The sequence below is a fragment of the Lactuca serriola genome, chromosome 6, assembly GCF_051521515.1.
Source record: "Lactuca serriola cultivar US96UC23 chromosome 6, Lser_US96UC23_V15, whole genome shotgun sequence".
Lineage (NCBI taxonomy): Eukaryota > Viridiplantae > Streptophyta > Magnoliopsida > Asterales > Asteraceae > Lactuca > Lactuca serriola.
Window position 1 is genome coordinate 80946534 of NC_136413.1, and position 72089 is coordinate 81018622.

General features: G+C 31.9%; 1 protein-coding gene and 1 long non-coding RNA gene across 3 annotated transcripts; one reads left to right on the top strand and one right to left on the bottom strand.

The window, feature by feature from the left end:
- Positions 1-11228: 11228 nt before the first annotated feature.
- On the top strand, positions 11229-51814 carry LOC145059333 (uncharacterized). Of its 2 annotated transcripts, none has more exons than XM_079007191.1 (24): positions 11229-11538; positions 17556-17603; positions 22171-22388; positions 24089-24194; positions 24296-24397; positions 24509-24568; positions 25091-25169; positions 26303-26450; positions 26859-26982; positions 36060-36240; positions 36793-36821; positions 36964-37112; positions 38622-38724; positions 39061-39113; positions 39201-39324; positions 49645-49707; positions 49784-49843; positions 49933-50094; positions 50323-50396; positions 50476-50569; positions 50749-50885; positions 50989-51069; positions 51160-51265; positions 51538-51814. In XM_079007191.1, the coding sequence occupies exons 1-24, from the start codon at positions 11365-11367 to the stop codon at positions 51607-51609; spliced, it is 2547 nt and encodes an 848-aa protein (XP_078863317.1). In that variant the 5' UTR covers positions 11229-11364; the 3' UTR covers positions 51610-51814. The 2 variants fall into 2 exon arrangements, with proteins under 2 accessions (XP_078863317.1, XP_078863316.1); XM_079007190.1 differs by lacking the exon at positions 17556-17603 and adding an exon at positions 38888-38984 and having other exon boundaries at positions 11230-11538; positions 38622-38723.
- A 3723-nt stretch (positions 51815-55537) lies between these two features.
- On the bottom strand, positions 55538-58007 carry LOC145060595 (uncharacterized). The gene is made up of 3 exons (XR_013686825.1): positions 57901-58007; positions 56752-56820; positions 55538-55741 (listed from the first exon to the last, which is right to left on the bottom strand). It is a non-coding gene; the product is annotated as an uncharacterized LOC145060595 (long non-coding RNA).
- Positions 58008-72089: the final 14082 nt, after the last annotated feature.

Consider the following 72089-nt stretch of genomic DNA (forward strand, 5'->3'; position numbering starts at 1 on the left):
CTCTTCTTCGATCCACCCGGCATTGCCTTCATTTGGAAAGTACGGGTTGCCGTGATGGAATCCAGCCATTTAAATCTACGCGAGAAGAGAGGTATAAGAATATAGTATATATGTAACTAGTAGTACAAAATACACCTATAGTATTTTAAGTTTAAGTTCTATTGATCTTCTTGTGGTATTGTTGGTAAGTTTTTAGACTTGTTAACACATCACAACCATTCTAGGGCATATGCTAATCACTCCTAGGACCAGCATAGTTGATCAGGCTATGCCATTCCCAGGACTGACCATACATCCCCGAGCTCACTTGTGATATTTAACAATCGTAATACTTTTGTTCTTGTCATTGTGACACTGATTTTTGTATGAATGCAGACTAGTATACTTAATTAAATATTTTAATATTTAAAGTATAGATTCTGGGTCAGAGTGGTTTAATCCCTAATGGCTTTATAGTTTAGTATATCTTTTATGGGTTGATATACTTGATTCACTATAAACAATGCTCTGATACCAATCTGTCACACCCCAAAACCAAGAACGACGGAAATGTTCTGGGGCGGAGGACGTCATGTACAGTATCACAACACAGTAAATGTAAATAAGCAAACAACATCATCCATTGCATTAAATATATAATTTTAATACAAGCGTGTTCTGTACAGTTTTAGACACCAAAAATATAATGTAAATCAAAATAATATGATGAGTCTTGAAGGCGCTTCATCTTCTCAAAAGCTGGCATCGGTACCTGTCTACTGATGACCTGAGAATACAAGTTATTTTGAAAGAGTTTATCAGCATTAAGCTGGTGAGTTCATAAGTATTTTAGTGTCGGTGTTTGTTATCAAAACGTTTGAACGTGTCTCAAGTATAAGTTTGTAAAATGTATGTAAGTGTTTGTAAAAGTTTGAATCTCTCAGAAAAACCTATATTTTCTATTAAAGTAGCCTTCTACCAAGGCTTAACTGTTTTGTATGCTCGTTTGTTGTAAAAGTATGTAATTTCCCAAGTGTAACTATCATTTAACAAATATAGTTTGTACATTAATGTTTAAGTGAGGTTATCACTAAAAATATGTAATGGGTAAATCATTGTAGTACTGTAGTTTTGTATTATAGGAACTACTGTTGTACTAACTACCTTAAACCGGATTTATATTAAGGTATAATGTGATAATTGCACCATACTATCGACTGGTAACAACGACATACGAATGGTCATAATAACGGAATGACGTTTGGCACCCGCAGACCTGCAGGTCCGGCTATAGCTAGCAGCAAGGTGTAGGATAGTCAATCCATTATAGATCTATACGCAAATTCACGCTCTCCTTCCAAGAGAATTCTGGCTACAACTCGGGCCATGACATTTAAGGCATGCTCCGATCCAGTGGATCACAATTGTTAACGTATTCTTGTATATGTAGTGTAATGTTTCTCGTTCTAGTATAGTTGTATATGTTCTCCTCCTAGTATAGTTGTATATGTTCTCTTTCTAGTATAGTTGTATATGTTCTCCTCCTAGTATAGTTGTATATGTTCTCTTCCTAGTATAGTTGTATATGTTCTCTTTCTAGTATAGTTGTATATGTTCTCGTAGTAATGTAATGTATAGACTCATGAATGAACTGACTCATTGATCCAGAAGTTGTAGTAGTATGATCCTGTGTTACCTCGATGGTAACTTACTAATGATGTGTATAGTACGCATGAATATGGAAGTACTTTTATGTCTATATATTTATAATTGATATATAACTAATATTGAAACGACCTTCGGACGGTCACCCGAAATCCCACCAGACCACATCCAAATCGAGAAAAAGGAAATAGGGCGGATGGCCTTCCTAAGCCCTTTAAACATTGCTTATATATCTATATATATATATATATATATATATGGGCATGCAATTTATAAGAAGTATAACAAAGTTTAAATAAAAGCATTTGATAAGTAAAAGAGTTTGTAAAACATTTTGAAGTAAAGCAGTTTGATAAACAGTTTGAACAGTGATAAAATCATTGGTTTTCTAGTTATTAATCACATGTGATTAATGCAATCACATGTGATTGATTTCAATAACTATAAGCATTGAACTTGTATCCCCCCCCCATAAAGTATTTAAAACATTTAAAAGCATTTCAAAGGTTAATTAAAGGGGTATGAACTCACATGTGGTGAGTGGTTTGGATTGTAGTGTCGGATACCGTGCTAGGTGGCAAACGGAGACTTGTTCACACGCACGAGCCTAGTTATCATATAATAAGCATATATATAACTAATTAGCCAAATAATAACTTAATGAAATAAGTTGGGACACTTAGGAACATGTAAACACTTTGTATAAGTGTTATAGGTCCTAATGGTTGCATCTAAGTGTTATGGGACAAGGCTAAAGGGGTTTAAAGCTTCCAAGGAACTTGTATATGAGTTTACCACCCAACAAACCCCACCTAAGGAGTTTACGGTCGTAAACCCTTGAGTTTATGGCCGTGAACTCCACTCTTGGTGGTTTTGGGTGTTTTAAGGTGCTAAATGAATTCTAGAATAAGCCTAGCTTGGTGGTTTAATCATTTGGGTAGTTTAGGGCATAGATAACACTCCTTTGAGGAGTTTATGGCCTAAAGACCATACCCCTTAGAGTTTACGGTCGTAAACTCTCATGGGGTGGATGTTTTAATTCTTTTAAGCCTCTTGCACAAGTAGGATAATTTCTAGGTTTTTGATTTAGGCTAAGGGGGACTTTAGGCACACTTTGGTGCCTTTACTTGGAGTTTACAGCCCAAGAGTATTTCTTGGCCGTAAACTCCCTTTTAGGGATAATTTTGATGTGTTTTACTCCCCATTCAAGCTACAAGTAATAGAGGGTTAAAGTCTAAAGCCTTAGGGGTAATTAGGACACACTTTTGGCCTTTGAAATTGGTGTTTACGGTCCAAGAAATTCTTGGGCCGTAAACTCCAAAAGCTATGTGTTCTTGGTTGATTTCTAGCCTCAAATGATGATACATAACATCCTAAACTAGTTACCTAACAAGGAAATGGGACTAGATAGCCTTAAAGCTCCATTTTGGAGTTTACTCCCCAAGAACGTTCTTGGGCGGTAAACTCCCAGATCTCACATATTAGACATGTAATCTATGTTATTAAGCATAAAACAAGTATTATAACACAACTAGGGAAGTGTACTCACGATGTGGGATGAAAACCCGAAGATCCGTGAGAGAGAATATGGCTTTTCTCTAGTTGGAAATGTGAATAATGAATAATTTAGTTCAGAAATCTATTTATAGTCCTGAAATATTTTGGCAAAAAATATTTTTATTCTGGAATTGGACTCTAACATTATGAAGTGTTGAAATGCTCAAGTTTCACAAACCCAAGAGCATCCACTCTCCTGATATCTCCTTATACGTAACCCTAATGTACACAAACTTATTCAGAAAAGTCTGAAGTTCATTGAAACTGGACTAACTTCTATTGAATAGTTAATGTTCGTACAAAGTGGAAATTTCGGGTTGTCACAAATTCAAACAATGAACAAGTCAAGTGAACAAGCCTGGAGCTTCAATTCCAATGGTCTTTGAGGTCTTTTCATTTAAAATTTTAAAGTCCCTAATAAGTGAAGAAAGTTTGGTATCAAGTGATGAGGAAGAAGAAATTAAACAAGACTTGAGCAAGCCAACTTTGGATAAGGAGGATGTTGACGCTAAGGAGCTACAAAAGAAAAAGGAGAACCTGGACTTGTTGTGAAGAATAAAGGGGTGAAACGAAAGAACGTGGAATGCAATTATAAAATGGAGAATGAAAATTGTACAAAAGCTTATTTATGAATGGTGCAAGTGTACAAGAAAAAAGTGGAGAGAACAGAAGGTGCATATGGAGATGGTACCTCCAACCAATACCACATAGGGCATACATATTTGGGCTCATGAATCTAAAAAAAAAAAAAAGAAGTGCTTCTCGGGAGGCAACCCGAGCTCAGTTTGCATTTTTTTTCTTTTTTCTTCTTTTATTTGTTTAAATTTTTAGGATAAATTTTCTTGGTCAATCTCCATATATTTTCAAATTTGAGTGTCGGTCCTTATCATAAAAGAAAAATATTTTTTTATGAACAACATTTTTTTAAAAACAAATAATAATGATTTCATAAATTAAATAAGAGGAAAAGCACTAGTTTCTATATGGACCATTTGGACTAAATAACTCAGCCAAATATAGCCCAACATGCTACAGCCCATAGAATTCGGCCCAGTCAAGCCCACAACATGGAGTAGTCAAAGTCACAAAAATAAGTTAGAACACCAGTCGATGTCTGTGAGCATCTTTTTCCAACATTACATCATGAAGTTGCTTCTGGTCCCATAGTATGATTTCGGCCGTACATTTTTGTTTTTCCTACTTCTCTATTACATTACATAATCAAAGGTATGTGTTATGAGTTCCTTAAACTTTAAGTTCCCTATATTTTTAGTGATTATAAGTTAGGGTTTGTTCTTGACGAAAATTTTGAAAAATTAAGTCGATTTTTCAAGTGAATCGTTGATGCATGTATGTTAAAAAGCCTTAGAATAGCAGCCTAAACAAACCACAAACATTGATTTGAGTTAAAATTGCTCTACAAATGACTGACGACAGTATGCATTTCGAACCAGGTTCACGATGTGGTTTTCAACACCGTGACGTGAAAACTGTGTTTTCAATTTCCTATTTTATTTAATTTGCTTAATCTGTTTGGCAGTTTTTTGGTTGTGCTTGATGTTAATTTTTTAGGTACCATGTGACTATGCAACTGAGGCATGCATTTCCGAATGAACAAGAACATATTGATGTTCATAGTGTACATCCACTATATCGATTCCCACAAAAATATTTCGCAATCCATGCTCAACAATTATTCAAATTGGGATGGTTATATAATTAGGAGTTCGTGTTAGCGTCGGCGATTGATTGGTCATGCCTTAGTAGGGTTGGTATGGTGGTGGAATTGGAGCGATACTAGACAAAGATATATGTAGGAGATGCGTTCACTTTCAATGCAATGGGTGGCGTAATTTATTTTCCATTCAAGAACCGGTTTATAGAGATTTGTCCGTTGAATTCTTTGCCACAATTAGTATTGAAGACCGGAAGACTAACCCGACATTCAACTGGGCCCTTGCATTTAGATTGGGAGGTGTTTATCAAGAATGTAGCATGTGTGAGTTTGCTTGGTGAATGGGGTTGTACATAAAATAGGAAACCCAATCACCACATTTCATCTTATTTTTACAGGGTTGTGTTCGAGACTTCACCACGGGATTGCTTGATGTGCAATTTTAGACATCCATTTACAATCATGAGTATAGTTCGTGGAATTCTTGCGAAGGGAATATTCGGTCACCCATCCATCGGTTATTGCATCGCTTGATCACCTTCACCATAAATCACAAACATCACAGTGACAAGATGCCTTCCCATAATCTTTTCTATCTTTGGAGCATCATCACGCCGGGAGTCTTTTGTAATTATCCTTATATGCTAGTGAGATTTTTGGGGATAAACACGGTAAATTCTCGGCCCGGTAGTCCTATTACTGGTGGATATTTGGTTATATGACTCGCTCGTTCAAATTGAATTTTGATTCCTAAATTTGTTCGGAAATTGACACATTTCAAGGACTCCGATTTGACGACATAATTTTTGGGTCTTGTGCGAGTCGTGGTGAATCTTTGTGGGGGATATGTCATATCCTCGGAATATGATGAAGAACAAATTGGTCAGCCATGGGAACAACTGAGGCAAAGAGGAAGGAGGAACGTAAGATCACATGGAGATAGGGGTATGCCACAACAACCACCTCCACAATTCGAGAGTGGAGTATCAATCAAATCGTTCCAAAGTCGGGTTGGTACCTATTTGGCTAATCTCCATGGCGGTGTCAATTATCATAATCAAGCAATTGATATTTTATTTTCACACCTTAACGTTGAGAGACCGCCTACCATGCCACCTCATTATCCTTATATTCCAACATGGGAGGAGCTATGGTCGAGACAAGGAGATGGAGATGATGATCATTGATTTTTATGCTTTTTATTTTTGTTGCTAGTTATTTTGTTTTCTTCGTTTATTTTGGTGTGTTTGTAATTTGGCATGATTTAAAGACATGTAACGAATGTTTGATGATTGTTCTCTATTTTCCACAAACATTTGTTTTGTTGTAGATTTATTGGAGTATCGAGAGAGAAAGAAAAATGAGGAAATAGAGAAAGCAAGAGAAGACGTGTGTTTTAGAGTTACGAGTCGAAGCCCATAATTTTTTATAAGTATGGGGTGAATATCGTGTGCAAAAAGAGACTATAGAAAGAGAGGGTTCCAAAAAAATGTGAGTTTTAGAAGTGTCTTAATCCACTAAGAAGGTTAATTGCACATCGCTTGAATGGAAGAATTATTGCAAATCTGCTTTCTGTTGCACATAGTTTTCACAACGCGACTCTTATTTCTCACGTTGTGACATTGAGGCCATCATGATTCAGAATTCACTTTATATCGACACAACGTCGTGACCCACTATTATCACGTCTTGGTTAGCAAAAAATGGCATTTTTACTCTACACTTTCAACCTTACAATGTGGCGTTTGCTTTCCCACATTGAGATGCTTTGCTTTGAATATTTTATGAACCACACTTTTTAAAGATGCAAGTTTATGATTCACATCTCGCCGACACATTCACACATATCAATGAAGTCCAAGTTCCAGTCACATACATAAGGTGTTCAAGTTTCCACATGCTTTTCAGAATTCTATCTCGACACTACTATCCCAGGGGAGTCTGTTCTTTTTCTGCCCTTTTATTGCTTTTAAATTATTTTATGCATGCAATGAGGGCATTGTATGAAATAAGTGTAGGGTAGAGGATCGAAAAAGAAAATTGCTAGAAAATTTGAAAAATTAAAAATAGATTTGAAATAATAATCTAAAAATTAAGTCTAGTAATAATTAAAAACTTAAGTTGCTAGTGTTGCATGGGATGATCTAATGTGAGCTCAAATGTTTAATTAAGCTAACATATGTTATAGTATATTTGTGGCTTCCCAAGTTTTAGTGGAAAGAATTTGATATGAAAGATAATCTGGTAGTTTATATGGCATAATAAGTTTTGCAGAATGTACCAGAAATCTATCCATAAAAGCTTATGTAGTCATTGCAATTAGCCTAATACTTGTAACCAATAAAGGTTGAAGTTAAGCTCCCTTGCTTAAGCATGTAGGATTTGAGCAAAAAGAGTGAGTTATATATATAAAAAAATAGAAGTTATAAAAAAAAGTTGTAAGAATTTTAGAGCTATCGAAGTATGAAGATAAAAAGATCAAAAATTCTGAAGAATCAAAGATTGAAGATACCAAAAATCAAACAAAAAGGTGGTGAATTCAAAGAAATCAAAGAGAAAATATCAAAAAAGTGATGAATTCCAAGGATCCATTGTGGTAACAAAATTGTAATTCTTTCTAGATTATGTATGCTCGGGAAGCTTAACCAAATATATCTTGAGCTTAAGAAAGATTTCTGAGGATGGATTCGGAGGGTTGTAGAAATGAGTGTCGTATAAACTAAGGGATAAAGGTTCATATGGATTGTGAGTATTTAGGATTAAGATTTTTTTAGGAACCTTAGACATAAATATGTGCATTGAGGTATTGGTATAATGGTTGGGTTCTAAATGGATTGTATTATGTGATGTTGGTGATGAAAGTTTAACTTAAAAGATTAGTTTTGCTTGGGGGTAAACAAAAGATAAGTTTGGGGTATTTTGATATTGTCATATTTATACACATTTTTAGGAAATATTTTAATACATTTTAAGTAATATTTTGGTTAATTGCATAGATATGTGATACTTATTGAGTTAAATTGTTTTGTAGCCAATCAAGACACCCTTGAAGAATATGGACGACAAGTGACAAGCATTGGACCTTTGGAGAATTAGACCTTAAAAGAAGAAGATTTTAGTTGAAAAACCAAGATCATGACATGACAACTTAAGGTCATTATAAAATCCCAAAAATCAAGGATACAGATTTCATTTTCATTATAATCAAAAAATCATTGTAAATTTATCCAAACATTTAAAAGCATTTCAAAATAAAATAATTATCAGAGCTCATTCCCAAAGATCATATATTGTGGAAAACATGGGTGTATGCACTGCGATTGAGCCGGACCCTTCCCTTTCGAACCGGAAGTACCTGAAACCATAAACCACAAACTATAAGAACAAAGTTAGTAAGTTCCCTAAATACCACATACCATACATATCCAATGAGCCATACATATCCATTCAGTCAATAAAAGTGTTATGTGCCAACCATAGTCTTGTCGTTATGCCACGAGCCGCCTCGTGGTCTTCCTTGCCAGGTCGGGGGCCAAAACCCTGGGTCTTACAAATAAGTGCCAGGAGACACACCCGGGTCTTCCCTGCAATCATCACAAAGACAACTAGCGTAAAATCTACACTACATAACTAGCATACAAGTGCCAGGAGCCACCTTTGAGTCTTCCTACAATACATAAACCAAATAGGGCGACATTGATGCGTTTGACTCATAACACAGTGAGGAGACTCACCTCGAATGCAGAAGCTCACAGAAGGAACTCCCTAGCTGCTTCCCTTACAAACCTCCGAGCTATCAGATTAAAATAACACCTAATTAGCAATTGGGTTCAGTTCTAAGGCCCACCATCCATACATGGGGTAAAATGACCATTTTACCCTATCCCAACTAGCATCAAAACCGAGGCCAAAATCCAAAAGATCCATAAAGGCCCACTAATGGCCCAATTTACAAATTTTGGTTGAACCCCATATAAGCCTTATCCTATGCCCATAATTTCATTAATTACAATTCTAATTACCTCAAGTACTCCCTTAGAACAACTTGGTCAAAGACAGGGTCAAAAGTCAAGGTCAACGACCTGAGTTGACCCAACACGTCGAGTTGTCCTTCAACTCATCATGTTTCTCCATTATCTACATATTCATGGAAAAACCGAGCCAACTCGCCCAGTTTATCCATAAACACACCAAGTTCGCCAGGATCCCAACATCTTAATACATTAAGCTGACATTATTGACTCTAACAGCTTCACGACTTAAATCTCGACAAAAATAAGATCTAGAAGGATAAAGTTTCCAACTTTACCCCTAGGAACCACCAAAATGGGTCCAAACCCAAACCCTAGACTTAAACGAGTGAGGGCTTGACCATTAAGCTCTTAATCTTGAAAGAGAAAACCCTATATTGCAGATCTGACACCCTAGAGCCGGAAGACCATGACTTTACATTCATGCATGCCTAAGAGAAGCTCAAAAGCTCAAGAAAGGTTTAATAAGGGACTTAATGAATGCATGAATCCCTTAAATCCAAAAAGTTGGCACCTTTATGCCAAAAGAGTCCATGAAAACCCCAAATCTGTAAGAATAAGGCTTTAAGATGTCCTAATCTCAACGTCCATCCAATCCATGGCTAAAACCTAACAATTTAACCCAAAAGAGAGATTTAAGCATCTAGACATCAAGATAAAAAAATTGATACCTAAAACTACTTGCAAAATGGGTAGATATTCTAGATCCAAGACTTCCTTCTCCAAGCTTAGAAACTTTAAAATCCTCTAAATCCTTCACAATACACAAAATAAAAATCAAACTTCCTTGCAAGGCTCAAATGCTTGACAATGGAGGCTACACTCAATTTAGGGTTTTGGATAACATTGGAGGATGATAAGGAGGCCATAAAAAGGAACTTAAGGCCTTTAAATATGGTGAAGCGCCCTAAAAATTAGGGTTTCCAACCCAGCTGCCAACTCACCGTGTTGAGGCACCTTAACATGCTGAGTTGGTTCATTAAACTATGCGGCCAAAAACATCTCGACACGCCGAGTTGAAGCTTTAACTCGTCGAGTCCCAAGGACAAAACCAAAACAACTTGGAATCAACTTCATACTGGATATCAAGCGTTATAGTCACGACATGAGGATCAAGTTTCTTGAAGATTAGTATGCGGAAAATCAAAATCCTTGCTCGGTATGATATTTACCATGCTCACAATGTGAGACCCTATTCTTACGACATGAGCCACATCTTTTGCAAAACTATATATAGCCTTTTGCATTATCGATTCAGAGAGATTTTTAGAGCGGAGACAGTCTGATATATTCGATTTTTAAAGTCAGGTAGTGCGAAAATCATTCCTAGGAAAGAGAAATCATTGAAAGAATGAGAATTTGAAGAACAAATCATCACATCGGTTTGATTTACTTTAGTCATGTTTATTATTACTAAATTTGTGTGTTTAATTTCATTCATGATTAGCTAAGTTTCCTTACTTTTGTTTAGCTAGATGAAACCTTAAATCTATGGCTTAGTTTACTAATTTATGGATTTTATAAGTTGGTTTTGTGCATTTGTTTAATTATCATTACCTAGCATGTTAAAGTTTATGACTTTGGTGCGTAAATTCAAGTGAAGTGTAGCATAGTGACCATAAAATTACATGAACTTGTTTACCTAGTGATTTAGTGAATATTAAATTAGAAGAGCTAGAAGTGACCACATCTAGATCAAGTGATAAATGTAACAAATTTAGTTGTGTTGGAGACCATAATTATAACTATAATTGTTTTTGCTTAGATAAATCTTACATAGCCCATCTATAAATAATAACTAATTCTATGTTTGCTTATTTATGACCATACATGATAGTACAAGAATTGGTGAAAGTGTTCGTAAATTGGACTCAAATTATTAATATTTGAATTAGTACTCTAATAAGACTATAAAAATGATAACTAAAATCTCTATTTTATTTTTTGTGCAAATGAAAAATATTACTCAATATTTGAATTAGTACTATTTATATATGTCAAAATAAAATTTAAAATTTAGTTGAATTAAATATGTATAGAGTGTATTACGTTAAAAAAAAGTGAAAATATACAAACCTTAAATAAGACTATAAAAATGATAACTGAAATCTCTATTTTATTTTTTGTGCAAATGAAAAATATCAATCAATATTTGAATTAATACTATATATATATATATATATATATATATATATATATATATATATATATATATATATATATATATATATATATATATATATATATATATATATATATATATATATATATATATATATATATATATTAAACACCTTCATAGCCAACCCCATTAACTTAGACTCCCTAAATATGCCTCTCGACCGTGCCTATAAATAACTAAGTTTTAGTGTGTGTATGATAGAAAACTTTTTCAAATCCACTTGTTATCTTTCTTTTTAAATCAGAAGTTTGTACCTATTGGAATATAGTTTCAAGATGAGGGTGGCAGTTGTTGCAGCAGGAATTAGTGGGTTAGTATCAGCGCATGTTTTGGCTAAAGCTGGGTTGGAGGTGGTGTTATATGAGATGGACAATTGCCTTGACAGTGCTTCAAAAACAATCTCTGTGAACGGTATTGAATTGGACCTTGGTTTCATGCCCTTCAACCAGGTAGCTTTTGTTCCTTCTCCGTCAACTTAAACTGTGCACTAGTTTAAAAATCACAATTCAATTAATTAATTTTTGCTCTCTCTCTCTCTCTCTCTCTCTCTCTCTCTCTCTCTCTCTCTCTCTCTCTCTCTCTCTATATATATATATATATATATATATATATATATATATAACCCGTGAAACCACGGCTACAAAATTAATTAAACTTTAACAGTTAGAACACAAAATTATTAATCAATTATAATCGTTAATTTAAATAAATATGTGAAATTATATCATCTTATAATTTGTATTAATTTTATTTTAATTTTTATTGCATTGTTATTAATTTATTGTAATTAAAGTGAAAATTTTAAAATTTGAAATAGATAATTAATAGGTTGACAAATGACATGCATTAATTAAGAGGTTTAATAGGATGGCACATGACAAAAAAAGAATAAAATGTGTATTAATTAGAAGGCCTAATATGATGACACATATCAAAATGAGATTAAAACTATTCTTTTATTAGAATAAGGATATATATATATATATATATATATATATATATATATATATATATATATATATAGAGAGAGAGAGAGAGAGAGAGAGAGAGAAATCAATTTTTTTATATAACTTGTAATCTTATAATTAACTCATTATTTTTCAACACCAAAAATATCAATCTTCTTCAAATGGTGCGTGTAAGCCTTATCTAGCCTCAAAAAAATTAAAGATTTTTTTTTTTGCATTATTGCTGATGAGCATAATCAGCAGTTATACAGATTGCTTATGAACACAATCAACAGTCATATGGATTCTTGATAACCATAATCAGCCGTCATATTGACTGTTGATTGCTTATCCGCAGTCGATATAACTACTGATTGTGCATAATTACAAATTTTGAAAATAAATAAAAAAAATGTCACAAACTTTTTTTTTCAGTCTAGATATTACTTAAGTCTGCACAATATGAGTTAATTATGATTTCAAAACTTTACATGTTTTTTAAATTTCTAACAATAAATCAGTTCTCTCTCTCTCTCTCTCTCTCTCTCTCTATATATATATATATATATATATATATATATATATATATATATATATATATGTTTTTTAAATTTCTAACAATAAATCAGCTCTCTTTCTTTCTTTCTTTTTCTTTCTCTCTCTCTCTCTCTCTCTCTCTCTCTCTATATATATATATATATATATATATATATATATATATATATATATATATATATATATATATATATATATATATATATATATATCGACAGTTTAATAAATGTTAATTCACATTTTATTAACTACATATTCATAGTTTAATAACTTGAATTCACTGAATTCATAATTTAACAACTATAATAATTTGACTTTATTTACAATGATGGCACCACATACAATTTAAGTCTAATGGTCTTTATTGATAAAATTAATAATTTAGAATTTGGTTATGTGGGTTTTTTTCTAAATGTAAAACGTGATGAACAATAATTTCGTCTCACAAATCATATATATATATATATATATATATATATATATATATATATATATATATATATATATTTTGAAATCATAAAATCGTGCATAATATTATATTGGAAAGAAAAACATCGGAAAAAAATTATGGATCATTAAAATTGAATCGTGGATCATTTTTATGATTTATGATTCACTTTTTATGATCCATGATTCAGTTTTAATGATACAAAAAAAATATTCAATTTTTCTCTTCAATATAGTATTATACCTGATTTTATGACTTGTACTTTTATTTAATTTTTTAAGGTCTTCACGAGTCCTCACTGAAAAAAAAAGTCGTCATCGGAACCGCATTATATATATATATATATATATATATATATATATATATATATATATATATATATATATATATATATATATATATAGGGGAAAGGATCAAATAAATAGTATTAATTCAAGGTTGAGAACGCGATAACATGTATATTCATTTGTAGTTCCATGTATTCATTTGTGCAGAATTGATAACTTTTTACGCACAATCAACATTAATATACTCTTTCTCTTCAATTGAAATTAAAGTCGTAAAAATTTTTCATTTCTCCACAAATAAATACATGGAATCACAAATGAATATACTTTTTTCTCGTGTTTTCAACTAGGGGTGAGCAAAAACCGCACCGAAACTAAAATTAACCGCAAAAACCGCATAAACCGCAACCGAAAAACCGCAACCGCAATAAAAACTGATGGTGAGGTTTTATGTTTTTCAAAAACCGCAAATTTGCGGTGCAGTGCGGTTATTAGTTTCGAAAAATAGCAAAAAAACCGCACCGCACCGCATATATTATATATAATTTTTTTATCAATTATTAGTTTATTAAATATTAAAAATAATACAATTTTCATGAATGAAAGACGGATAAAATACTAGAATACAAAAATGTTGGTATTTTCAGTTTTTCTTATGTTTAACTTTGAAAAAATGATGAAATTAGACAATTTTAAGATATTTATTGTTAATTACTATTGATTTGACGTTTTTAAGATATTAGTTGTTTGTGGTTTAAGTTAAATAGTTAATTGTCTTATATCTTATGTTATTATTATTATTATTGCAAGTAATATATTTGAACTCTTAAAACTATTTGAGCTCTAAACTGTGGTTAAAAACCACACAAAATAACCGCATCAAATCCACGCGGTTAATAACCGCAACACAGAAAAAACAAAACCGCACTGCAAAAATAACCGCCTAACCACACCGTAAACATAACCGCACCATGCGGTTTTGAAAATGGATTAACCGCATTTGCGGTTAGTGGTGAGGTTTTGGCTAATAACCGCACCGAACCGCACCGCGCTCATCCCTATTTTCAACCTTTTTGTTGTTCTCATTTGATCTATATATATATATATATATATATATATATATATATATATATATATATATATATATATATATATATATATTTTGAGATAAAGTCGTTAAAAATGAAAATTTTAAATGCTTTTATACTATTATCCCTTTAACATAATATTACAAGTACTAGGGATTACATTTCAATTATAACTAGTATATTAAAAGAAAGTAAATATATATAATAAGACTATAAAAATAATAACTATAAATTTCTTGTTTATTTTTTGCAAATGAATAGTATCACTCAATACTTGAATTAATACTATTTATTTATTTCAACATAATATGTAAAATTTAGTTGAGTTAAAGATATATGCAATGAATATATATATATATATATATATATATATATATATATATATATATATATATATATATATTTTGAAAATAGTCATTTTGGCCAGTTTTGATTTGATTGTAGTTTTCTTATCTCTTCAAACTAAAAAGACTATTATATTTTTGTCTTTTATTTTTAAGTTTTTTCTAATATTTAATAAAAAGTTAAAAGAAATGGGCCCACATTCTCATCACTACCCCTCACCCTTAACACTTTTACTGCCGTCAACCACTCCTCCTCCCTCCTCCACTTAAGTTGTCTTCTTCTGCAACGTTATCTTCAAAACAAATTTTAGTACCTCTATTCTGGTTCTCCTCTATTCTTTATCTGCATTTTGTTTCAATTTTAACAATAATCACCTTAAATCTAAAAAAAAAAACCAAAAAACAAACCACAAAACTAGAAAAAAAAAATTCACGTTCTTATATGTGTTCAAAAGATAAATCAGAACTGCAATAACAAAAAAATCCATGCTGTAATCCTTGATATCAACTAAATGGATGCAATATATGGGTTGCAAATTAGACAGTCATGCCGTGTTTTATTTGACACGACACGACAAAGTTTTACGTAATACGAACACAACAGAATACGACAAACATAACATAACATAAAACTAGTTTATTTAATTTATACTTAGTCGTACAAAACATGACAAAAAATGCTAAATCTTGTCAATTTTGAGTCAAATTTTGAACACAAACACGAACACAACATCATGTTTCATACACTTGACACGAAATGCGACAGACATGAATTCGAATTTCAATTTCGTCACAATTTCGTTTCGTGTCATATCAAAAATTGTCACCCCTACATATATGAACATAAAAATAAATAATAGTTGAATATTATATATATATATATATATATATATATATATATATATATATATATATATATATATATAAACTAAATACAAATTGCATCCTTAAGCCATGCATTACAAATGATATGGCTTATCACGACTCGTAAAATTTGAAACTTAACTTTGCCGTCAAATCACATCAAACCAAATATTATTTAAAACTTTTTGTCTTATGCTATTTATATCATTTTATTGATCTATGTAAATATTTTTTTGTCATTTGATGGAGAAATTTACAACTTTTATAGATTCTACTTTTTAAATTACTCAAATAACAAATAAAACGTTATATCTGAAAGGGTAAAAATGTATGATATAATTAGTAACTAGTATTTTACTCGTTGTGCATTGCAACGACAATTGTCGGAAATAGCGATAATCAGAGAGTAATCTTGTTGGGGTTATCTGGTGTGACAGATGAAGAAGAAGAAGACGAAGGAATTAGAAAAAAAATCAAATAAACAAAAGGACTCAAAATGGAAAATAAGAAAAAGGAAAAAGACGAAAAGGAAAAAGAAATTTAGAATATATATAATCGCTTATGCCTTATGATATTTTTATTATTTTATTGGTCTACGTGAATAACTTTTTGTCATTTGATGGAAAAATTACAGCTTTTTAGCTTTTTTTTTTAATACACAAATAACAAATACAACATGATATAACCTTGTGCAACACGTAAGAATATAGTTGTATATTAAAAACTAGGTGTGTGACCGGTGTATTAAATAAGTTTATTTTAAAAAAAATATATGAAATTTTAACAATTTGAAAAGTTTGAATTTATATAAAAAAAATTGAATTATTTAAATTAATGAGATTTAATGTATTGAATACATTACATATATAAACACTTTCTAATAAATACCTTACATATATATTACCTTACATTTGAATGTGGAATTATCATTTAATAAAATGAAAAATACAATAAAATGACAAGTGGAAAATAGAAATTTTAAAAATTCTATAAAATAACATGAGTCTAATTGAAGGAGAGAAGAGGACATGTGGAAAAAAAAACTTTTATTTATTAGAGTATATATATATATATAGGGGAAGTATCAAATAAATAGTATTAATTCAAGGTTGAGAACGCGATAACATGCATATTCATTTGTAGTTCCATCTATTCATTTGTGGAGAATTGATAACTTTTTACGCACAATCAACATGAATATATACTTTTTTTCTTCAATTGAAATTAAAGTCGTAAAAAATTTTCATTTCTCCACAAATGAATACATGGAATCACAAATGAATATACTTTGTTCTCGCGTTTTCAACCTTTTTGGTGTTCTCATTTGATCTATATATATATATATATATATATATATATATATATATATATATATATATATATATATATATATAGAGAGAGAGAGAGAGAGAGATAAAAGTCGTTAAAAATGAAAATTGTAAACGCTTTTATACTATTATCCCTTTAACATAATATTACAAATATTAGGATTTACATTTCAATTATAACTAGTGTATGAAAAGAAAGTAAAAATATATAATAAGACTATAAAAATAATAACTATAAATCTCTTGTTTATTTTTTGCAAGTGAATAGTATCACTCAATACTTGAATTAGTACTATTTATTTATTTCAAAATAATATGTAAAATTTAGTTGAGTTAAAGATATATGGAGTGAATATATATATATATATATATATATATATATATATATATATATATATATATATATTGAAAATAAGTTGGATATGCTTCACGGTCATTTTGGCCAGTTTTGATTTGATTGTAGTTTTCTTATCTCTTTAAACTAAAAAGACTATTATATCTTTGTCAATAATTTTTATATTTTTTTTTTAATATTTAATAAAAAGTTAAAGGAAATGGGCCTACATTCTCATCACTACCCCTCACCCTTCACGTTTTCACTGCAGTCAACCACTCCTCCTCCCTCCTCCAGTGAAGTTGTCTTCTTCTGCAAGGTTATCTTCAAAACGTATTTTAGTACCTCTATTCTCGTTCTCCTCTATTCTTTATCTGCATTTTGTTTCAATTTTAACAATAATCACCTTAAATCTAAAAAAAAAAAAAAAAAACTAAAAAACAAACCACAAAACTAGAAAAAAAAAAATTCACATTCTTATATGTGTTCAAAAGATAAATCAGAACTGCAATAACAAAAAATCCAGGCTGTAATCCTTGATATCAACTAAATGGATGCAATATATGGGTGGCAAATTAGACAGTCATGTCGTGTTTTGTTTGACACTACACGACAAGGTTTTACGTAATACGAACACAACACAATACGACAAACATAACATAACATAAAACTAGTTTATTTAATTAATACTTAGTCGTACAAAACATGAGAAAAAATGCTAAATCTTGTTAATTTTGTGTCAAATTTTGAACACAAACACGAACACAACATCATGTTTCTTACACTTGATACGAAATGACACAGACATGAATTCGAATTTCAATTTCGTCACAATTTCGTTTCGTGTCATATATTTTTGTCATATCAAAAATTCTCACCCCTACATATATGTACATAAAAATAAATAATAGTTTAATATATATATATATATATATATATATATATATATATATATATATATTAACTAAATACAAATTGCATCCTTAAGCCATGCATTACAAATGATATGGCTTATCACGACTCGTAAAATTTGAAACTTAACTTTGCCGTCAAGTCACATCAAACCAAATATTATTTAAAACTTTTTGTCTTATGCTATTTATATCATTTTATTGATCTATTTAAATATTTTTTTGTCATTTGATGGAGAAATTTACAACTTTTATAGATTCTACTTTTTAAATTACTCAAATAACAAATAAAACGTTATATCTTAAAGGGTAAAAATGTATGATATAGTTAGTAACTAGTATTTTACTCGTTGTGCATTGCAACGACAATTGTCGGAAATAGCGATAATCAGAGACTAATCTTGTTGGGGTTATCTGGTGTGACAGATGAAGAAGAAGAAGACGAAGGAATTAGAAAAAAAATCAAATAAACAAAAGGACTCAAAATGGAAAATAAGAAAAATGAAAAGGACGAAAAGGAAAAAGAAATTTAGAATATATATAATCGCTTATGCTTATGATACTTTTATTATTTTATTGGTCTACCTAAATAACTTTTTGTCATTTGATGGAAAAATTATAGCTTTTTAGCTTTTTTTTTAATACACAAATAATAAATACAACATGATATAACCTTGTGCAACACGTAAGAATATAGTTGTATATTAAAAACTAGGTGTGTGACCGGTGTATTAAATAAGTTTATTTTAAAAAAAATATATGAAATTTTAACAATTTGAAAAGTTTGAATTTATATAAAAAATAAAAAAAAATTGAATTATTAAAATTAATGAGACTTTAATGTATTGAATACATTACATATATAAACACTTTCTAATAATTACCTTACATATTAAATGTGGAATTTTCATTTAATAAAATGACAAGTGGAAATTAGAAATTTTAAAAATCTAGAAAATGACATGTGTCCAAATGAAGGAGAAGAGAACATGTGGAAAAAAAAAACCATTATTTATTAGAGTAGATAATCAGAGAGTAACGTTGTTGTGGTCATCTGGTGTGACAGATGAAGGAGAAGAAGACGAAGAATTAGAAAAAAAAAATCAAATAAACAAAAGGACTCAAAATGAAAATAAAAAAAAATAAAAAAGATGAAAAGGAAAAAGAAATTTAGAATATATATAATCGCTTATGCCTTATGATATTTTTATTATTTTATTGGTCAACGTAAATAACTTTTTGTCGTTTGATGGAAAAATTACACATTTTTAGCTTTTTTTTAATACACAAATAAAAAATACAACATGATATAACCTTGTGCAACAGTAAGAATATAGTTGTATATTAAAAACTAAGTATGTGACCGATGTATTAAATAAGTTTATTTTAAAAAATATATGAAACTTTAACAATTTGAAAAGTTTGAATTTATATTAAAAATAAAAAAAAAATGAATTATTAAAATTAATGAGACTTTAATGTATTGAATACATTACATATATAAATACTTTCTAATAAATACCTTACATATATATTATCTTACATATTGAATGTGGAATTTTCATTTAATAAAATGAAAAATACAATAAAATGACAAGTGGAAATTAGAAATTTTAAAAATTCTAGAAAATGGCATGTGTCCAAATGAAGGAGAAGAGGACATGTGGCAAAAAAACCTTTATTTATTAGAATAGATTATGACAAATATATTTAGTTTAAAATTATGTAATTCATTGTGATTAATTATGAAATATATTTTTTTATACTAAATTGAAATGTTAATGTAAAAATTATCATTATGTGAATAATGTGATAACATAGAAAAGTATTAAAGCTAATTTTTAAATATAATAATTAGTGGTTGAAAATGATAATGGATAATAAAGTCTATGTATCTATTTATTTTATAATATAATTACGTGTAAAACTCGTATATTACACGGATTGATTAAAAAAATAATATATTAAAATTTAATAAGAAGTATATTTTATAATAAAATTTGAAATAAAGAATATATAAACATATTAATTGTAATTTATTATAATAGTTATTACATTTAATAGTTTACACACACACACATATAAATATATATATATATATATATATATATATATATATATAAGTATATTATTATGCGGCTTTTTAATTTTAAAATTTGAAAAAAAAACCATAAATTGACATGTGGATATTATTTATTTAAAAAAATATCACAAAATAATAAGTGTCCAAACTTATTAGAGATTAGCATGTGACAAAAAAATCTCTATTTATTTGAGAGGATTTTATCTTATTGGAAAAATGTGATAAGATAGACATTTTATTCTTTAATCATATTTTATTTAAAAACCCCTAATTTAATTTTAGTTTGAAATATTTATTATTTCTTTGCAAACTAATTATTTAAGTTAAATGTCTAATTACAATTCATTTATGAAATTTTATATCAATTATACAACATTTTCAATCTCTTTTTGATAACTACGGCGTAATATATATATATATATATATATATATATATATATATATATATTGTATTTTATATATATAATATAAAGATCAGACATATTTTGTTTTTATTTTCGTTTGTTTGTGACAATTTAAATATAATATGTTTAAATTATAACTAACTAAAAAAAGATTTTATAAAACATTCTATATTACTTAATGTATGTTTAAGAAAAACACTATTAAAAAAACGTTAATCATTGAAAATGTATGTTAAAATTAATAAAAAAAATAAATTTTGAAAAAATCATAACATAACTTATCCATGGATATGATCCATCTAAATGGATGTGTTTTGCATTTAGGACTTTTTAAAACGGATCCTTCTCATCTAAGTTGTTGTCATCTTTAACTTTTACTTGATTGATCCTCAAAGAAGTGTTAATATAGATCTATAATTATTAAGAGTTTTCTTTTGAATAGAATGGTTAAACCCTATCCAATATAGTTAAATCAAAATAATTTTGATTTAAAAATATTGATGTTAATTTTCCATAATAAACTAAAATATGATTCAAACTCAAGGAATTATATTTCTATTGGATCAGTTTTTGTAATTTATTTTTCAAGAATCAAAACTACTTTGTAATAAATATATAACTTTAGTATTAACAAGTTTTAATTTCTGTAGTTTAACATGATGTTTGGGATTTAATTTTGAAGTTAAAAAAAACCATTATCTAGAAGGACTTATTGACTAATTGATGTGAGAAAATTTAAAAAATATGTTTGGATTAACTTTTTAGTGACAAAAGTCAATAAGTTAAAAAGTGTTTAGCTACCTTATTGACTTTTGTTTGTTTTCTATTCTAATAAGTCATCAGTCATTCCAAAAAAATCACAAATTATAACTTCTTCAAAACTCTTTTTCACAGCCAAAACCAAAAGTTGGTTTAAAAGTTTTTATTAAGTATCCAAACACTTTTTTTTAATTATTGATTTTTCAAGAAGTCAATAACTGAGATAGGAGTTTCTAGAGGAAATTCCAAATACCTTCTAAATCAACAAATTGTTTGAAAACTACATCTATAATATATATATAAATATATATATATATATATATATATATATATATATATATATATATATATATATATATATATAGCCCTGTTAATTAGGCCTAAGGTTTTACTATAACTTAAAAAACAACTCTCTCTCTCTTTCTCTCTCTCTCTCTCTCTTTCTCTCTCTCTCTCTCTCTATATATATATATATATATATATATATATATATATATATATATAATAAGAAGTTAATTGTTATTATTTTTTTCAATTCATTCGGTTTTCATTATAACCAAAACAATTTCGAATTCAAAAATAATAATTCTAATTTAGTTGAAATCAATTGAAATATCAACATACTTGATTAGTTTAGTTCAATACAAATTAGAAAATTAGAAAATTTGTTGTATCTAAAATGGTGAAACCCCTAATAATAATATATGCCAATGATTCATCAATATGCAGGTCACATATCCCAATATGATGGAGTTCTTTACGAAACTTGGACTTCATATGGAGATTTCTGATAAGTCGTTCTCCGTTAGCTTAGCTGAAGGCAATGGCTATGAATGGGGCAGTCGAAATGGTTTATTAAGTTTGTTTGCACAAAAGGGGAACATGATAAATCCTTACTTCTTGAAGATGTTATGGGAATTGACCAAGTTTAAAAATGATGTTTTGAGGTATATGTGGTTAATTGTAGAGCTTTTAACAAGAATTTCCTTAAGTTTGCCAAATGTATTGCTTTGTCCCCTATGATGATTTCTTGTTCATTAATACCCAAAGTTTGACAAAAGAAAATCCATTGTCCTCGTGACTTGTAGTTATAGGTTTCTAGGTTATCATAAAACGAAATTTGTAAATTGATCTTTAAGTTTACAAATCTTTTAAGTATTTACCATATATATATATATATATATATATATATATATATATATATATATATATATATATATATATATATAGAGAGAGAGAGAGAGAGAGAGAGAGAACTTTAAGTAAAAATCTTGCAAATACGTTTTTAGGAGTATAAATACGCATTATATGTTTCTTAGAAATATAAAGGCATTGTTTTATATATATATATATATATATATATATATATATATATATATATATATATATATATATAATATCAATCATAAGGGTGATAATTTTTTGAAATACTAATATGTTTTTTTAGTAGTATAGCTACATATTTTTACATAGCTAGAAGTATATCAATCAAAAACATGTTTATATAAATAGACATAGTCTTCCTTTTATAAACATGAAAAATAAATATTTATACTTTTATACATTTAATAATGTTAAAATACAAATTTATACTTCTATAGAAGTATAAATATGTATATTTATGCTTCTAAAATATTATATTTCAAAAGCATAAAAATGCATATTTATGCTTAAGAAGATGTATCTAAACTTCTAAGAATATACAAATACATATTTATACTTTTAAAATATATAAATATATGTATCTATACGTCTAAGATGTATAAATATATAAAAATGCATATTTAGCTTCTACATTTTTACCTTTTTAAAAGTCAAATTTTGTTTTTTAAAAGTATAAATAAATATTTATACCTCTTTAGAGTTATATAAATATATATATACACGTTTTTAGAAGTATAGATGTATAAATGTGTATATTTTTTTGTTTTTAGAAATATAGAAGTATAAAAATCTATTTTTACGTACAAATACATATTTATGCTCCTACGAATATATATATATATATATATATATATATATATATATATATATATATATATATATATGATGTATAATTAAAAAAAAGCTTGTATAAATAATTAAGCATTAATACGTATAATATGAAAAAAAAAACATATTTAGAGAAAAAGCAAAAAAAAAAAAGATTTATAAACTTATCGTTTTTTTTTTTTTTAATTTGATTTCATACGAACTTAGAAATCTATTATTACATGTAACAGTGACAAGAAAAAAAATAACGTGACAAAATGTTGCCATTAGCGAACAAGAAAACGTCAAGGGGACAAAAACAACAAAATTTTACAAGATCGAGGACTTTTATATCACAAGCCCTTAATTATGCTGTAGGGTTCTTCTAATTAATAGCAAATGCTTTTACAACAACAAAAAATAAAAATTAAAACAACGTTGTTGTTTAATATAAGCTTTGGCATGCTAATTACTATTGTTGTCTTAAAGTTAGAACAAAGTCTATAGTTCCAATCCTCGTGCTTGCAAGTTCTTAAGTAACGAGTAAGGTTTCCATTACTTTGATTTTCATAGGTTGAGTGTATAAGTCATAGAGTATATAAGTCAAATGACGAATGATTAATATGAGAACCTGGCTAGCCGTTCAATTTCAATTAATTTTATAACTGACATATAGGTATCTTGAAGAGTTTCAACAAAACCAAGATATCAGTCACAACGATACCTTGTGGGATTTCATCAAGTCACATGGTTATTCAGAATTATTTCAAAAGGCTTATCTTGTGAGAAACCTTTTGAAATTGTTTCCTTTTGTTATGTTTAACTTTGCAAATAATTACTCAATGAATCTTTGTTGAACGTATGAAATGAATGCCTAACACAGGTTCCAATATGCTCTTCCTTGTGGTCCTGCCCAGCAGACACATTTATGAGGTTATCTGCTTTTTCGGCTCTATCATATTTTCACAATCACCATCTATTTCAGGTACACCTTTTCATGTTTATTCATAGCGACAAAATTTAACTATAACATACATGTAGTTCCTTATACAATAGATAATATTTTTCTGGACTTTATTTGTCTATCTTTTGTTAGATTTTCAATGGCTCTCAATGGTATACCGTTAGGGGTGGCTCACAGACTTACATTAAAAAGGTGATTTATTATTTTTCAGGTTAAAATTTCTCTGGTTCAAAGTATAACCATCATTATTTAAGCAACTAACTCATACACACTCTAATCCTACTCTCATACACACACACACACACACACACACACACACACATATATATATATATATATATATATATATATATATATATATATATATATATATATACAGGGGCGGAGCTTAAAGTTTCGATTAGGGGGGCCGAAAATAAAATATGTATAAAAATTGAAGAACAGGGGGGCCAAAGTAAAATTTTATAGATTTGGGCATAATATGTAACTTTTTTAATACATAAAGACTATATATATAAAAAAATAGGGGGGGCCACAGCCCCCCTGCCCCTATATAACCTCCGCCCCATATATATATATATATATATATATATATATATATATATATATATATATATATATATATATATATATATTCCACCAGAGAACCCTCAACATGTACATACCGTATGATCAAGTTTAATCATCCTAATTACATGTTTGACTTAATAACAGATCAAAGAAGATTTGTTGTCTAGCGGCTGTCAAATAAGGACGGGTTATGCCATAAAATATGTCTCAAAACGTGATGATGGTAAATGATTGCTTTCATGGGGCCATTGAGGGGGCAAAATAGACATTTTTTCTTATTTGTCCTGGGCCTTTGAAAATATTTAATTTTTCAGGACCAGCCCTAATTGCTTTAACTGCTTGAATCTTCATTTTCTATTATATAAGCCACCTTATAATTATCATGCCTTTATTTTCTATGATTTTCCAAAATTAAAACATTTTATGATCAGTTCACACACACAAACATATATATATATATATATATATATATATATATATATATATATATATATATATATATATATATATATATATATATATAATATGATAAACCACACCATTTGAACCATACACATTAATTCACTCAAGACCCATGTAAAAGGTTAATTGTGGAACACTAATATTTCTAACGTATCATGGTTTAAATTCTCGATAAGTGTTGTATTTTACAAAACGCCCTAATGGCATGACCTGTTGTCGACTCACGGGTGGACACGTAGGATTTTATAGTAGATATGGCAAGATGTTTTTTTCTCGAAACATAATATAAAAATGAAAACAATTTATTCCGTATAATACAAAAAGCGATCCATTACATAATAACATAGTAACATTTTAAGTAAAATTTAAAATTCACCTCTTCATGTAGAAATTTTTTGAATACTTTCTTAGTCTCAACTTTTAAAAATGTTCCCTTCTTAACATTGTAAAGCAATGCAATGTTGAATTAAAATATTTAGCTTCTAGCCATTGGACTATTTGTCTAATTTTTCTTTTTTTGGGGTTTCAAATGTTGAATTAAAATTTAAAACATAAGGTTTGTAGTTATGTTTTTGGGCTTCTAAATTGCACCCTAGAGTCATACATTTCTTTTACTTATATATATATATATATATATATATATATATATATATATATATATATATATATATATATATTATGTAGTGACAAAATAGTAGAAAAAAATTTGAATTTTTTTTGCATTGTGTTCGGAAAAATTAAGCGTTGATGGTGCTACTACGGACACCATAACAAAACGACCACTAAGCCGACTGTTACTTTTTACTTAAATTATTGCATAATAAGTAGTGTTACACTAATGAAGTAAGTAAATTAGCTAATTGGTATGAAATATGATCTATGATCTATGAGCAGGTTGTTTACTTCTATGTGAGGATGGCTCTGAAGAAAGGTTTGGTGGATGCATAATAGACGCGGATACCCATCAAACTCTGAGATTGTTGGGGGAAGAAGCTACAAATGAAGAAAGAAGAATATTTGGGGCTTTTAATTATGTATACAGGTATCATGTTCCTTTACGTGCGAGTGATTCTTGGCCTACTTATTGTATGGATTGACAACCTTTTCTGTGAACATTAATATCATCATAAGCTAGCTCATGGCTAGCAACAACGATTATAACTTACAAGAAAAAGCTAGAACGAGTTTGGCTCCGAAACAAATGAAAACATCTTACCTTCTAACAAGGTGTCTCCGGGAGCTTTCTTTTTCTCTTGAAAGACAACACGAAAAGAAAATCTTCAAACAAACGAAAATTCGACGGCTCCCAATTGAACTGAATCAACCAAACTATGGATGCCTATGAAGCGGAGATGATCAAATTTCTTTGGGCCATCCCAATAATTTCTTCTCTACAGCCTTGTCGTTTCTATAATGATTTTAAATGGATAATAAATGTTTCTTTTTGCAGTAACATTTTTCTACACAATGACAAAAGTGTAATGCCTCGAAACCGAACAACATGGAGTGCACTAAATTTTCTTGGAACTAAGGATAACAAAGTGTTCTTAACGTACTGGTTAAATGTGCTCCAGGTACACATGATGTTTTCAATCTTAAATTTTAATATGCTCATTGAGATTTCTTAAACGAATAGAAATTTACGATGATATTTCTGAAGTAAACAAGAAATGAAATGATGTGAAAACATGCTTCTATTAGTTTGATAGTATCACCATGGTAGATAGATTATGTTACTTAGCAAACAATAATTAATTCAAAATGAATAACTTATTTATCAATGTTTAAATTTTGACACTATTCGTCCCTTGTGGCTATACGGAGGTTTCACTTATAGTGACTCAACCGAATGAGACATAGCCTTTTGTTTGCAATGGGGATTAATTGATGTGCGAAAACTGATATGGAAACTCGTTAGGGAAGTTTTTATTTCTAAAAAAAACTTTAAGTTTAACTCATGCTCCAAAAAATTAGATAGGAAATCTATATTACACCCACCCCTACAAACAACCACAATCCTATGGAGAATGGATATTAGGCTTCTGTTTGCTTTTTCTGAGCCAACATGTTTACTGTCTGCAGACATTTGCAATAGAAGAGATGGACAAAATGTCTACAATCAGATAAAGAAGACTGTTTGTTTTTTAACTGTCTAAAAACTAGGAAAATAAACTAAAATCTAAATAAACTATTTTTTGTAAAGCATAAAAGAATTTTTCAATACTTTTAATCTATTTTAAATAGTTAAGAAATTTAGATCAAGTTTTATGTATTATTGTATAAAATAATAAAAATAAAATAGTACAAATTAACGGATACATTTGATAAAAAACAACAAGCTTTGGTCAAAAAGTTATACAGAAAAATTGTAGTTAGGTATCAAAAATTTTAACATATAAAATAGATGGAATTAAACGTCGATTTAAAATGAAAATTTTCATTTTACTTTCCACTTAAATCAAATAAAAACCTACCACAATTATTTCCCAAGAAACTAATGTTGCTTCATTAGTTTTTTTTTTATAAAATTTGGCACAAAAAATGTAAGACAATATTAATTTTTTTTTTAAATATCTATATAAATAGTTGTAACAACCATTATTGTAATTAAATCTTTATTAATAAATTTGTCATAAAAGCAATCGTTGAGTGGTCGGACCTATTTTCTTGAAGTATGATAAAAAAAATTCAAATTGTTTATCATAGATAAAGTTGGAATAAATCTAAGTTTTAATTTTAAAAAAATATATATGTGTTTTTTAGGCTAGAAAATGTTAGAAGACTCTGGTCTACATCTACACCAAGAAGAGGACATGCAAACCTTATTAGATCTATGGTCTTCAAAAAACAAACAATCTACGATGACTATTGTTTGTGTGTTGTCTACACGATGCAGACAAAAGAGACCAAAAAGATATGCAGACAAAAAACCAATACCACCTAGGTCACTAAACATAGTTTCTTTCTCAAAAACATTTCAAAACCTTGTTTTGTTACTAGAACATGGACATACATTTCAAAGACATAACCTTATTCTCCTACTCATTTCTATATGTGCAAAACGTTTGGTATGTCTCTGTTGTTGGGGATTAAAATATGGTAGGGTATGTGATAATCATTAACTTGAATTTTTTTTGGACCCTTGTAAGTTATATTTTGATTGTACGTAATCTTATAGCTTTTCAAAACTAGCTTCATGATAAGAAGAAAGCCTATACTTTGGGCACAAACTTGAATACAAACTATAAATCTTGTATAGTCTAACACCTACAAATTAATAAAAGGTACATCTAAAATTTTCATTTACAAAGATCCAAGTCGAGGGGTTACCATTAATCTACAGTTCCACTATCTTCAACTACTAGCATTATACCTTAGTGAGCTACTAACATTATACCTTAGTGGGTCTATCTTGAAATGTACATAACATAAAAAATGTAAGCTAAAAGAGCTTAGTGAGTAATCTGCATATTATATACGCATCATATCAATAATAATTAAGCATACATATTAAAGTATCAACATACACAGTGTTACATAACGCCTTTCAACTAATTCAATACTTATCAACAATAAATCTTGCCATGAATAGGGAGAATTTCATATAAGCTCTTCTTAAACATCAAAATATCATATTTACCCAACTTAATTTCTAAATATCATATTTACCCTTCATGAAATTTCTAAATATCATATTTACCCTTCATAAAATTTCAAAATATCATATATGTCCTTTTTAAACATTAAAATATCATATATGCCCTTCTTAAATATCAAAATATCATATATGTGTTTTTTAATTATCAAAATATCAATGGTAATATCTAAAATATCCTCCATCTACAACATGATAATAATCAACAACAAGAAAAACTACACAATCAAAATATACATTCCATAGAAAGGGTTGAAGATGAATCTTTTTGTCTGTCAAGAGGCAGACATTCTAACAATTTAGAAGTTCACATTCCATTATCATAGACGTAAGGATAATATGGTTAAATTTCTTAATTATTATAATAATTCTAAGGTATAAAAATGATTATAAAATATTAAAAACATTATAAATTTTTTTTTTTGGGTAAATATGATATTTTGAAGGTTTATGAAGGATAAATATGATATTGAGAAAATTAAACTGGACAAATATGATATTTTGAAGTTTAAGAGGGGCATATATCATGATATTATGAAGACTAAGGGTACAAATATTGTTATATATATATATATATATATATATATATATATATATATATATATATATACTAGGTTTGAGACTTGTAGAAACCATGAGTTTATAATATAGCCAATTAAAATAGATTGATAAAATAAAAAAATTTAAAAAAATTCAATACTATCCTATATTGAAGTATAGTTCATGAAAGTGATGTTGCTTTGAACCATTTTTTATATGTATAAAAAACAAATAATTGTTAAGCACATAAAAAATTTGAAATAAAAATAATAATTTATTAAATCATAAATGCAAACAAAAATTTACATATAATAATTAATGTATTGTAACGTCCCAAAATTTAAGACCAAAAATTTCGTTTTAAAAACATTACTTTAGAAAACATTAATAGTTAAAAACATTGTTTGATCAAACCATAACAAAACGTAAACCATGTCTAAAAGCCAAATCATACAACCGTCAAAATATCAGAGTATAAATCCCAGAGAATCTCGTAAGTGCGGAAACCAGTGTGTGTGCATGATGTGCCGCTACCGCGCCGACTCCTTCCCCTTAGACGAAGAGGTACCTGAAACCAAAACTGTAAACTGTAAGCACAAAGCTTAGTGAGTTCCCCCATCGTACCACATACCATACAAACAAATAACACGCATACTGCCAGGCTATTCTGGGGTGCCTGACTACCCGGTACAGCCATTCTGGGGTGCCGACTACCCGTGTCAAGCCATTCTGGGGTGCTGACTACCCATGTCAAGCCATTCTGGGGTGCTGACTACCCATCGGTCCTAACAACCGATCCTCGGGGACTAGTCCCCTACTACTACCACTATCGCATATAACATGACAGGCCAACATGCAAACATATCATCACGTACTGTCAGACATTTCTGGGGTGTCTGACTACCCTCCGGTCCTAACAACCGAACTCTACTATTATCACATATAACATATCATACTAGCATATAACATATCAGATAGTAGCAACCTAGATGATATCACAAAGACAATCATCTAACATACGACTCCTACTGGTGGGCCGGCATTGTGGCCGAAGACCCACCGCTACTGGAAGGTAACTCACCTCGAAGTAGCTGCTGATCTGAGCAGGAACTGACTGTCTACTGCTGCTGCTGCTGCTCCAGAAATCCTCCGGCTGCAATTCCCACAACATACTCAATCAAACACTGCTAACTGTCCTTTAGGTAAAATGACCATTTTACCCCTGATCATGACCTAAGTCAAAATCAGAGTCAACTTTCAGTTGACCCGACTCGCCGAGTTGGCTTTCCAACTCGCCGAGTCCCTACCCAAACGTTTGCCCTGAATCCCGTTCCTACTCGTCGAGTTAGGCGACGACTCGACGAGTTCTCCTTCATAACAGATACTCAAGTCCTTCATCCTACTCGGCGAGTTGTTCATACAACTTGGCGAGTCTTAGCACCGAGTCTGTTCTTGATCTAAGGAGATTGCCTTGAACTCGCCGAGTCAGGGCATTGACTCGCCGAGTACCTCCATAGATGAGTTCAGCTTCCGAATCACTGAGTCACACCCCGTGACTCACTGCTCACTCGACACTACGAAAAGGGGACAAACTCGGAGACTCGTGAATAGGCTCGCCGAGTCACATGAACGACTCGCCAAGTCGTTGCCATGCAACCACTAAATACACAGATCTGCTCGATTCCAGTCCATGCCATTCACAGATCTGGGCTTCTAGGACACGAATCACACGTAAAGTTTCCAACTTTACGTGTAGATATTCACCAATATGGATTTTAGGGTTCAAAATGCCTCAAAAGGGTAGATCTAGGGTGAACAAGCAACATGGGTCCATAAAGCTAACAGATCTGAGCTCCTGGAGCTCAATCTTGCCTAGATCTAGAGGCCAATCAACTTATTACGAACCCTCAAGCATACACAATCTTGGGAATGGCTCAAAAAGGACTTTAATGGAGCTATAAGGGACAATAAGCTTAAAAACAGAGGGGAAACGAGCTATACCTTAGGGGAAACGTTGGAATGACACAGAGATGCTTGGCCTCCTTCTCCTCTTCTTGATTCCCTCTTCTTTTTCCCTCAAAATTTCAAGAATACCACAAAAACACTTCAAACTCACAAGGAAGCACGGCTAGAGAAAGATACAGGGCTTTGAGGGTGAATGGGGACGAGGTTGGGGCGGATATGTTGTTTAAATAGGGTGCAAACCCCTGAAACTTAGGGTTTCATCCAACAGCTGTGACTCGCCGAGTCCAGGATATGGACTCGCCGAGTCGACAACTTAAACGTGTCCCGGGTCCCGCATCTACTCGGCGAGTCGGACCTGTGACTCGCCGAGTCCAAGGCTAAAAGAAGAGAAATACTCAAATAAGATTTACATACCAGGAACCAGGTGCTACATGTATACTGGTAATTTTGTGTAGATTTGTGAAGCTAAAAAAGTAATTTAAATTATGAAGTTATAACTTAGTAGATAAGTTTAAGAAAGAAAATAAATAAATTGCAGGGTAAAAAGGGACAAAAAAAAGTTTCTATATGGGGTTATATTTTGCAAATAAAAAAAAAAGAATCCTAAACTTTATACTTGTCATTTTTTATAAAGTTGAATTCTTTTTTTTTTATTCTCTAAAAATGATATATGTTTTTTTTTAATGATTTTACATTTAAATTTAAATCTTCTTCAAGGTCTCTTAGAATTAACATTATTAATAGAGATTTTAAAATTCAAAATGTTTGGTAATAAGTTATGTGAAATAATCAATTATAAATAATTTCCTTTTCCATTTATTTTGTTACAATTATTAATTATCTTACTTTAATTTATCAACCGTATATTACACGGTTTATAAACTAATATATATATATATATACTAATAAATAAAACTCATTTTCTGCCACATGTCATGTCCTCATTGATTTGGACACATGACATTTTAATAGATTTTTAGAAATTATTTATTTCCACATGTAATTTTCTGATTTGTTCACATATCATAACTTATTTCGGTTATAATATTGAGAGAAATAAATGCTTCCTTGAAAAAAAATTGATATATTTATAATGAAATAAATGTCATAATTAATGAGAGCTCTCTAAAATTGATATTGATATTAAATTTAATGTTTAAATATTGATATTAAATTTGTATTATTAATAAACCCGTGTAGTATACGGATCTTACACCTAATATATATATATATATATATATATATATATATATATATATATATATATATATATATAGCTTCGGTTATAGAAAAAAAAAAGCTAGCAACAAAATCACGTGACAAAAGTTTGTTAAAGAGCTAAAGAGTAATTAAAAACAACAATTAACGAGATTACAATAAAGCTAGTTTCCATTGACAAGAAATTTGTCAAATATGTTATTTAAGTTTTGCCTGTTTAAAAATCCAAGCCACCTGATTTCTTTTCCTGAATTAAATAAAGAAGTAAAAAGTAATTATTAATTATCTAATTCACATCTTCTACCTTAATAAATGAAAATGTTATTGACACTTGTCATTCTCTCATTTATTTGGTCACATGTCATTTTGTCATAATTTTGAAATATATTTATTTTTCACTTGTCAATTACTTCATTATTCATTTCCACTATATCATTAATTTAGTTTCCATAAATTAAACCTACTATAATAACTATTAATTTCAAATTTGAAATTTCAATTTAAATTTCAAATAAATTTACACTTTAAACATTTGTATTTAACATTTTATTATAATAACTCATTAACTCGTTTAATACACGGGTCTAACAATTAAACACATAATTTTAATTAATTTATTTTTTGCACGTTTTTTTTTCATAATTTTCACTTATGTTATATTTCAAATTCAAAATAAACTTTTCATCTAATCGCTCATGTTTAACATTATGTTTTAATTAACCCGTAAAATATACGGGTTTCACAACTAGTTTTAAATAAATTTAAATTATAGCGAATGAATTTGAGTTATACCACATGGTATCATTAGAAAGGAGAAAAAATAGGTTAATACTGTGAAAATGTGGATATATATATATATATATATATATATATATATATATATATATATATATATATATATACACCATTTTAAAGAAATTCGTTGAAATTTTTTTTGAATTTTTTTTTATTTTTTAAACAAAAAAATCATTTTTTTCAAAAAAAATTTCAGCGAATTTCTTTAAAAACTTGGGATTTTTTCATAAAAAATTCAAAAAAAAGTTTTGTGATATCTAGGTATTTTTTTATGTATTTTTATAATTTTTTGGGTTTTTTTGTTTTCCATAAACCTAAACCTATATATATATATATATATATATATATATATATATATATATATATATATATATATATATATATATATATATAGGTTTAGGTTCATTTGAGACCATTCTAATTTTGTGAGACCGTGAGACCAAATCTAAAATATAATTTTATAATGCAAAATAAATGGAAAAATCCAAAAATTATTTTTTTTAAATATTATTTTCGGAACTTGAATTAACTAAAAAAAATAAAAATAATAAAAAAAATCCCGTTTTTTTTGAAAAATATGTAAAATATTCTAATAGAGTATTACACTGTATATATTTTAAAAGATAATTTTAAAATGCAAAATAAATGGAAAAATCTAAAAATTCTTTTTTTAAATATTATTTTCGGAACTTGAATTAACTAAAATAAATAAAAAAATATAAAAAAAATCCCGTTTTTTTTGAAAAATACGTGAAATATTCTAATATAATATTACACTGTACATATTCTAAAAAATAATTTTAAAATGCAAAATAAATGGAAAAATCCAAAAATTCTTTTTTTAAATATTATTTTCGGAACTTGAATTAACTAAAAAAATAAAAAATAATAAAAAAATGCGTCTCACGGTATCACAAAATTAGGTCGTCTCACATGAACCTAACTCTCTCTCTCTCTCTCTTTATATATATATATATATATATATATATATATATATATATATATATATATATATATATATATATATATATATATATATATATATATATATATATATATATACACACGCTTAAGTTCAAATAAAAACTAGTTTTAATGTAAAAAAAAAAGGAACCAGATGACAATTCGAGCAATTTTGGAACTTTGACTAAATAATTAATATGCTATTTAAATTATGATCCTATAATTATGGTAATCTCTAACTTTTTATTGTACCATTTAACATTTCAAATTAATTTTCATCTTTATTTTCAAAATCAAAATTTGAGTTGTAATTTTTTTGTGTAGTTATTATTTTCAATTTTCAATTTTTTTTAAAACAATTTTTAAAAATACAAAATATTCTAATGTGAAATTACGAGGCCCGGTTTTAAGGGGGGGGGGGGGGGGGGGGGGGGGAAGAGGGGCGGCCGCCCAGGGCCTAGAAAAAAATTGGGCCTTAGTTTTAATTAAATTATATATTTAATAACTAAATATATATAAATATATTCAAAGTTTCACATAAATTGTGTGTAGCCTAACTGTATAAGCGTACTACCTTAGTGTGAAGCAATGTAGGTTCGATTCATGGCCTCCACATTTTGAAGTTTTAAATTTAAGTTATAATTTTGGCCATTAGTTCTTGCTTTATATTTCATAATCAACCCTTGAACTTTTTATAAAGTTTTATATGTTTCTTTTTAGTTAATTTATTCTTTTTTGTTTTCCTTATGTATTAATTTAGGGCTCTATTTTTCTTCTTAGCACATGGTCCTTAAAATCTGGGATCCGGCCCTGAAATTACTGTAAACGAACTCAAACATTAATATTTTCTTAAACGATTAACACATAAATGATCAGGTTAATATTTCTAGAGGCCCCAATCGGCTGAAGATACATTCATGAGACCCGTGCCGGAGTTTCAACTATATATACATACAACATCATTTAGTAACTCTTATAACAATAATCAATCATAAACTTCAGCTACAACAATTTATTAACTCGTATATCAATAACATGCTATAAATCTAAGCTACACCAACATATTAACTTATATATCAATAACATGTTATAAATCTCAGCTACACCATTGCAACATATAAATTACAAACAATTTAGCTTTAAAATTAGGAAAGATGAAAATTGTTAGATCAAATTTCCTAAGCAGAAAAAGTATTAATATGAAAATCTGCTATGATAGTAGACAAAATATTTGTCTAGAGAGCTTCTTATTTTATATCTTGTATCATATGCTATCAAAGTTGTAATGTTATTTGGATTTAGCTAGCTATTTTTTATCTAGAAGAAGTCGAACCGAATGAACAGTAACACTCCCTCACAAACTGTATTTACTCATATATATATATATATATATATATATATATATATATATATATATATATATATATAATTTACTTCTTATTTTATTTGAAGTGTTCGTTACTACCATCTAGTTTAAATATGTTTTAGTGGTTTAACTCTTAAACTAAAATGCAGAACATTGATGAAAATGAGCTACCTTTTCTAGTCACTGTTAATCCTCCTCGAACACCAAAAAGTACATTGCATAAATGGTCACTGGGATTGTCAATTCCATCGGTTGCAGCAACAAAGGCTGTTCTTGAGCTTGCTTACATCCAAGGGAAGCGAAGAATTTGGTTTTGTGGAGCATACCAAGGTAGTATTCTTCTTTTGTCAATCTTCATAGATAGGTGTCATGATACCTTCTTATAAATAACAGTTCACCATCTCATAATTGACTTTTGAATGCGATAAACGATGTCTTGGCCCTTCAAGAAAGTATAAGTTGATATTATAATGCAAGGTTTATTGTAACTTTGTAAATGCCGTTGTAATTATGGTAAAAACATTTACAAATTCATATATATTTGAACTTGAAAAAAGTAATTTAATTCATTAGATAACTAAAGGTTATACGTAGAAATTGTTTATGAGATTAAGAGAGTGACATCCTAGGATTTAACTTGAAATTGATCGGTGTTTCATAGAACCTAAAAGAGTTTATATAATATTTTTTAAAATCATCTCTATTATTCACATACATAAACTCTACAAAAGGTTAATTTACATAACAGTACCCTTTATGTCACCACTTTTTGTTGAATTTATGACTATACAAGAAATAAATGTTTCAATTGTATGTATTTTTGTCTATGTTCAAAGTTTAATTACTTTATCTTAATTTTACAAAGTATATTTATTTTTATAGGTCATGGGATCCTTGAGGATGGTGTGAAGGTAACCTGTTACACAAGTTGATATTACATGCATACCTCTTGTGTAGATCAAACAATTATTCATTACATAATTTTGTTCAATTTTTTATAAATAGAGAACACATAAAAGTTAATGTCTTACATGGTCTTTTATTGTCTTTCAGGCGGGTATTGTTGCGGCAAATGGCATTCTTAAAAAGACTTGTGAAATTCTGAACAACCCGAAAACTATGGCACCATCTTTGATGGAAATTGGTGCGAGGTCATTTGTTGTTGGGTTCCTTCAAGAATTTATTGCTATTGGTACCTTAATGTGAGTCACATTCTTTCACACACACACACACACATATATATACATATATATATATATATATATATATATATATATATATATATATATATATATATATATCCAAAATACTAAAAAACAAAATCATTTATCTAACGACATTCAGAAACACTCATATATTTTGTTTATATATAAAACAACCCTCACATTTTAAGTTAACTTTTAGATTTATCCAAATATTCGTTTTTTAAAGAAGTTAGTGGTTTGCTTTTGACATGACATTTATACTATTTGTTTTTAATTTGACATTGTAAAATATAAATGATGTCACTTATTTCTGTTTGACTAAATGGTTGTTGATTGATGATTAATTTCTCATGTTTTACCTTAGACAAGAGACAACCTCATTAACTTTTGTTACCATGTTAACCAAAAAACAAAAAAAAATAATAAATGTTATCTTATAAAAAAAGCACGTATTTCTTTTTAAAAAGCGGATATTTGGTTTAATATGAAATTTAAAGGTTTTTCTGCATATATTTAAAATCTAAGATTTTTTTCTAAATGTTGATATATAAATGATTGTGCATTTTGTATTTTGCCATATATATATATGGCAAAATATAAAAAACACAATCATTTATATTCCAACATTTAAAAAAAAAACTTAGACTTTTACATATATGCAGAAAAACTTTTACATTTCATACTAGCTCAAATATCCGTCATATATATATATATATATATATATATATATATATATATATATATATATATATATATATATATATATAATAGTCATATCTTGAGTTTTAGGAGGTATAAGATACAAAATTTTTTTGTACAAAACAATTATGCCTAAATAAATCATTAATATTTGTCAAAAGTTTGAAAATTATAAGTAAGAAAGGTTATTATGAAATTTAAATTGAAGCCAAAGGACAATTTTAAAATATTAAGTTGATGTGTACAAATTAATTTACATTTTTTAAACTAGACACCGATAATAATATATTACATCAAATATATAAACACACAATTTAAATACAAGTTGTAAGCATAAATATTTTATTTAAAAGTGGTAACATTTTTATTATATAATAACTAATAATAAAATATAATAATTTTTTTTCCCGTTTGAAACTATCGCCAAATAAAACTGTTTATCTCTGTTGCTTTGTGTAAGCTCACATCTTTTATATAATATATATATATATATATATATATATATATATATATATATATATATATATATATATATATATATATATATATATATTATATGTGTTTGTTGACCGTAGATTGTATTTGTACATTGCATCTTCATGGTATTATCTCTTCATCTTTCTTTATTTTTTTTTTAATATTTATTTTGACTCAACAAACAAATAATTGTTCTATTTTGAGTTCTTTATTCCAATGCATGATAAAGGTTGGTATAACAAACACATTATTGTTCTATTTTGAGCTCTTTATTCCAATACATGATAAAGGTTGGTATAACAAGCATAACTTTATTTCAATTTATTATAGTTTATTGGAAGAAGGTGGTGCAACATTCATATTCGAAGGAACAAGAAAGAAGAACTCTGTAAAAGTTTATCTGAAAGTTGAAAATCCTCGATTTTATTGGAAGGTCAAGACTCTAACTTTGTCTTATATCTCTTGGGCATGGTTATCACTATATTAAGACTTTATGATATCTTACAAGAATAGCTCAAATATCCATGAACGTTTTTAATTATGACAATTATTTAATAATTTTCAAATGATTAAATTGCAATGCAAGTCCTTTTGCTGGTTGCTACAGAAGATGAGTTAGGTCTATTTGGTGCATACATTAAGGGGGACTTTTCTTTTGTTGATAAAACAAATGGCCTTTTAAACTTGATTGTGGTAAAACTCATGGCTTATGGTTACTATTCGAGTAGCTTTTCTTGTGCTTTCACACTAAAGTATGCTAGTTTTGCAGATTCTTATTGTAAACTATGAGCTAAAAAATTATTCCTCGACGTCTAACAAAAGGTAAATATGGCTTATACACAACTATCACATGTTTCAAAGGTTATAATTGTTCATTAAATGAATAGAACTCATTGTGTGTGGCTCCAGAGGTTGGTGGACACCGATGTTTTCAACAGCGATAATAGCATCTGCAAAGTATTTCTGTCAACATGTTTTGATGCATAACTCTGTTACTCAAGCACGTAGGAACATATCTCATCACTATGATTTGGTACGTGGAAAACTTTACATCTTAATTTTAAAATATGTTTTATCATAATGTTACCACACTATGTAAAAAATATTACAACATTCACCATAGAATGATAAACAAGCATAAGAAAAACGAAATATACAATGAGATATTGACGTGGTTCAGTAACACCTATATCCATGATAACATGCCTAGCTAAAAATGAGCATCCATTATGTTAAGAAGCAAGTACAAGATATAGTTTAGGTTTATACTTACACCATAATCTTTTTATGAATGTGCCACACAATTCTAACCATTATGGTTACGCTACATGAATCTACCCCTATGTCCTTGACCTTTTTTAATCTTACAATACGTCAAGTAGTCGGGATACCCTAAACCGACGACAAGTCGTCTGCACATGGTTGTCGACATACCTAGTCGACATAGGTGGAAAAACTCATCGGCATAGACGTCGTCAGGATAGCTACCCCCTATACCGACAACATGTCGTATGTACAAAATAATGTTTTATTATTTACTTGTACTAACGAGAAGTCGTCACCATAGGTCAACTCTATAGCGACGACATGTCGTCGGTATATCAATTACATTTTTTTAAACCAATTCTGTTATTTACCATTCATGTTTTTTTTAAAGAATCTAGAGAATTTGCAACATATATCCATAATATATAAACATTCAATAAATCATACCGACACATATTGTTTAAATTCAAGTCTAGTACATACCCAAATGAGATACAATAAACAATAACGCAAAAGATCAATAATCATAATCTTTTGTATCCTCGGTCTCGTCAGTTAGTTTGGGGATATTTCTCAAAACATATTGGGATTGAATTGAAACTGTGATATTGGTGGTGGTTGAAAATTCTGAATGGCGGCCACCAATGAGTCGTTATACATTTTTTTTTCATTTGTTGGTTAATGCGCCAAATTGGGTATCACTCATATTTTAGGATTGAGATTGGGAAGATGTCGAAGGTGGGTGATTTGGAAATAAATTATTGGGTGTTGGTTTCCTCCAACTCTTTGAGTATGTTAGTGTCTCGTCCTGAGGGTACAATTAAGACATTGAAGCTCATTTACATCTTCTCCCTCTCTGACCTATTTTTGCAATTTCCTATACTCCTCTTGACTCTTTTCTTAAAATAAAGAACACAATAAACATACAGTAATTAAAACGAACAATTTAAACACTAAAATAATAATAATATACATTAAACAAAAATATATAATAATAATAACATATTTAAACAATGTATTAATTTCATTTATTACTTTCTAAATCTTCTTGTGTTCAATGTGTACACCAAATCGAGCATTCCTGGAAGCACATCTGTCTCCAACCCTCAATATGTCACAACTTCTATCCTTTCTATTTCTATAATAAGCCAAAAAAATAAACATATTTATATAAGTGTTAACAAAAACATTATATAATAAAGATAAATTTTATTACCTCTATATAGCATCTATGAGCATATGACATACACCAATGAGCACTTGTAAGCGGAAGTTTCGCCCTACTACCTTTATTTTTCTAACATACGTCTATATTTCGGGGTCAAAAACAACAAATCAATCATGTCATTCCAAGTACTAGCATCCCAACCACGCGGTGGATGTCTTCTTGCAGTTTCCATGTCCGCATATATACCGACCTCATCACATGTCACATCATGCTTGTGTTCTCCACACGCTCTTTGGCAGTCTGCTTTGATATCCGCTCAAACGGGTTCCCATAAATTTGTACCCTGAAACATATTAATATCAAAATAGGTCTGCAAAAAACATAATTGATTAGTAAAAGAAATATTTAATAAGTGTAATATTCAATACATATAAAAAGTATTGTATACTTACTTTTAACTCGAGATATATAGCTCTTTTGTAGTTGATAGGAACATTGGACTAAAATGGATAATGAAAAGATACCTTTGATGCCACTTGATTTGAAATCAATCTAACTAATATTTGGCCGTTATCCCTTATGAATCGACATGTCTCCCCAGTGGTATCAAGTGGCACGACTAAAGGCTTCTTACTGTTATCGGCATACAATTCATACATATTTAAGTTCCTTCCTAGGGCATACATATTCTTCTGGTTTGCCACATTTACACATAGAATTTGAAATTTAGAAATTTAGAACTTTAAAAGTATATCTAATACTTACGAATTCACGTAACTTACAAGATTCACAACCCAATGCTATCTTGTATGCACCCTCATGTGGAGGTCTATTCTCGCAATCTTTTCCATAACCCCTCGCGACATCTACTACCATCTATTTAACAAATATTATAAACATTAAAAATATATAATAAACATACTTTAAACAGAACTTATAAGCAACATTTGAAAATTTAACAAATATTACAAGAAATCATGATATATAATAACCTTAACATATAGGTAATCAAAATCATACAACTACAACATCATCATTGTAACGACCCAAACTTTCATCATTTAATTAGCTATGGATTTATCAGAGATATTTCTCCAAATGTGGAAATCTATAAAAATTAAAACACTTTAAACCCCATGTTTTTTCAGGTTTACAATAAAATCTATCTATAAATACAACCATAAGGAAAACTAAAGTAAAGTATACTTCTAGTGTAAGTCCTTGTGCTTCTGTCTTCTCATGTAAACGACTGCTACCTAAACCTAAAAAACAGGAAAAATATCTACTAAATCATTGCACAATTCTAGTGAGTTATATTCTAACTGTTACATTTTTATCATACTCTTTTACTAATCTTTCTCTATTTTCACATACTCTATTTTTTTTTCCTCTTTTCTTATATATACTATGTTCTATTCTCATTTTTTTTATCTCATCTATATCTTCTACCATTTTCCTCATCCTTACTTTTTATTATTGTTATATCTTATATTATGCTTTCTCCTCTTTTCTCATATTTTTTCTTAGCCTCTTTTCAGGTTCATCTCATACTCTATACATGCTCTATCTTCTTTTTCTTTACGCTTCTCACGCTCTTCTCACTTTTTCTCTTTTCTCTTTCTCCATACTCTATATCTTCTCATATTTCTCTACTCTTTCCACTCTCCATGCATGCCCTTCTCATCCTCATGCTTTGTTCTTTTCTCTTTTCTTACTCTCAGCATTCCTTTCTCTTACTCTAATTAAATCTCATCTCTATCTTCTCAGGTTTTCATGCCTCAACATTTTATTCTCATCTAGACCCAAATTGTCCAATCATATATGATAACTACATTATCATTTAAGGGAACAAAATACCTCTAATCTTACCGTGAATAACCATCAAAACATAATCCCCTCATTTTGATCCCTCATGGATCGCTTGACATTATTCTTCTCTTAAATCCCTCACGGATTCTTTACTTTTACTCCTTCACAGATTATATCCAAATTCTCCAAAGAACTTTCTTACCTTGTTCCACTCATAGAACCCTTCATCTATCTTCTCCAACCATACACAATCTCATTATTGTAGGAATTATTTATCTATATCTCTAAAGGGACCATGCCCTTATTTCTGTAGGAATATATATCTCATTCCAAAGGAATCTTACATTTTATTCCCGAAGGAACCGTTCTCTTATTCCCGAATGAATATCTATCGCATTCCCAAAGGAATCATCTTTCTACTTTTCTCTAACTCTTTTATGTGACTCATTACATAACATTTGTTCGATGGACGTTCTATCTCTTTATCTCATCAAACGATCTTCTACTACTTATGTAGTACTCAAATCATTCAGTACTTAATCTTTATCTTCTTCTAACATCTCTTAGGTATTCTATACAATACCATTAACATCTACACATGTATACATACTCATTTATATGATTACAATGCATATAATCATTTTCTAACTCTTTCTACCATCTCTCAACTATTTAACAAATACCCTTCTCATCTAACCATACATTCTCTAGGTATATATACATGCTCTAATACATGTTTTTAAATGTGTACCTCATACATACTCTAAATATATGTATTTGCCCAACTAAATGTTTTGAAATGTATATTCTTAGTCTATCTTCATTTAGTAACTTGAGGGCATTCACTTAGTGCCTCAAGGTAAAACATATATATATATATATATATATATATATATATATATATATATATATATATATACACACACACACATAGCTATAACTCACTTTGTTAGTTAGTGAAGACTAACTAGCTTTTGGCTCTCGATCATCAATCGATGTATCTTGACCCATGTTCTTGCTCAACGCCTATTCATACAAAATTTCAAGTTCCTTAAAACTTGTTTTAGCCTATTAAGAGCTTAATGACCTTCTTATGTTAAAATGATCACTTAATTGATCAAAATACTATCTTTTCACTTTCTATTTCTAAATCCAATACAAAAAGTTAATTAAGCATCCCATACAACCTAGTTCATTACACTAATTTCTAGCACGTCAATATGAAATTATCACAAGTTAGGGTTTTCAAACACTAACTATCAATAGGTTGATTTCACCATGGAAATCACGCACAAGGCTTGATCAAACTCCTAAACACCCTTAATAGCATCATATACATGCTATAGGTTGATCAGACTAAGTATTCTCCCTAATCTAGCACATTCACCATTAAAGCTTAAAGCTTAAGAAAATGGAGAAATCCTTACCTTAGTAGTGCAAGGATGTTAAGCCCTTGTCAGGCTCCATCTCTAGCTTATCCAATTAGTTTTAACCTCAAAATCTCCTGTTATCTACTCCACCCCAACTATAAGGTGTTTTTTTGGTTCGAAATGAAGCGTTAACAAGCTAGTGTTTTGGTTGCGTAACCGCATCATGGTGGGACTTCCACCGCGCCATGAGGTGTGATATTAGGTCATGGTGGAATGTCCAACATGCTGTGGGGTGTGCTATTAGGTTGTGGTCAGTCTCTGGTCGAGTCGCGTGTCAATCTCCCATAACATCTCACTTTTACCACCATATCGTGGTACCAATAAACCATGTAGTGGTGCAAAGTACCTTTACCTATACTTACGACGATGGACTTTGTCTAAATTACCGTTCTCTCTCACCATGTCATGGAAATCACCTTGTCGTGCCATGGTGGCTGTAGATCAGCAACCTTCATGATTGATTCAATTCCAGCTTGGCACGTTTTTTCTTCCAACTTCTAACATGTATAACTTCTTTGCTTCTAACCCGTTTTCTATATCTTTATATCCACTCGAACGTGGAGATACGTTCTACAACTCTTTTAAGTCATTTGTTACTGACTTAATACAAATCTTAATTTGTAAAGTCAGAAAGTTGGCCTAAAAAGCATAAAATTTCCTATTTTATCCATTTTCCTAAACTACATCCTCTCATACATTTCTTTTCTCGAATGTATTTATCAAATCACATCTTATTGAATTAAACTTATTGTTTCCATTTTCATGAAGTCATAACTTCATAAACTTATAGAATTTTCAAAAATTACAAATCTTCCATTTTTGTCAACATTTAGATGGGGGCTCTTTTAGGGATGAAGGAGGTTGATGGTGGTCGAAACTCAAAACCCTAGCCCCCATATCGTTTATATATGCCCTAAAGCCTTAAACTTAGGGTTTTATGCCCATTGTGGCTACTTAATAAGTGTCGTGTCGTGGTGATGTGGCACTACCACGCCCTGTTAGTCCACTCGCCACGTTGCGGTGGAGGCAAAACTCAAAATCTAAGTCTTTAAAACACAAGGAACTTCAAAAGAATAATACCTAGGATACATATGTTACACTATTTATATGGTAATATATCTTGTTTGATCTTTCTTGCTAAATTCATTCTATGACTCTTGTCTTTATGCTTCCACATCAATTAACTGTGATAAGAGCTTAAGGGAAGGTAATTTTTAAACACATTGACAATTTTCAAAGAGTTAATAGATATATTTCTTAAAAGGGTCTCTTCAATGGGTGAAGAGTTGAGTTGGATGACATTTTAGTTACGATTTTTGTAAGTTTCCTTAATTAGGAAACTACAGAGACCTTTAGAACCGGTGAGTCTTGGTTTTGCAATATTATGGGCATTTCAATATCCAAATCTACTTCATTGAATTATCTTTGGTTTGTCTCTTTTATAAATTCTCAACATCGCTTTATTATGTGTTTTCCAAATCTCGAATATAAAGTGACCGACAAAAGTCATCAAAGAGATCATGAGTATTCATGAGGATCAATAATATAGGGAGTTTCTTGAAAAAACATAGCTAAATAATGGAGTTCCATGCTATATAACATGATATGTAACATAAATTTCTGGGTTTGTGCACATGAATATGAGAATGAGTCTTCTATCCATGTGACTTATTGCACAACAGTCTAAGGGGACTACCTTACTCATGCATCTTAAATCAGGAAAATTAATGTAAAAGTATCCAAGGGTCACAACTGTATCAAGTAGTTTCATAAACTCATGGGCCAAAACTATTCCAAGTCATGTAAAAGTTAATGGCTAATGGATTTTTGCAAGAATATTAATACACAATATATTATGGTCATTCATATGGTGATTGACAAGTTCAAGGGCAACAATAATTTTAGCATATGGCATACCAAAATATAATAAATAATTTTGGTTTCATTGTTACTTTTATATGAAAACATTATTAATTATTTTGTGATTAATCAAGTTACCATAATATAGGAGGCCATGTCCTAAAGATTAAACTCATATAAGTTAACATACAAGGCATGTCATAATGTTTATGATGGTTAATCAGTTTGATTGAATGTTTCTCATGGTGATGGCCGAAATGAGGATCATTCTGAAGCGGAAAAGGAAAATAAATAAGAGGAAGGTCAAGTTCTTAGAATAAAAAGCTCAACATACGACATGATTTCCACAAGTATGGAGACATTAAGTATTCAAAAATGGATGTCCCAAAAAAATCAAGGAAACATATATAATATATGCGTTACAAACAATGACACGAAATTAGAAAAAATATTGGTTCTTATGGTGGTAGAATATAAGTTTGGAAGGTAACATTAAGGGTGCTCTTTTCATGTGTGTTTGAACATGGAAGAGTCTAAAACCTATTAAGAAGTTCAAATCGGTAGTGTGATGATAAGGAATGATGAGTCTTTTAATGTGATTGACATTAAGTGATAGGACCGTGACTCTCATAGAGGTAAGGTAACTTACAAGCTATAAAGAAGAAATTGGTCTTTTTAGAAACTATGGACTAAGAAGGTTCAAATACACTTTTCAATATTAGTCGTCAAGGTTCACTAAAATGTGCACTATTGGTTACACAAGGGGTTAAAGTGTCCATGATGTATGTGCTAAATAGGGAAACTATATTAGGTTCGACATTAGTTTTATGTTCTTAGCATTCAAATTCATAAATTAATAGACTTTCACATATGATACTTGGTCACATGGATGAAAAAGACATGATACAATTGAGCAATCAATGGATTTTAGGCAACCACAGGGTAGCCTAAATGAAATCTTATGAACATCATGCCTACTAGAAGCAACACCAACTTGTCTTCTTGAAGGTAATACATCAAAGGAATGACTTAACTACTTACATGCATATTGTCGGAGCACTCTAGTGCACCATTTCTCAGAGGTATAAGATACTACCTTTCATAATATATGATTATCTGAGAATTTTGTAGGTGCTTATAATGAAATGCAAGGATGAGGCATCAGGACAATTTTGGAATCAATAGGTTATACTGGAATACAAAATATACTTAAAGGTTAAATGGCTTATGATTGATAACATGCTAGATATTTATTTAGTGATTTTTTGCTTGGGACAAGAGTAGGTTATGTATACCCCACAACAAGACAGACATGCTAGTTTAAAGTGTTTACTTTTCAACATCATGTTGGGTGGATGCTTTTAGGCCAATATAGTGGTGGCAATCCATGACACGAAACGACAAAAATACACTACACGAAACAAAATCCAGACGAAACTAAAACTAAAATTTATGTTTGTGTCATACAAGTGTAAAAAAGACACATCCTATTATGTTTGTGTTCAAGATTGGACACAAAGTTCACACGATATCAACATGCGTTTTTCAAGTTTTGTAAGATTATAGGAATTAAATTAAATAAATGTTTATTTTATTTTATCTTTTTTATTTTTGTCGTGTTTGTCATTTTTATTTTGTTTTAATTGAGTCGTTTTAATGCTAAAAAGCAAAACTCAACATTATCTCATGTCGTATTCGTGTTATATAAAAAGATTTCATATCGTTTCGTGTCAACTGAAAACACCACATGATTACCCAACATGCCACACCGAACCAATGCAATCAACATGGTTATGCTACTTGGCGAAACGTTTTCCAAAATGACTATTGATTGCAATATATCGTTTGAGGTATGGTAAGAAAAAATAACATAGTATATTTTTCATCGTGTATTTGGTTGCACGTCTTATTATCGTGTAAAAGATGGAAAAACATATCAGGGCCAAAGAAAAGAATACTTTTAGGTCATTGTTACAATGTTAAAGGATGCCATATTTGGTCACCGTCTGAGAAGCGTATAATTTTGAGTCGAGATGTCACTTTTGATGAGACATATTGTCCATGAGTGTTCCCAATTATGTGTGGAGGATGACCCCACACAGATGGAGAAATTGGGTTTGAATGATAGGCGGATCTACTATGTATCCCGGGGTAGCCTGGGATACCCCTCAAACAAATTTTAGTAGTGTAATTTTTTCCGGAATTTTTTTTTTCTTATTGTGTATTACTTAAATTTTTTTGTCGGAATACCCTTTTACATTGATCTTGGATCCGCCACTGGTTTGAATTAGTAGTGTAATTTTTTCCGGAATTTTTTTTTCTTATTGTGTATTACTTAAATTTTTTTGTCAGAATACCCTTTTACATTGATCTTGGATCCGCCACTGGTTTGAATTGATATGGAAGGGTCTAACATTGAGACATGGAAAAATTTCAGTGTCATATCCACGGAGGAGGTCATGGCCACCGGTTTCTCTAGTCCGTTGCAATATGTAATAAAAGCCCACAACCATGTATAGACACTACCTAGCCGTAGGTTTCCTCTCTGATCGGACGAAGTTTGGAATTTGGCTACAATGTTTCTTTCTAATCCTCAAAGGTGGAGCTAAAACATATTTCTCATGGTCTACATATGGTAAAAATAAAAAATAAAAAGTTTATTTGTAAACCAATAAATTGTCATGTCATGGTCTAGCTCACAACCATTCGTCATCCTAACCATTTTTACGACCTCAATTTTTATACTTGGCACAACAATGTTGGCTAGGTTTTTTTTCCTTTTCAGTTTTAATAATAAAATATTAGATAATATATTTATTTAAAAGTTTTAAAAATATATATTAAAATTTTTTATTTTTAATTTTCCATAAAAAAAGTATAATATTGATATATATATATATATATATATATATATATATATATATATATATATATATATATATTTTTATATATATTTAAAACTCTCATATAGTATATGGTTGGTTGTGTTAGCGTTAGGTTGGGTTGTTGATAAATGGTTAAAAAATAATTTTAGTTGGTTTTATATGTGGATTTGAGTGAAAATATTTTTTAACGAAAGAATAGGTTGTGATGGGTTGATATTAAAATTAAAGACCAATAGACCATTGTTCGTCCATAGCTGAGTTTATGGCAGATTTAGTGAAAATAGGTTCTACCTAGAAGCAGTAATTATGTTGGTTAAGTTGTGTTCATTTGGAGGTTTCATAGTAGGATTAAGTGCCATATATTGAGACCTTATTTGATGTTTAAACTGTTCCCTTGTTGTGGATCACTAGTACGTGTAAAAAAATATGTTGAACGGGTTTGATCGGGTGTGGATGCCTGCCTTTTACAGTTGCCTCCAACTTGCAGTTGGTCTTTTGGTGTTTTGTTGCTAGCTTTAATTAGTCTAGCAATATGGTTGGTGTTTGAGAAAAAAAAGTATAGTATAAAACAAAGACATGATAGTTCAGATAAACTCAAATGCAACACTATCCACCATTGACATTGTTTTGCCAAAATATATGATGCGACAAGATCAAAAATAACATTTTTCCCGGACAGTGAAATAGAACCTAACATCGATTAATTCAGTTAACACATTTCTATGTTCTTAATGTGGTTGTTATATTTTGTGTGTTGATGCAAGTGTCCTAATGATTGTTGCAAAGTTCCTTTTCATAGTCATGTTGTCCATGAAATTTCATTATTGAATAACTTTTTGTAGATGTAAAAGTATTTCTTAGAATATAAGTACTTAACTTACCATCTCTAATAGTTCTAATTCTGTTATCGTGATATTCATCTGGTTTGCCTGTAGAGTAACGAGTTTTTTTCCCTCTTCCTTGACGAGACTATGTCATACTCATGTGCATTATTCAAGGTTAGGATTTCAAATTAGTTTTCAGTTTCATTGTTCCTTAATTAGCGTGTACTCATTTGTCATGGAACATCACTAGAGTGAGGATGAAGACTTCAAAGTCGCACAAATGAGAAAAATATCTTCGTTAATTCAAAAGGTAAGTTTTTTAAGCATCATGTTGTTCATTGTCTTAAAGAAAATGTTCTATGGGAAACAACTGATTTTTTTCCTATAAAACGTTTCTAGGCAAGAGTTGATAAGGACCACCACATTCTTGAGATAGGATTTGGTTGGGGAAGTTTAGCTATTGAAATAGTGAAACAAACTGGATGTAAATACACAGGCATCACCCTTTCTGAAGAGCAACTCAAATACGCAGAAACTAAAGTGAAGGAAGCTGGCCTAGAGGTAAGTGGCTTTTAAGAAATACCGAAAGCAAAAGATATATAAGATTTAATTTAAAAGTGAAAATCACCATCATATATATTCTGTAATCTAGAATTTTGTTTCCTTATCTCCTACAAAGCTTTGAGTTTCACCATCTTCCTCCTACAAGTTCCTAATAGACTTAATTTTTAACGTTGATCAAGTTTTTTGTTCTTCATTTTTTTCTAATAAATCCACTTCATTGTTCAGGACCAAATCAAATTTCTACTATGTGACTACAGGCAATTGCCTGACACTTCCAAATATGATAGAATTATATCCTGGTGAGTTTGAGCAAATCTCGTCTCTATGATTGTATTGAAACACATATGGTTGTCTAAGAAGTTGAGTGTGTATTTTCAGTGAAATGATAGAACATGTCGGACATAAATATCATGAAAAGTTTTTTGGATGCTGTGACTCAGTATTGGCAGAGGATGGGATTTTAGTCCTGCAGGTATATTCTGGACTCAGTTCTCTCCTTCAATGGGAGGAAACTAATGTTCATTCTATAAGATCATAAAGTCATTAGAAAGAGAAATACTTCTATGAATATATATGTAGTTACAATTCGACAAAAATGAACAATTTAAAGCATATTATTAATTTACAATTACAATCCTTGGAATATATTAGTTCACTTCAGTCCCAGAAGGCAGATATGATGATTACAGACGGAGCCCAGGGTTCATTAAAGAATACATATTTCCTGGACTGTGCGTACCTTCACTTACTAGATTAACATCCGCCATGGCTGCATCATCTCGACTTTGGTATGTGCTAAAATCATCGGAGATCACCATGTTACAATGTAAAAAGTTTCCTTATAACTTTTTTAGTTGTCTGGAATCTCATCAAATGCTTAACGACTTTCAGTGTGGAGCATGTGGAAAATATAGGAGCACATTATTATCAAACACTCGCACACTGGAAGAAAAACTTAATGCAAAACCAAAGGTAAAGAAAAAAATAATCCTTCTATCAACTGTTGTACGTACGTTCTCATTCAAGACTCAGGTGATGGTTATTTATTTATTTAACTCCTAGCAAAATACTTGAGTTGGGCTTCAACCAAGAATTCATCCGTACATTCGAGTGCTATTTTGATTATGTAGCTGCTGGCTTTAAGACCAAGACACTTGGGAACTACCAGGTATACCTATTATATAACTTGAGCAAATATTCTACCTACAACCATTAATTACTTTCAAAATCATAAGTTTTTTTTTTTTTTTTTCTTTTCAAAATGATTTTTAAATTCTATACACACATTTATGTATGAGTGTAATAGACATGTTTTTAGAGTAAAAAAATTGTGTCATAGTTATGGAGTTACCGTTTTGGCTTTTCCCCAATATTATTGCAGCTATCATCCTTATAAAGTAAAGAAAATCACAATACTTTGTGTTTTATTGTTGATTGAAGGTTGTGTTCTCAAGGCCGGGAAACGTTGCCACATTTGGAGATCCTTACAAGGCTATTATTTCAGCTTATTGAAAAATGCGTGTATCCATGTCCCAAAACCAACTTTAATAACTTCTTGCATGCAAAAACCAAATATATATGGGCGTTTCATTGGTCGTGCTTGTTATGTTGACATATATCATATTCTAGAAGTTGTGTGTTGATTCCAACATACTTAGAGTCTGAAAATCGCAACTCTAGTTATGTGGTTATATTGATGGCTTTATTTTTTACTCAACTTTCTTGATGATTAATCATCCCCAAGAAAAAGTCAGTGATACGAATGCTCATGGGTATGGAATGGTTGAAATCTCCAGGAGAGGTTACTCATAATTGGGACCAGGATTGGATGAGGTTTTAGTATCAAGGAGGTGATCATGTCCATCTGCAGGGTATTTTGGCAGGTAAATAGGGCACAACACCCATGCAACAATGCTTGTCATCAAGGGGTTGAGCTATACCAAGATTGTCAATGTTAGTAAATAAGCAGGGGTTATATTTGGAGCAGGTTTTGTAGTCATTTTTAGATGTGTTTCGGGACCCATCAGGGAGCTGGCTCCACCACGATCGCACGATCATAAAATTTCTTTAATCAACCCTAATGATCATGCATACGTGTCGGACAATATAGATACGTATACCCCCATGTCCAGAAGACTGGAATTGAAAAACGAGTGCATGAGTTACTCTCTTTGGGCATGATTAGGCCAAGTAAAAAGGTGTTCAAAACAGTTTATTGATTTATTCGTGTTTTAAACAGCTAATAAGTAAAAAAATGTATTTAGAAAACTTAAAAGCACTTTTCAGAATAATTTTTCTATTAGCTTAAAAAATTACTTTTTAAAAAATATATAAAACTTGAATTTTTTAAAGTGCTTTTGGTTTCTTAACCAAAATACCTTCAAAAATCATTTTTTAAACCAAACAATTTTTAACTTAATGACTTATTGACTTTTTCACCATAAAAGCCGATCCACACACTCTTAAAAAAATCATTTTACCACGACTATAAACCATTAAACACTTTTATTTAAAATCACTTTTAGAGTTCAAAACACACTCTCAAATACCCCCTAAAAGTACATATTCTACTCCTATGATTTTGGTGTGAAAACAAGATAACATGTGGAGAATGTGTGTCGATTACATGACATTAAATAGGGCAACCGTACTAGATAAGTTCCTTACTCCAATGCTTCAAGAGCTTCTGGATGAGTTACATGGTGCTTGCTTTTTTTTTTTTTTTTTCAAAATTTGACATGAAGTCAGGTTACAATTATATCCGGATGCAAGCAGAGAGTGTGAAGAAAACAACTTTCAGAACACATGATGGCCATTATGAGTATCTCGTGATTCCCTTCGGTGTCACCAATGCTCCCGCAACGTTTCAAGCAGTTATGAATGATATCTTCATGCATTTATTACGAAATAAAGTGGTCATTTTTTGATGTATTGATATACATCACCACACGGTGCGCTTATTTGGAGGATTTGGCAAAAGTGTTGGATGTGTTGTTACAAAATCGGTTCGTTGCCAACAAAAAAAATGTTTGTTTGGAAAAACTTGAGTACAGTCGTATTTGGGACACGTGATTAATTAATGGTGACGAGGTTGTTATGGATCCAAAGAAAGTGGAAGTTGTGGTTGATTGGTTGGTTCCAAAACAACTTGAAGGGTTATGGGGTTTTTTGGCCTTGACAGTATACTACCGAATATTCGTAAAGAATTATGAAAGTATGGCTAGTCCTTTGCTAGACCTCACAAAAAAGGATACATTTCAATGGACCAAAGAATCACAAAAGGTATTTGATCGGTTAAAGTAAGCATTGGTTTCGGCTCCTGTCCTGTACCAAGACTATGGATGTCCCTTTATAGTAGAATGTGATGTGTAGGGAAGGGTATCCGAGCCGTTTTAATGAAACACAATAAACCTATTGCCTATTTTAGTAAGGCATTGAGTGAGTAGAATCTGTCAAAATCAGCCTATGAACGGGAAATCATGGCCCTTGTTTTAGACGTTCAACATTGGAGATCATATTTGTTGAGAAATTAATTTATCATATACATGGATCAAAAAAGTCTCATATTTTTTCTTCAACAATGACTTTTAAATATGTTATAAGTCGAGTCGAGAAAATAGGGAAGCAAATGCTCTTTCTTGACATACTGATATGGGGAATTTCACATCAATGGTTTACCAACCCTTATGGTTGCAAGGGGTAAAAGCACATGAGGAAGCTAAAGTTGATCAAGAAATAAAGAAAATCATGGTGAGGTGTCAACACAGCCACACAAACATGCAGGATACATGGTCAATAATGGGGTTTTGTACTACAAAGATAGGTTGGTCATTGTGCGTCATTCAAATTTCATTCCAACCTTATTACATAAATTCCATGTGGAAACCACAAGAGATCGTTTGGGTTATTAAATAACATATTGGTGTTTAGTAGAAAACCTATAGTGGCCAGACATGATGGAATGTGTGGAGAATTTGGTGCGTGTATGTCATATATCCTAACGTTGGAAGGCGAATTCGACAGTTCCTAGGGGTTTATTACAGCCATTGGATATTCCTGAGGCGGTTTCGGAACATCTTTCTATTATCCTCATAAGATTTTGGGCATTATTTTTTATTGGATTTTATATTGCCCATTAGCTAGAAAACCCTAATTAGCTAGTGTATATATTATGTCTTTTCCTTTCTTTGTATCTTGTACTTCTCATTTGATAATAATATGAAACCCTAGGAGATCTTTGTCTTGTTAGTTTATAGGGTATCGAAGCTCGGTTGATCATCTATATTTTTTTTTGTTTTTCGGGGCGAGTTGTAGCAGGCACGACGTTTGACAAATCATTTATATTTTGGAAATTTTTGCAATTTTGGGTATGGTTTTCTTGCTCGTTTATGTATTCCATTTGATTTGAATTGTTCGTTTCTTTGATTTTGGGGGTTTCGTTTCGTCTATTGGTTTTGTTGACTTCGAGTTATTGATTGTTGTTGCTGCTATACGTACTTACTGCCGTTTTGGTTATTCTCATTTGACTAATATTCAATATGGCCCCGAAAGATGATTCTCTTACAAAGAATTTCCCAAGTCATAGCCCTCCGAGTAGCCTCCGTGAGTCGTGCGTCAATAGCGTCCCACCACTCGAGTGCTTCCTTGTCAAATGTTCGCACCGCATAATTCACCTTCTGGTCCTTAGTAAATTCACCAGATCGGAAGGTTTGGTCCATCTTCCTAATCCAACGAAGGCACGCCACAACACTCTCGCCTCCCTCAAAGTTAGGCGGCTTACAATCCATGAAGGTTTTGAATGAACTCCCTCGACGTCTGGCAGCTCCAACAACCTCCTGCCTTGGCACGGAACGACTATGTGCCTCATCATCAAACGATTGATCTCCCCCCTCGTTCACACCCTCAATGGGCAGGAGTCCGGCGGCATGCATCGCCTGCTGCATCTGCTCCAACATCCTATCCCGCTCCTGGAGCTGCTCCTGAAGATCTGCAATGATGGCGGCACTTGATGTGCTGCGTCCGCTCCGCGACGGTTGGGCTCGTGGCTGGCGGTTAATGGGTGGGGTTTGAAACATGAACGGCGGTGTCCCGGGAGTGCGGTTGTTCTGGCTGCCGCCCGCCTCTCCGGCGTTCACATTCTCCTCCGCGTGCAACATTATCCTAGTTTATAAACAATTTCACTTATTTTTAGATACATAAACAAGTATTATGAAGGAAAAAATTTACAAGCACTATCCTAAAACGCTCAACACACACCCTTCCCCCCTTAAGTAACTAAAGGTCCTAATTGAGCCAACTAAGCTGTGAGTCTGAACACCGACATTTGCATTCAGTTCACTCCCAGCATGGCTCTGATACCAACTTGTAACGTCGTGATTTTTTTTTACTCCATTTTTTTTTCTTTTTAAAACTTTTATTTAACAGAATACGTTAGCGGAAGACTTAGTTTTTTTTATTATTATTATTTTCAACCATTCCAAAAACCACAAGTTACCATTTTCATAAACTAACATTCAACCGTTTAATTATGGCAAAAAAAAAAGGTTCACAGAAAAATAAAAACCAAACGTGCTCAAGTGGCATCTTCATTAAAACTAACTACCCAAAAGGAACCCAACCTCACCAAGCCATGCTCCTAAACTACCTATACCAATCAAAAGCATCCAACAAAGAAACAAGTGTTAGCAACCGCTACGTGAGCCGACAAGTTGTACACAACAAAAAAAAAAAAAAAAAAACACAATTCCCATAAGGGTCATCCATGCAAATCATGATAATAGCATAGTCAAGAAAAACAAATAGCATGATATCTTAATTTAATTCAATCATATAGTTTTCAACTTAACTCAACCGATTATCACATATAATTTAATTCACCGTTTATTATATGTGATATTTAATTCAACCGATTAACTATTTTGGGGTCCCTTAGGGAGAGACTAACCAACAACTTAACCCCGTTCACTACTCGTGTGCTCAGCCAGTTTAGTGCTCTAAGTGGCTCATGACTTCCACCCGAATACACCAACCCCAAGACTTCCACTTTCGCTACTCCGACTTGCAAAGTACAAGTACTTTACGGTTTCGTTCAGGATCGGTACAAACGGTGCCAATTCCAACGATACACCTCCCGATTCCCACGTGATGTTCGATCCGGCCACACCATAAAGCCAACACCACTCCAGTTCCCGTACACCGAGGTGCACACGAACCACGTGTCACACGACCATCTAGAAAAGTTCGTGTAACTAATCACCGTTATGGCTTAAGCTCTTTCAACCCATTAGGCTTGCAAGGTTCTACCCATGTCACCGTTATACCCCGCAAAAGCATGCATACACCATAATACTCATATTACTCTTACAACTTAAACGAGTAATTATCATGTAATGAAGTTCATTAAGAAGTCACAATACATTAGCATATAACTACAAACTCATGAAACACCGTATCCGCATGCAATTTACAACGTTCACATAACATGAATATCCCCATAGCAACTGATGCCAAGGAATAACCACACATAAGATGCAAAAAACATATTTTCAATAATTATCACAAAAATCTAGCATGAATCCTAATTTGCATCAACAATCCACCTATGAGATGTGGTTTTCGGTTATGTACTAAAGTCAACAAAAATTGTTGACTCACCTTATGCTTGAAGCGAGTTCTCCTTTCTAACTCAGGCCTTGACCCTTCTTGAAGTTGTCAAGTTTTCACCTAATAATCACACATACCAAGCAATCATCAAAATGGGGTCCAAGTTTCATTAACACCTTTAATTTCTTAATGGGTTACATATTTTTTAAAGTTTCACAGCTTGACCACTGTTCAGTGTTTTGGTCATAAAACAGAATCTGTAACTCCGATTGGGCTGAATCTAGACTTTCTGAAAACTAAACTCGATTCCCTACATTTTATCCAGAGAGGGGCATCGGCCAATTCTGCTCAGATTAGCAGCTACAGCCCTTGCAAGATAGGGTAAAGTTGCTGTGCAGATTTCCAATAATTGCCAAAAATCACCATATGATTTATGACTTGGACAAAAGGTCAAAGAAACACGAATTAACACAACAAAACTTGAATGAAGGTATTAAGACATAAATTAAGTGGTTTATGAAAAAACAAGAATTGACCAAAAGGTGATTGAAAGTAAGATTCCTTAATGCATCAACACCAAAAGTCCACATACACCAATAAAGACTTCTTTTAGTTCAAACCAAGATACATATAAGGATGAAATTTTAGGGAACTTTAGACACATATTTTGTGGTTTTCCAGTTTGTTGTTTCAGCCTCCAAGTCATGGTTTTGAAGGCCAAAATACAAACAATACCACCAAGAGTTGTGAGGACTTTCAAGCTAGAGTTTTGATACAATCTTTGCTAGTTCAAACAACAACATAATTACCCATATATCAAAACTTCTAGGGGCTGTTTTGAGGGTCTTAAAGAATGTTCAAAACATGAACTCTATGCAGGAAATTACTCTCAAAACTTGAATTAAAGAAGGACAAGCTTCACCCCAAAGCAATTCAATTAGTCTCCAAGTTTGAAATCAATTCATGAATACCAATTCCAGTATATGAGGGAACATTAGCAAATATCAACCAAAGATAACACCACATTGATTGAAAATCAATCATACAGTACACTATGATTGAGATTACGTACAAGAAGAGAATTTTTTTTTTGTCAATTGAGAAGCAATTCAACCCCAACAACGAAATTAATTGCAACCCAATTGAGAAATTAACATAACAGAAGGGAGATTCAAGAGATTAACAAAGTGTGTGACCGACCCAACGAATTTGACACAGGAATCGGTGCCCACAGCCCTGCTTATGCCGATCGCTACTTCCCCCGTTTGCCAATCGTTTTTTTTTTCTCCTTGATCGACGCTGCTGGAACGATGGCCAAAAAGCAGATTTTTTTTCGTTTGTTCTCTGTCGACGTCAAGCAGGAAAACGTAGGCATGGTTGGGCTCGCTTCTTAAGTCGCACGAGAGGGAAACGAATTTGGGAACAGAATCAGTCCAATTCCATGGGGGTTATATCTGATTTTCACTCCTCAACCCCTCCAATTTTGATTTTTAGCACCTTTCACCCCTAACCCTAGGCAAACTGACAATACAAGTTTTTTTTTTTTTTTTTTGACATCTCAACCCTTCAACTTGATTTACATCCTTTCGTGAATTATAATAACATAATTAAATTATTTCACCCAAATTTGTTATTATAAATATATATTTTCCCACTACATATTATTTAATTTATTTTTCTTTTAAAATAAAAGAATATATTGCATAATGGAGCTAACCTTACCGACGGAGAAAATTTGGGTCGTTACAAGTTATAGTTTGACATTCGAGCCCTCCAACAGAACAATCTCAGTGTTCATGAATTTTATATAGCTATGTCGGATTTGTGGGATCAGTTGGCTCTTACAGAACCTGAGTTGAAGGCTTTTAAGCCTTATATTGATCGAAGGGAAGACAAATGTTTGGTTCAGTTCTTGATGGCATTACGTTCAGATTTTGAAGGCATGAATGGATCAATCTAGCTTCATACACCTCTTCCCACTGTTGATTCAGTTTCTCACGCGGTGATTGCTGAAGAAACTCGTATCAAGTCCCATGCTGACAAAGGTCCCATGAAAGCCACTCCTGTTGTCTAAGCTGTTTCACAACGACCTTAGTCTTCAAACCAGAATTGCACCAAAGTTGCATTTGATGAGTGTGCTTTCTGTAAGAGGAAGAACCATTGAAGGCAAATTATCCTTGCTGACAAGCAAGGGAAATCAGCAGCAACAACAAACGAGATCACCTACACAATCTCAGTCTTCACAGCAGATGAGGTCTCTTGGATAGTCTCAGTCACGTCCCTCGTTTCCATATTTTAGGCCACCACAATACACTGTTGTTGTAACTACAGTTAAGAATGAGACAGATTTTACACCACCATCATCTGTGGATCCCCATATTGTTGAGCAATTCAGGCAGTTCATTGCTGCCAATCCAACTACCATGTCAACTTTCATGTCTCATTCAAGTCTTTCTTCATCCAACACTTCAGGTATTCCTTCATCCTTGTGGATATTGGATTCTAGTGCATCTCATCACATGTCACCATATATGTCATCTTTTGCTTCATTATCATCTGGTACACTTGTCTATGTTATGTATGCTAAGGGTACACCTTCGTTAGTAGAGGGTTTTGGTTCTATTGTCACTCATTATATATCTTCAACATATGTCTATTATATATATCCACACTTGCTTTGAATCTTGCTTCGGTCAGTCAGTTGTGTAAGTCTAGTTGTTGGGTATTATTTTCTTATTCATTCTAGTGTGTACATGACATTCAGTCACGGAGGGTGATTGGGATAAGCCATATACTTGGGGTGTTTTATGTTTTCGAGTAGTTATATGCGGTTGATCTTGCTGCATCTAGTGTCGATTTGTCGTCTTTTCGTTTAAATCCTTCGTCGTCTGTTTTTTTATCTTTGGCACTCTCGTTTGGGACATGTGTCAGCGTCTCGTTTATAGGTTTTGGTTTCCCACTGGTGTGTTACATTATTTGAAAACTGATTATATTTATGATTGTTGTGGTTGTAAACTAGGAAAATTTTATGCTTTACTGTTTAATAAAAGTGTCACTCGTTCTGTTGCTTCCTTTGATATTGTGCATTTTAATGTGTGGGGTGTTGGGTTTTGAGCATTCTAACACTCCTAAGTGTACATGCAACCCTAAATACCTTGGATCTATGTTTTCTCTATTATACATGCTAATGTGAATATTCCAAGGTATTACCTATAACTAGCATACAATTGTCATATACAACACAAGAATCTAGTTAGGATAACATACCTTATTGTGGAGCTTGAAGTCTTGATGAATCTAACCTTAAGAGCTTAGCCCCAATAGTGTGGAAGCCTCAAGTGGAATCACAACACATCATAGACAAATGATGAATTTGAGAGAGAATCTTCATGCACCCAAAATCACCATGAACACCAAGAATACACAAGTAACTTACAAGTCTATTACAAGTGGCGATTTTGGCTATGAATGGACGTATTTATATGTGGGATTTCTAGGGTCATGGATATAACCCAAATCCATACCCATGGGTCTTATGATCCATGGTTCATGTTTCCCAACTCTTTATGTATCCATACATAAACTTAGTCCAACATGGATCATAAGCCCAACACATATCAATATAACTAATTAACATAATTAGTCCCCATAGATTTAATTAGTCTCTTTTAATCACCAAATTAATATCCAAATTAATTCATGATCAATACTAATTAAGTCATATGATTTCATATTAATATATTATAACTTATAATATTTTAATAAATCATATATAACATCTTCTCTCAAAAGTCCATCCTAACAAATTGTCCTGATGATATGCAACCTAAATATACCATGCTACTCTCGCGTCAAGTACATACCAATAATAGTTATTGGCTTAAACATCTAATCCAACATGGGGTTCATCTCCAATCACCTCTAAATCTAGAGCTGACTATTATGTTTCATTTGTTGATGATTACACTTACTACACATGGATTTACTTTATGATGAGCATGTATGGATTTTTCACCATATATAGTGACTTCAGAGCTCTTGTCAAGACTTAACACTCTACTGTCATAAATGTTTTCGGTATGATTTAGGAGGGAAATTTACCACCAATGATTTTAAACAGTTGTTGGCATCTGATGACACTGTGCATTAGTCATCTTTTAAAGACACCCATCAGCTGAATGGTGTTGCAGAAAGGAAACATCGACATTTCCTAGAAACTGCAAGATCCTTGCTACTTTTTGCTCAAGTTCCCAATATGTTTTGTGGAGAAGTTGTTCATACCGCCACTTATGTTATTAATTGCATTCCTATTGTGCGCACTTCGGGGAAGTCTCCTTATGAAATGTTGTTTGGGTGACTTCTAGATATTCTTCATTACGAGTTTTTTTGGTGTACCTTTTTTTGTCTTGAAGCTTCATGTAGAGAGAGGTAAGTTGTCTTAAAAATCGTACCTTTGTGTTTTCTAGGATATGATATTGGTCAAAAAGGTTATCGGTGTTATGATCCATCAAATCATAAATTATATGTCTCTTGCAATGTCACTTTTTCGGAGCACATTTCGTTTTATAGCATTCATGTTCAGTCACATGATGCAACCTGAGAGGAGTTTCATACTGTTGATATGTTTAGCATCGGCATTGATGATCCACCACCTACCACTGATCCACCAGTTGTTGCTCTTCCACCACCTATCATTGATCCTTTGCCTATAGATAAACATGACCCCCTACCATTGAGGCCTTATAGTAATAAGAAGTCCAAAAGCTTCATGAATTTGTTTATTCCTCTTACTCACCACTATTTTCCTCCTTTATTGCTAATGTGCATCATCTCTCTGAGCCAACATCCTATAAAGAGGTCGTTTAAGATCCTCTTTGGTAGATCGCTATCACCGAGGAACGTGCAACTTCTTATCAGACTCATACGTGGGATCGGGTTCCGCTTCCGCCCGGAAAACACACAATTATTTTTTTTGGGTATACAAAATAAAAAAAATTATAATGGATCCGTTGAACGCTATAAAGCCAGACTTTTTGTGAAAGGGTACTCACAAAAATATGGTATGGATTCTGAGGAGACCTTTGCTCTTGTTGCAAACATGATGACTGTTTGCACCTTGATTGTAGTTTCTTTCATTCGCCAATTGAAGATTTATCAGATGGATGTCAAGACTATGTTCTTGAATGTTGATCTTCATGAGGAAGTATACATGGCTCCTCCCCCTAGTATTTCTCACCATCCAGGTGAAGTTTGTCGAATTCGGAAGGCACTATACGGCCTCAAACAAGCCCCTCGTGCTTGGTTTGAGAAATTTTCTATAGTGATTGACGCGCTTGGTTTTAAACCAAGTAACCATGAATTAACTCTATTTGTTTGATGTACGAGTGCAGGTCAGATTATTCTTTCCTTATATGTCGATGCATGATTATTACCGGTGATGATCATGATGGTATAGAGTCTTTAAAGCGTGATTTGGATTACCATTTTCTATTAAATACTTGGGTTTGCTACGTTATTTCTTAGGGATTGAAGTTGATCAGTGTCCAAAGGGTTATCTTTTATCTCAAACGAAGTATATTTCAGATTTGTTTGAATGTGCACAACTCATGGATAATCGGATAGTTGATACGCCTATAGAGAGTAATGCAAAGTATTCTCCAACTGATGATGTCCCCTTATCTGATCCAAGCCTTTATCGTACCACTGTAGGGAGCTTGGTTTACCTGACTGTCACTAGACCGAATAATGCTCATGCAGTTCACGTGGTTAGCCAGTTTTTCACTGATCCTTCTACTGTTCATTGGGGAGTTGGTCTTCGTATTTTGAGATATCTACATGGTACTCAGTTCCGCACCCTTGTGTTTCCATCTACATCCTCTCTTGATCTGCGTGCCTATAGTGATGCTAATTTGGATAGTGATATTTATGATCATAGTCCACTACTAGTATTGTGTTTTTCTTGGTAATTTAGTGATATCACGGAAGAGTAAGAAACAAGATTTTGTCTCTCGTTCTTCTACAAAATCTAAGTATCAAGCCATGGCTATCGCCACTTGTGACATTGTTTGATTGAGATGGCTTATTGAAGATATGGGTGTTCACATCTCTTAGCCTACCCCTTTGTATTCTGACAACGATAGTGCGATAATGATTGCCAAGAATTTAGTGTTTCATAAGCACACAAAACAAATTGAGATTGATTGTCATTTCACACGACATCATCTCCAGAAGGACACTATCTCCCTTCCTTATGTTCCTTCCACCTTGCAGATTGTTAATATTCTTACAAAGCCTTTGACTGCTCCCCAATTTCATTTTCTATGTGACAAAATCTTAATGCATATTGTTGTTGCATTTGTAAGTTTGAGGGAGCATTTTATCCTAATAATATTATGGGATTTATTTTTTATTGGGTTTTATATTGGCCCATTAGCTAGAAAAACCTAATATATATATATATATATATATATATATATATATATATATATATATATATATATATATATATATATATATTATGTCTTTTCCTTTATTTGTATCTTGTACTTCTCATTTGATAATAATATGAAACCCTACCTGTTCTATGTCTTGTTAGTTTACACTTTCCATGGATTTCATTTTGGATCTCTCAAAATCGAAAGGATTTGATGCATTAATGGTAGTGGTGAACCGACTTTCTAAGTATATCCGTTTTATCTTACTGAAACATCCATATACGGTTAATTCAACCATGAAGATTGTTGTACATGAAGTAGTTCGACATCATGGCATCCCAAAAGCTATTGTCAGTGATAGTGATCCCTTATTTATTAGTTGATTTTTGAAAGAAATAGTTAAAGCAGAAGGAATTCGACTGCATATGAGCTCTGTATACCATAAGAATTTGATAGTCAAATGAAGGTTATGAATTGATGTTTAGAGACTTATTTGAGGTGCTTTGTGGTCGATCAAACTCGGACATAGGCAACATGGATTCCATGGGCAAAATTTTGTATAATTCCACCTTTTAAGGATCCACGGGACAATCTACTTTCAAAGTTATTTATGGTCGAAAACCACCTTCAAAGATTTAATTTATTCTTGGGGAAGTTCGGGTCCAAGTAGTGACTGAAGAATTACGAGATCAGGATGAGGTGTTAAAGCAGTTACCAATTCTCTTGTCACAAGCTCAATAAAAAATGAAAGTGTAAGTTGATAAGAAGCAAAGGGATCTTCAGTTTGAAGTAGATTAATGGGTGTATGTTAAATGAAACCCTACCGCCAGATGTCAGTGACAATCACATACATCAAAAAAATTAGTTGCAAAGTTTTTTGGTCCTTTTAAAATAGAAGAAAGGGTGGGATGATTCACATATAAATTGCAGTTGTCCCCGACTTATAGGGTTCACCATATGTTTCATGTCTCATTATTAAAGAAATCCATTACATCCTCAAGCAAAACAGTGTTACCTCCATAATTGGAAATAGGACCAGGAGATGTGTACATACTGATTGCAATAATTACTCATATTTTCTATTAAGAGCAATTGGGGCTAGCCGTGGTTAATCCAAAGGCAGGACCAGATGGTAGATGAAGCCACTTGGTAGGATGCATTAACCATTAATGTCACACCCCAAAACCGGAACGGCGGAAACATTTTGGGGTGGATGACGTCATGTCAAGTATCACAACATATGCAGTATAGTAATCAAAGTACAACAACCATTGCATTAACAGTAATAGTTTTACATGGTTTACATTACATTACATCAAGTAATAAAAGTAATAATATAGGTGCAGCTTGGTACTAAACTATCTTCATCCAAAAGCTCCTGGAATGTACCTGTCTATTGCTGACCTGAGAATACAAGTTATTTGAAAGCGAGTATCAGCATTTTTACAAATGCTGGTGAGTTCATAAGTATTTAGTGTCATTTTATCCAAATAACTTTATATAAGTAGTAGTGTTAAAGTATACAGTGAATTAGAGTCCTTTCCAGAAAATCCTATATTTTCTAATTAAATGCAGTCTTCTACCAAGACTGGACAGAGTTATGTTGTAAAATGTAGTTTTTCCTTAACACTATCATTATCAAAATACGGTGTTAGACTCTAAGGAAAGTAGAAGAATATAAGGGAAAAATAACGTATTCCTCAGCAGTGAAGACTGCTGACTAAGGCAAAGAAATCATAGACTCCAGGAGAGTGTCGAATGGGCGACACGCCTGGGTCAGTCTAACAAAAGGGAGACTCAGACCCCAGACAGTATCAAATGAAAGATACGTCTAGCAAGGCCTAAAAACAGTGAGAACAGACCCCAGACAGTATCAACTGAACGATACGTCTAGTAAGGTCTAAAAACAGTGAGAACAGACCCCATACAGTATCAACTGAATGATACGTCTAGTAAGGTCTAAAAATAGTGAATACAGTGTTAAAAACCCGTTATCTTAAAGCCATGAATTATAAGGTAAACTCGAGATACTCGTAACCATACTGATAGACACTAGAGAACTTGACGCCCTGCAAGCGTCGGTGTAAGTATGACATTTGTCACCCCTTGGCTTGGTAGGCCGTGGACTGTAGCTAGCAGTCAGGGTGTGGGGGTGTCAATCCCGTATAGATCTATACACACAATGTCCGCTCTCCCTACAAGAGACTCTGGTTACCAACTTGACAACGGAGAAGGCCATGTACTGAAGATCTATCTCATGTAGTGAGATTTGTTGTAAAATACTGGACTAATGATAAAGACTCACAACTGAACTGACTAATGTAAACATATATGTCTATGCTTGTATACATAATATATAACTAATGATCAAACGACCTTCGGACGGACATCCGAACCCACCAGACCACATCTCAACGAAGAAAAGGAAATAGGGCGAACAAGCCTTCCTAAGTCTTTTAAACATTATTTATATATCTATACAAGCATAGTCATACATTTAACTAAGTAGAAGCATTTAACGCAGTTTAAGTGTTTAACAAAGTAGAAGTGTTTCACAAAGCATAAGTGTTATCAAGCAGAAGCGTATCGTGAAGTAGAAGCGTATCGTGAAGTATAAGCGTATCGTGAAGTATAAGTGTATCGGGAAGTATAAGTGTATCGTGAAGTAGAAGAGTATCGTGAAGTAGGAGCGTATCGTGAAGTAGGAGTATTAACAAGTATAAGTGAAGTAGAAGCGTTAACAAGCATAATTGAAGTAAGAGTGTTAACAAGTATAAGTGAAGTAAAAGCGTGGATAAGTATAAGTGAAGTAAAAACATTAATAAGTATAAGTGAAGTAGAAGAGTTAACAAGTATAAGTGAAGTAGAAGCGGTATCAAGTATAAGCGCATCACAAAGTGAAAGCGTTATCAAGTAGGAGTTTAAACTAAGTAGAAGTGAAGTAGTAGTATCTAACAAGTAAGAGTATAAAAACATGGAAGAAAACCTTGATGAAAACTTTGGAAAACCTTTATACTTAAGAAAATCACAACTTGGTATTCTTTTGTAAATAATTTTGAAAACCTTTAGAAATCCTTTGGGAACCTTTCATAAACAAGTTTTAAATGTAACTTTGATAAAACATTATAAGTAAAAGTTGAACAAGTAACGACGTTTTAGAAAACCATTTACAGTATCATTCTCGGTAAAATAGTTAACAGTGTAGTAAATCCTTGTGCATGCGGGTTATCAATCACATGTGATTGATATGATATCTGGCATGTTTAACTTGTATTCCCCCCATAAAAACATGTAAAAACATTTAAAAGGTTCATTCAGGGGTATGAACTCACCTGATGTAAGTGGATCCGACGAAGGTGCCGGTTGGGTGCTCGGTGTCAAGTAAAGACTTGAACACACTTAGTGACCTATTAACATATGATAACATATGTTTACATACAATTAGTACATATAATACCAATTAAACAAGTATACGCATCCTAAAGTGCGGAAAACACTTTGATTAAGTGCTTGGAGTGTCCCGGGTAACATCTAAGGGTGTGTATGGCCTAGATAGGGAGTTTACTCTTCAAGAGTAAACTCTGTATAGAGTTCACGGCCCTGGGACTAACTCCCCATGAGTTTACGGCCGTAAACTCATGGTGAGGGTGTTCTAGGATGCTAAAAGGTCTCATATCACTTGTAGATTTATGCTAAGTCCAAATATAATGCACATGAGTGGATTTAAGGCATCTAAATTGACCAAATAGGAGTTTACGGCCCTAAACAAGGAGTTTACGGCCGTAAGCTCTTATGTACATATTCCTTGGGTGCTCTAAGGGCTTAAATGATAGAGAATAAAATCCTATGCATTTTTCTAAGTCAAATGAGGAGTTTAGGGCATCATTTGGGCATTTTCTAGGAGTTTACGGCCCATGGACCTTTCCTAGGGGGTTTATGGCCGTAAACTCCCATTTCCTTGGATTTATTGAAGTTTAAAGCCTTTACAACAATGGGATTGCTTCTAGATATTTTTCCAAGGCCATAGGAGGTGTTTGTGGGCATTTCTAACACCTAAAATTGAGTTTACTCCCCATGAAGAGGAGTTTACGGCCCAAGCATGTTCTTGGGCAGTAAAACTCATGTTTACTCTCCAAAAACTCGTTTCAAGGTGTTCTAAGTCCGAATGTGTAAGCCTACAAGTCATATCTAAGCCTTAGGGGAAATTTGGAGGGGTTTTGGGGCTTAAAAACCCCATTTAGGGGTGTTCACGGTCCAAGAGAGTTCTTGGGCCATAAACACATGTATTGGACCTAATTCATGTTTTAGACAGAAATTTGCATGCTAACTAAGTTATACAACAAGTTAGGGTAGATTTCTTACTCGTTTGGGGCTCGAAACGGACAATTTTTGGCTCGAATATAAGTTGTACAGAGAGAGTGTAGAGAGATAGAGAGTAAAAAGGGTGGAAATGGAGTTTACTCTCCCTTGTATAGGGGCTTGAGTTGGGGCTCAGTGGAAATCTACCCGATACTGCCGCTAAACGGGGCTTTTGGTCGCACCCGATTAAATGGTCGTATTTTAACTTGGTTGAAACTAAACATTTTTAAGGGCATTTTGTGGGTGTTTCTAATTTGTTTCATCCCTTACCAAGTCATTATGAAAGTCCCACATTAATTAACCAGTCCAAAAGTTAACGGACAGTTAAATAAAACGAGGCTTATTAACGGAAAAGGGGTTAAAAATGACGGAATAAATTTCGGGTTGTCACATCATCCCCCCGTTAGAGGGAATTTCGTCCCGAAATTCAGTTTTAGGCAAGGAAGTAGGTATGAATGACCGAGTAGAGGCAGTAGGGTACTTCCTATTCGGTTCGCCTTGCACTCCCAAGTGATCTCTGGCCTGTGTCTGTCATTCCAACAAACCTTCACCTACGGGATGCGGATTCCGTCTCGTGCAGTTAGCGATTTCCTATAGGTATGTCTACGAAGTTAGGGTTCTCAATGATTTCTATCAAGATGAGAGGGATACAAAGAGTGACGTCGGGCAAACACTTATCACGTCTAAGAAATGGATTGGTCTGGTGTGAAACTTGTGGAATATCCGAAAGTAGTAGTGGTCTGACGAGGGTTGGACCAATCTCCGTAAAGAATCTCGGATGGTCCTAAGCTCTCGGAAGGGTAGAGCTTCTCAGTACTTAGAACATAGTGTACTTCCATGGCGAGATCATCACTGGCGTGATCGCCATTCCGAAGTTCCAAACGTTCTCTCTCATACTGGAAGTGTAGTCCTTCAGGTTGGTTCTTAGGAAGCTCGGGTGGATTGCGTGTCTACGGGTACTTGTTTGTTACTGAGTGTCTATCTCAATCTTGTGCAAAATGAACCTTGCACTTCTGATTCTTGAGATATTTCCAACGGAAACCCTCAGGGTCGGGGAGATAGGGTTTCACCAGACAAGTGTTGGCCTACCTCGGGAGGTGGTTCTACTATTTTTGCGCGAGATAGTATTCGTGGAACACCTAGTAGTCCATTGAATCTCTAAGACGTTGGTTTATTTCAGTGTGGAAAGCGGTTGCTCTTGTATAAGTCATCGACTAACACTTGGACTGGTGTCGAGTCTATAATCTCTTCGGGATCTGGGTTATAAGACTTAACGCAACTACTTTCGCACTTTGATCAAGTATCCTTGGCTGCGAAGGTTATCCTGTGGTTCTCGGTATTCTAGTGTTCGCTTCGGAGAATGCAGTCTATCATCTACAGGGCGACGGTGACTTCCTCCATGTGAGGGGGCGGAGGGTCCTAGGCACTACTCGTCTGTAACGGGGTGGACGAAGTGCCTGAGTAGTGCGAACATCTTCAGCAACTACTTGTTGGATTAGTGTCTAAGTCCATAACTATTTTGGTATGTACTTGACCCGATGGTGCATGGTCCTTTTGGGTTGCCTTCACCAAAACAACTTGATAGGATGAATTATGGAAAGAAAGGATTAAATATGATTTATTAATATATTATGAGAATAATATATTAAAGGAGAAATCATATTGTTTAATTAATATTAGTCAAGAATTAATAAGAATTAAGTTTGTGGCTAAAAGACATTAATTAAACTTAAGGGACTAGAACTGTCAATTGTGTGATAATTGAATATTGGGCTAATGGACACCATATTAAAGGGGTGGACGAATTCTATGGGGAAATCCATTAGAAATCATCCAAAGGCCTTTAAGAAATGGGTTCATGGGTTGCTTAGGGCCTAAGCATCCAAATTAGGGTTTCCTTGTTAGATAACCCTAATAGCCTCACTATTTAAGGAACCCTTAAGCCCCAAAAACGTGGTGAACTTGTTCTCTAGGGTTTCCACACGTTTGGGCAGCCTCCTTCTCTTCTCTTCTTCATCCTCTTGCTCTTGGTGTTTGTGAACCATTAGAGGAGTGACATTTGTGACTCTAACCTTTCTAAAGTCAATACAAGAAGGATTTGAGATTGTTATTGCTACATAACAATCAAGGTATGATCTACACCCTAATTCATATGTTATATTGATTATCATATATTAGATCTAGGGTTTATAGTCTTGGATGAATTGCATGTACAATAGAGAAACCTAGATCCAAGCATCAGGGTTTGTATGATCACATAGGATGTTCTTATGGCCAAAACCCATCAGTGGTATCAGAGCCTAGATTGGTTTCTATTGTATTGATGCATATTTGATCGAAATCAGCACTAAAAATCGAAATTTTTTGGGTTCTAAGTGTTTGACTCGCCGAGTCACTTGGTGCACTCACCGAGTCAGGTGTACTCGACGAGTCCAAGTCCAGACTCGACGAGTCGAAATGTCTGACATCTAATTTTCGTGATTTTCTTCCTGTTTTGGGTTTGGATAATTACCTTAAATATGTTTTTGTTATAAAATCCGAATTTTATCAATATTTGGTGAATATCCTTACCTAAATAGAATATAATTGTCAAAATTTAGATAATCTCTTGTTTTATTAGATAAAATTTGATTATTTGTAATTTAGATTTGAATTATCTTGTGAAAAGTTTCATTTTTCCCCTTTAGGTTTTATAGTTTAAATTTGAACTTAATAGTTTTGTTTTGAAATTTAAATAGTTAAAACCCTAATGTTTTGAATAGTTTCAAAACTTGCGCTCAAGTTTTGGAATTTAAATTTTGATTAAAAAGTTTGATTTTGAAATATTTAAATTCTAAACCCTGATGTTTTGAAACGTTTCAAAACCTGCCCTCAAGTTTTGGAATTTAAAAGTTGATTAAAAGTTTAATTTAGAAATGTTAAATTCTAAAACCCTAGCATAGTTTTGAAAAGTTCAAATCACACCCTTATGGTTTTATTAATTAATTAAGGTGTATAATTAAAAGAGATTTAATAAATCCATATAGTTTTGGTGTACAATTTAATTAACTTAAAAGTCTAATTATTAAATTAGAACACCTAGTATTTTAAAAGTGTAAAATACACCCTATACTATATATAACATTAAAAGTCTAACATTATATATATGTATGAGTAAAAGTCAGTCTTACCGTTAGTAGGCCTCATTCACGAAGCTGGTCTATAAGGGGTGTTTAAGGAAATTGCCTATAAAATGGCGATTGCATGGGTATCCACTCTTACCCACCGCACTCTTGACTAGTGGAGGGTCATTAGCCAAACGGGTAGGATAGGATAGAAACCTTCCATTATAAGTATAATGAAGTATAAAAGTAACTAAATGCTTTCATAAAATACCCAATCTTAGTTACTTTAGGCAAAAGTGAATTGATGCAATTCCATGAAATTACACTTTGTGCCCTTGCGAAGACGTTAGTGGAACGTGTGTGGTTAACCGGCACACTAAATGGTTCTAAGCAAAGGTTACAAAGGGTGACTCAATGTTTGTCATAGTTCGGTGGAGCGTGTGTGGTTAACCGACACATCGAATAGGTGACTGTAACATGTGGGGGCACCATGTAAGTTTGCATGGTTATTCACACCTGCTTTGTGATCCTCGGCATCCCAGTCAAAAACTAGAGGGGCATATCGAGATTTAAACATGCCATTGAAATGTTCAATGAATCTCAAAGGATCTAGGAGTTTTCATAAATTTAAAACTTAAATTTCTTTTTCGTTTTTCATGGTGGAAATTAGTGAATCGTCATTCACTTACCTTCAAATGTTCTGCAATTTGGGTTACGGCATCCCTCTCCCAAGTTGTAGAATATTGTGTTGGGTCCTAGCCTTAATATCTCATTTTGGTGATTTATTAAGGACTCAATCAATCAACTAACTTGAATTTATTTTCTCCCGTTTTGTAGATGTCAAAGTACGACAACTATGGTCTTCTCAAATCCCGTGGAACAAGCATTCCACATGAAGATGATATTCCACGATTCGATCGAGGAACAAGAAATCATGCTTCACTTCCTCCACCTCCTCCCGTTATTCTCCCTAACCCACAAGATTGAAGAATTGAAAGGTTCAATGTCACTAAATCCCTATTGGCAATGAAACATGAAGATGGTAAGCCCGTGTGTGCCCATGTTCTAGGAATGAAATCACACATCGATAGGTTGATAATGTTGGGTGCGTCATTCCCTGATAAGTTGGCTGTGGACTGGGTTCTGCAGTCACTCCCTGAATCATATAATGAGTTCAAAAGAAAGTATTATATGATGGATCATGACGCAAACCTCATTGGCCTAACTTACATGCTCATTGCTGCTGAGTCAGAAATGATTTGGCATAGCAATGAAGCATATTTGTTGGGAAAGTCAACCAACCATGCTTCCGAGGACGTTCTAGGAGAACCGACCTGTGTTTGCTGCCAAGAGAAAGGGCGTTGGATACAAGTCTGCCCTAAGAGACTGAAGAGTCCAGAAGATGGGAGAGTCAAAGAGTATGGTTGTGCTTCAGGTAAAATCCACTATCTAAACCCATTAAGTTTCTATTCGTTGATTCTTAATACATGAT

Bases quoted from the DNA above. Each gene is read 5' to 3' on its own strand.
- LOC145059333 (XM_079007190.1), top strand. From the start codon at position 11,365: ATGAGGGTGGCAGTTGTTGCAGCAGGAATTAGTGGGTTAGTATCAGCG. The intron at 36,822-36,963 runs GTAACCTGTTAC...ATTGTCTTTCAG, and splicing joins TCCTTGAGGATGGTGTGAAG to GCGGGTATTGTTGCGGCAAA. The intron at 50,886-50,988 runs GTATGTGCTAAA...AACGACTTTCAG, and splicing joins GCTGCATCATCTCGACTTTG to TGTGGAGCATGTGGAAAATA.